This window comes from Topomyia yanbarensis, chromosome 1 (assembly GCF_030247195.1).
Source record: "Topomyia yanbarensis strain Yona2022 chromosome 1, ASM3024719v1, whole genome shotgun sequence".
NCBI classification, from domain to species: domain Eukaryota; kingdom Metazoa; phylum Arthropoda; class Insecta; order Diptera; family Culicidae; genus Topomyia; species Topomyia yanbarensis.
The window spans coordinates 153,733,495-153,805,583 of record NC_080670.1 but is presented as its reverse complement, the minus strand read 5'-3'; the positions used below and the strand labels follow the sequence as shown (position 1 = coordinate 153,805,583).

Genomic DNA, 72,089 nt, shown 5'->3' with positions numbered 1-72,089 from the left:
CTGAAAATTATGGAATAGAAATTAATTTTTAGTATTCTTTACAGACCCGCTGGTGCCCTAAGGCGATTTCGTTAGATTTTCAGAGCACTGTGCACCCAGTGCATTAACGCAAGTGACGGAAGGTTATCGAAAAGTTTCGTGTAAATGAAAATTCCAGTAATGATGATGATTTTCCCAAACGGTTCGTTTTCGTGAGGTTTTTATTTGTTTATTAGGATTAGCGATAATAATTCAAATCAAGGATACTACTGGGAAGTCACCTTTAGAAAAAGTCGATGTCGAAGTAAAATTTGGAACTATGCACGCATGCACTTCAGAGATAGCGTGATATCAGGAGCTGCGATTTCATTTCAACGCTTTTTTGTGAAAAGGGCGATACTAATAAATGTAAACATAAGGCTTTTTTCATACATGCGAATGAGGGCTTTGAAACGCAACAAATTAACCTAAAAATTTTGATTCTACGATATTGCTTTCTTAAACTACAGCAAAAAATACAACGGGCGAAACTGTATTTTTGTTTGTTTATTTAAAGTTTCGCCCTCCACGCTCCATGCAAACAAACAGGGCGATACTTTTTTTGCTAGCAGTTTAGAGGCGAAACTGTTATTTTCGTATTTTTTTAGGATTATCAAGCTGATGCCAGCTGTAACTAGTAACGATGATCACTATTGAAAAAACACGGAGTAAAATATAAACTTCAAATCGATTAAAAAAAATCGTTTTTTTGTTTCAGTACAATATATAACCCCTTTAGGAAAATTCAGTTTTCCCACCACAAAATAGATATTTTATTAACAGAGCATTAACAATAATTCGTTGGTATGTCTATTTTATGGGCCATTTTTTCGCTTTCCCATTGATTTGGTTTGAGATTTCTAGCACTGATGTTGTCCTATGCTGATTTGAGCGATTCTCTGAGTCCTGCCACTATCCCATGTAGTATGTGTTACCAAAAACATCGCGAAGCACAAAGTTCTAAATGCTCTCAAACGATATAATATCCGAAGAGTGCTAAGAGTTATAAGAAATGTCTCATCACACTGTTAGGTGGATTAAACACGTTTTTAGAATCATACTAACACTAGTTTATCGGGACCGGCCACGCAAAAAGTGAAGCCAAAACAGGTCAACCAATCGAGCACAGACGGAATCCACGCTGGGCATCTCTGCAGCAAAGCTGGATCTCGCCAAAAATACTTCCTTCGTGCAATTCTACAAGCCCACTCAAATTGTCACCGGTTGAACAGCTTCCTATAGTCATCACCCAATTGTCCGATATATTGAACGTAGTATTGGTGCAATGAACCTTTGCTTTGTGTCAATTTCATGTGGTATTACCATTACCACTACACCAATTTTCATTACACAACCTGAATATTATCACATTTTTGAGGGGCCAAAAAGATGGCTGTCCGTAAACTGGTATTGACACTAAACTGAACGCTGGAAAAAGCAATATCCACTCCAAGAGCCATCATAACTCCACTACATCGAGCAACACCATCATCGAGTCTAAACAAATTTTCACAATTATTCGCACAGGTCATGAACAATCACGGTAATTCTAAAATTACAAATAGCTCATTAAACTTCGCGACTATAACAATATAACAATGTTGCCAGTTCTCCTGCTACAGCATTAGAAGTTCAAATTCAATAAAAATTAATGACAAACAGTTACCTAAACAATAACTAAACCAACTAGTGACTTATTTCTGGCGATTTTACGATGTAATTTCATCTCACGGATAATTTTGGTGAAGTAATGCAATGCATAAAATCAGCCGTTTCTTTGATAAATCAAAATAACGTGATGTAGTTTCTAATAATACAAAAAACACATGAGTTATTCCCTTCAAAAAGCTGTCAAAAATTCATTTTAAGTCAAAATTACCTAAAACCCCCCAAAAATTTCTCAGATGGCTCAGCTGCTACGAGAAAAATACTAGCTAGAACATTGCGTAACCTTCATATACGGACTTAACTCCCGGCTCGTCCTACTGTGTTGAAAACCTTGACCCCAGTTGTTTGAGTAATAATAGTTTTGGAGCATTATATGCGCTAGAAAAAAGTTAGGCATGAAAGGGTTAATAAGACCCTTTCATGCCTAACTCTATTTTTTCACTATATAAATTGTCAATTCCGTGACATGGTGTTGAATGAGGGAATGAGTTGAATTGGGGCTCGTTTACCCTGCTTGATCCAGCATACACTCGACACAAAGTTCACCATCAAAGGCGACCAAGATATCAACAACGACAAAAGCAACCAAGGTCTAATTCCATCCAAATGCGTCGAATGCCATGTGATACTGAGCACTGCGGATTTCGGAAAATGCTGACACCCGTCTTTCTTGAAAAAGATGTAAAAAAACACGTCAAATTACTCCTTCAACTGTTTTAAATGAATGAATAATTTAAAAAGTTTAAAAACCGGAAACCCAATGAACGGCTTTTTACAATAGACCATTTAGAATAATTCACCCAATTTAACAGCAGTTAATCAACTTACCATATAGCATTTATCATAAAAGTTAGCTGAATTTACAGTCTTAGTTATAAATGCACCAATAAGTTTAAGCACTATGCAGCATAAACAGCAGTAACTAAAAACTTTTACCATTTTCAGATTTTTCACGCTGCTTAGTTCAAGTCATTCATGCGTTTACAGACCGAGTGCGCTTGCACTATGCAGACAAAACAATCAGACACCGCTTGGTTATAGTAATTAGTGACTATAAAGCCGATGAATGTGTGTTCCTATTGCATGAAGAATTTTGTTGAATGGATTAAGTGTAAATTTACTGCCGAACTGCTGCGTTTGTATGTAGCTAATTGTTTGAAATATGTGATCGAGCATGGGAATTTAATTTGTAACTTTCATATGCACATAGTGAACATGCTTAGAACTGCGAGTTTAGCTATTCAGTTGATAGATAATTATGACTGCTGCAATGGTAGACATATTTTTGATGCACTATTTAAAACTTACTGAAATCGTATCCTCAGCTGTCTGTCGGAAATTCTACATATTCGAGCAAGGCTCTCGAAACCAGTCTGGTTAGATATATGTATTATATTTTACTATAACTTTAGCAACGAAATGAATAATAGTGGTGGGTACCAGTTATAAATCAGATTAGTTTTTTGTGAGTAATAATAATAATAATAGAAAATTGATTGTTTCTAATCACGCCATGACCTTGAGGAAATTAATCTAGGGGGCATTTTAGTTAAGTAATTATTATATTAGAAATATTCCTTCAAACAAATGTCACCTTTTGTGTGGACTAATAACAAACAAACGGTAATATCATGGACTTCTAATGACTTCTTGAATCAAATAGCCAATATTGATCAACAAATCTAACTATATCCATGGTATGAATTAAACCAACCTAGATTCACGAGTGAAATGCCTAATTCATTTCGCAGTCGACACCCTTCAATTGCGTTTCACGTTAAACCATACACATACCTATTTGAAATGCAACGCCACATTTCAAGGAGCATTCACCACTGCGTAGGCATCGAAATATAGTTCTCCTTTCATAAGCAAATAAGCGCAAGGTGCGCAGGTCGAAAACTAAACCAAGTGGAAATAGCAAAAAAACAAACAAACTTGTTTCATTTATTCATTTTGCAAAACCGATACAAAATAAGTAACATATTTCTCTACACGTTAACCTACTAACAATCTCGCTAAAACTTTTCAACACTTCATGCTACCATTTTACTAGGCGGAACACAGCGTCGACCGTTGTACACCATCCCGTTGGGACTGCAGTCGGGCATTTTCAGATTGTGTGGGTTTTTCGACTCAACCTTGGCCAGTTCCTTTTCGAGCTTCTTCTGATCCCGACGCAGCTTCCGGTCTACCCGTTTCTTCTCGCTCTCCATTCGCAGCTCTCGGGATTTCGTTTTGACAATCTGGACGACATCCGTCACCCGCTCCTTGATGTTGTATCTGATCTTACCGATCGGTCCCAGGGTGGTACTGCTAGTTTCCATCTTCTCCGCACTGGTCGCAACCGCCAGCAGCACCAGCAGTAGGCTCGCCGCCAGCCCAAACAGGAACAGCTTGGAATTCATCGCTCAATCTTGCCAGCACTTAGGATCTGAACCACGTCGAATCTCCGGACGAACTGAAGAGGGTTCTAACCGAATGCGACAGTTTTGTTCGACCGATGGTCAACCTAGCAGTCAGTGCTGCTGTGAAAGCGAATGCTTGCGATATCAGAGCACGACATTAACATCGAGCTTTTATGATATCGTAATTCAGGCGATGCAGAACCAGTTCCGCAGGGTCTGCGACTATAGAGATTGTCTAGCCAGGGGTAGAGACCCGCAGAAGGAGGGGTGCATCGATCACCTTGCCCTAGAATGGCGAAATGGATGTTGATGAAATGGACTAGTGAACTTTATACGGTCAGTCGAGAGGAGAAATAAATCCACCCTATTGGGTAATTATGTCTTTCTAATTATCAATACTAGTATGTATTGATAAATAAAACGTTTCACAATGTACACAAATCGAGTAAGCCTCCTGCAGATTGGTGGCAAAGGTCATACTCATCAATACGTATCTCTGGAACTGGCATTCCAATCTAAGGGGGACTCAAAGTTCACGGAAAAAATATACATTTTGGGTAAACTTAAAATTGTGCAAATCTCCGAACAACCAAATTGTTTTACGCTTTTATAAACACGTTAATAAATTTTCCGAAGATAGCTAACAGAATCGACTGTTAGCCTATAGCAGCTACTTTCCGCATCTTTTATCAAAAATCAACTATTGGAGTAATTGTATTACCTTTCTGTAATGAAAAAAGTAAAAAAGAAAGACTATATTCAAAGCATAAATCGTAATCACGAACGACTTCATCGGTGTAAGCCGAAAAGGAACAGTAAGGTGGAATCCGAACATAATAAGTTTTTGGAAATCCGACTGCTGGTGATGGGTTTGACACTGTTACTGTTAGATTGAGTTAGCCCTTATAATGTTGGGTTGCATAGTACAGTTATTATATCGATATTTAAATTGTCGCTTTATTGGGGGATTACTGTAGTCTCTGAGCATGAAATGAATGCAAATGTCCGCTGTAGGTATTTTGTTTTGTTTAAACTAAAAAAGTGGGATGGAATGGTCGTCACACTGTCAATATGTTACTGCCAAGAAAATTAATGTATACCGAGGTTGAACCCAAATCGTAAAATGAGCTGTGAAAACGTGATCAGTTTGTTTTGTCCTTTATAACACTTTTTAACCATGTAAAAGACAATTAAATTTGGTAACAAACGTAATTTCGAATTTTTGCTAGTAGGAAGCAAAGAATAGTTCTACTAGGGTTGTGTTACTGGTAATACCGGTAACGAAAATGTAGGAATCCCGACGGTCTCGTTGTTGTCCATAGAATATTGCTAACGTACACTTAAAACTTGACGAGAATCAAAATGCCTCCAGAAATCTATCCGGTGATAACTGAAGCTAAATGACACACTCATCAGTAGAATGACGCAGTCTAAGTAAACAGTGGTTACTAGAGTGACAGGAAAAAAATTACCCCTATCGGCCCATGCCTGAGTCGATTCCTAGTCCCATCAGGAGTATTTGCTCCAAATTTAAAACAAATCGGACAAGTTTAGCTACCGGACCAACGTACCTGAAGTTTGTATGTGATTTTTCGACAATTTACATGGAGAAAACCCACGAACTCGCATTTTCACCGCTAGGTGTATGCATCGTATTGCCACGGTAAGTAAAAATAAGAAAGATAATTTAATTTACTACAACTTTGTTGAAGACTGCTAGTGAATCCGGCTTTGTTAAAAGAAGTTATTAAACTTTTAACGAAGTTATGTCTGAGTCAGTTTTGCATGGGGCGTACCAGTGCATGGGGCGTAGCAGTGCAAATCATTTTTTCTGGGCACTCTACTGAACATGTTCGGCTTTGCTATGATCGCTGCCTTGAGATCGCTGTTTGGAACTCCATCCTGCCCTGGAGCTTTGTTCGTTGCTAGGGTATTAGCCACTGCGAGTAGTTCTTCATTCGTCACCGGAGCCACCATTTCAGCCGCGTCCACAATGTCTTGCGGTGGAGTACGGGAAGAGTACTTCGATAATCCTCGCCAACCGGTGCGGAGACCGTTCGGGGTGTCGACAGCCCCCTTTGATCTTAGCCATCACGATTCTGTAGGCGTCACCCCACGGGTTTGCGTTGGCACTCTCGCACAGGTTGTCGAAACACGCTCTCTTGCTGCTTTTAATGGGCTTGTTAAGGGCCAATTTTGCATCTCGAAACACTTCACGGCGGTTCACTCTTTTGTGTGTGTATGTATGTGTGTATGTTGAAAAAAAATGTCACCTCTGTTTCTCAGAGATGGCTGGACCGATTTTTACAAACTTTTCTTCCTATCGGCTGTTATTGAAGTTTTTGTTGATAGGAACTCTGGTTCCGGAGTTACGGGTTGAAGAGTGCGTCCTCACAGCAAATTCCCATATAAACTGAAATGAAAAATTCTCAAAGGGGAGAGTAAGGGAAAATTTCAAAATCGAATTTGTATTTTGGATGCCAAATGACTTTAAAATGCATGAAACGTTGAGATTTGATGTAATATCGAAAAAAAGACTGACTGACTTTTTTGACTTTGGCACATTTTTGCCTTTCTCATATATCGCTCTAAAAATCGTCAACCTAATTCCGGCTTGTATTGGCTTAGGTAGGAGTATGCAGTAAGGGGTTGCTACTTTAAAACTATAACCAGTTTGAAATTTCTTAACGGATCTTTCTCCTTGATTCGCCGCTGGTTTCATGCGATGTTTCAGTGTCGACACATAGTATCTCAAAATCGTGGCTGTCGATCCATTGTATACGTATTATATGCAAATCGTACTGAATATGTAATAGACATTTCCACCATTGTATTGAACATAATGAGCCATGGAATCGTAGTTTGGACAAATGAGAAAGGCACAATTGCACCACTAGGTGGATTAAAACAGGTTTTCGTTTACGATTTTTGCTCATTCTTTGTCCAAACTTAACGACCTTTCAATGCAGGGGTCCGCTTTCAAAATTTCTAATGAGAAGTCGTGTGAGATTTGGAATGCTTGTATCTTTTGTTGTACTACATGAATTAAATCAATTTATTCTCCATTTTGTCCAAAATATGTTTAGCAATATTGTATTAAATTTTCAAGTAGATATGATATTATTAACAACGAAAAACTGTTTGGACAAATCTTGAAAATGGAAATGGAATCTGGAATGGAAATGAAATGTTGAAAATTTTCAGCTCATCTCGGTCAGAGCCGTCAATATTGGGCATCAACCACACACTTACACCCAAAATCCGACGGAAATTTTTCTGTTACTTTTGGGCAAGATTCTATTGTCTTTTCGGTAACATTCCACGCAATTGCACATTGCGATTGTTCACGCCGAAGTGAACATCGTATCAGACAATTATTCTGACCCCCAACTCGACACCCGCAGCTAGTGTGCCAAATCGATTATTTTCACCCCCGTGGCACAGATTAAATACTTCACCAGTTCGATCAGCTGGTGCAAACAATTTATTAAAGGAAACCCAGACCATCGCTGCCCAAATGCTTTTTGCAGTCCGGTGATTTCTACGCAAATTCGTCGCCGTAGAGACAACGATTGAAGATGATCGCACACACTCGGGGCGATCATGATAATTTACTATGCCTGTGGGAACGGTACAGGGCAGTGCAAAATTTATCGCCGAATAACACAGACCAGCGCATACATTGTACTACCGCTTCCCCACAGACCGGGACTTAGAAATAGCTAGGAGTAGTGAAAAACAATTTAGAAATCATGTACATAGTGTAAATAAATGTTGCTATGTTCTAGAAAATAGACTTTCAGTCATGGCCAGCGGAAAGCGTGGGTAGTATGGGTAGTAGAGTGGGACATGGTTATATGAAAAAAATAAAATTTCGCTCCGAGTAACTTTTAGGGTCCCATTTAGCTCCCAGAACAACTCTGCAAATTTTTAGTTCGATCGGTGAAACTATATTTTTGCGCCCACGGTTTAAAGTTTACATGGGATTTCGTATGGGGAAAACGTCTTTTGCGAATTAACTCTTCCAAGAGTCACCCGTTACCTCCTAAAAATAAATGGATGTCTGATTTGTCAAGGAAATAAAGTCTAGAAGACTGCAAAACGATCTGATGCTTGTGGAAAAAGTTATTAAGCAAAACCCGATTGATGCCCTGAAGAATGATGAAAATTTTACTTTTCATAGCATCACTGCTGCTGATGGTCGAATTATATACAAAATTTTTAATTTTCTCTTTTTATGTACAAAAGAAGACTCAATTTATCCCTCAAAACTCTTGCGAAGTGGCCAAACAGTATGGGAAAATGATTTAGACACATTAAGAGACACAATTGCATACAATTGGACAACCAACAACAGTGGTGCTAAAAAAATGAATATTTTATCAATCGTCAGAGCATCAATTGGTAATAACTTTTTTCTTAAGCGTCAGATCGTTTCATAGTTTTCGAAACTTTGTTTCTGTGTTAAATTTCCTACAAAAGCCACATAACGGCTTATTTTTAGGAAGCAATGGGCGACTCCTGGAGGAATTATTTTGTGAAAGTTAATTTTCCCATATAAAATCCCATGTAAACTTTGAACAGTGGGCGCAAAAATATAGTTTCAGGGATCAAGCTAAGAATTTGCACAGATGTTCTAGGACCCAAATGGTACCCAAAAAGTTGCTCGGAGCTGGAATCTATTTTTTTGTCCCACCCTAATGGGTAGTAGTACCCACTGGAAAATAACCGAGTGGGTAATTACCCACTCGAAATTTTAAACCATTTCAAAAAAATTTTATGAGCAACGCATGTATCTAGCACTACACACATTTGAAAACATCGATGTATCACAATTCCATTTGCATAAACAAACGTGAAAGCGTGTGCATTGCCGAAAGGGGAAAAAATGCTTACTAATGGAGCCCTCCCCTATGCTTTCTACCCACTCGGGCATAAAGTGTTTCGCCGCCCCTGCTTTCAGTGTTGTGTGAACTGAAAGTGTCCGTAGGAGGCGAAAAGAACGCCCTTTTGCTGGCCTGTGCGGGGCCATCCAAGCTTGTTTCGTTTTCCCGTTTGGGTGCTGCTCGTCCGCCTTGTGTGTCGTGTTTTACTATTTCCCGGGTTTGAGTATCGGCCAAATCCCGGCGTAAACAGAGATATTAAACTCACATTCCCGCAAAGATAGTAAACGGTGGAATGATGAATTTCGGTTACATCGCACAACCAAACACTTTTCCAGTATGTGTCCACCATAACTCTGTTCGTATATAGGATAATTCTGTCGATTTCTATGATAGTGTTAGTATCGGGTCAAACCAACCGGAATTCTGGCGGATTTCTGCCCCAATTCAGGCTGAAATCTGACCCAAAATATGGGCAGAAACCAGCCGGAATCACGATTTTTTTACCGGGTAGGTTGGATAGCGAAATAAAAATTATAGGCAGTATCCGGACTAGTTCCCACACCCGGACCTCCCGGATCTGGACCAGCACCCGAATCCGACCAGAACCCGGATCCGGACCAGTCCCTGGAACTGGCCCATTCCCTTTTCCCCTTATTAGGTCCGGATCCGAACCAGGCCCAGACTTGGTGCTTTTTTACAATGGAGAAGATGTTTACGTCCTAACCTAGTACACGTGCTATTGGTAGGTGTCCAAGCTACCACACGTGGTGTACTGGGGGCGTGTCGGGCCGAATGGTGACGCTGCCATTAATACCGACTAAACTCCATTAAGCTCCGCCATCGTTCTCCCCAGGAACTACCTCTCGGTATTACTTCTGGGGGGATGGCTGTACATAATGTACTCATTCACTCTCACTCACGCGTTCATACGTCCTGTATGAGGCTTACTTGGGTGCTCTCTCTCTCTGTCACACCTTGATTCACTCTCTAACACTCCACATGAGGCTGACTTTTGTGCTCACCTTTTTCGTTCCTTGCGAGGCTGACTTGTGTGCTCACCTTACTCATTCCTTGCTAAGCTTACTTTTGTGCTCGCCTCACCCATACCATATGAGGCTGACTTGGGTGCTCACCCTATCACCTGATTCACTCTCGATCGTGCCACTCTATTATACCCCTGTCACTCCCCCTGGCATCCCATGTGGGAAATTTTTCTTAGGCCCCACTTCTGACATACCATGCGAGGCTGACTTGTGTTCTCACCTTTTTCATTCCTTGCTAGGCTTACTTTTGTGCTAGCCTCTACCATACCATGTGAGGCTGACTTTTGTGCTCATCCTAAACATACCGTGTGAGACTGACTTGGATGCTCACCCTTTCACTCCTCTGCCACACCACGAGGCATCGATAGCTAAATCCCAACATACTACGCTACGACCCTCACATCTTGGCATGAGGCAGTCCACTTATACGCCTATACACTCGCTCTTCTGCCTTGCTTCGGGGTGGCTGGGTTTATCCCTTACGCGGTTGCCAGTCGCTGCGCCAAACCTGCCTCAGCATGAACAGACCATTCACTTCCTTTTTTGCGCTCGGCCTTTTTCGCTCCAACTAACCAATCACTAGTTAGCCGTGCCCGTCGTCTGTTGCTCGGTTCGCCAAATTATCTGTAGCCTACAGGCAATCTGGGTGGTAGCAGCCGAGACTGCGTTCCACTTCTCCACCGATTGACACATCCGCTGAATAAGGGTATCAGGGGTTGTGTCCCAGCCACAAACGTCAAGCATTGCTCTTCTTTCGACGTCGAACCGATGACATACGAACAGTATGTGTTCGACAGTTTCGTCTACACCTGGGCAGTCCGGGCAGGCTGGGACCTCCGCGTGCCCGAACCTGTGGATGTACTGTCGGAAACAGCCATGACCTGACAGGAATTGTGTCAGATGGGAGTGAACTTCCCCATGGGGTCTTCTCACCTAGCTCGATATATTAGATATCAGCCGGTGGGTCCACCTACCTTTCGAGGAGTTATCCCACTCACGCTGCCATCTGGCGACCGAGGTCACCCTGGTGCGCTCGCGGGCTCCTCTATTTCCACATAGCTCGAAACACTCCCCATCTTCCCGAATGACCAGCCCGACTGGCATCATGCTCGCTATCACGCAGGATGCATCGTGTGATACCGTGCGGTAGGTGCACATCACGCGGTAGGTGCTCTCCAGTTTCTGTAGGTAACTGGTTACCCTCAGTGCTCTTGACCATGACGGGCCGCCGTACCTGAGCATAGATACGGCAACGCCTGCCAGTAACCTACGTCTACTGGCGCTCACCTTTGAGCTGTTGGACATCATCCTCGATAGAGCCGCTACAGCAGTCGACGCTCTCTTGCATGTAAAGTCGGCTGCCGAAGGTCAGCTTGTCGTCTATAATGACTTCTAGAGACTTCAGACTCCGCTGTGAAGTGATCGTGACTTCTCCCACATGGATAACTGCATGTTGTGCCGACTTGCGGTTGTTGACGATAACTACCTCCGTCTTATGATGAGCGAGCTCCAGGCCTCTCGCGCTCATCCATTCCTCCACCGTGTTTATCGCGTATTCTGAGGTTAGTTCTACCTCAGGGATTGACTCCCCGTAGACCTCCAAGGTTACGACGATCTTGACCCCAGGAGGTAACTTCAATCTCAGAACCCCGTCATACATGAGGTTCCATAGCACCGGGCCTAGGATGGAGCCCTGCGGGACTCCGGCGGTAATCGGAACCCTTTTCTGACTGGCATCGGTCTCGTATAGCAGTACGCGGTTCTGGAAGTAACTTTCCAGGATCCGGTACAGACCCACCGGTAGGCTAAGCCGGTGTAACGAGAGCGCGTTGGCATCCCAGCTAGCGCTGTTGAATGCGTTCTTCACGTCAAGTGTCACTAACGCACAGTATCGAATACCTCGCCTTTTCCGTTGGATCGCTATCTCGGCAGTATTTATCACTGAGTTGAGAGCGTCCACTGTGGACTTACCCTTCCGAAAGCCAAACTGGTTGCTTGACAGACCGTCCGTACCTTCCGCGGACGGGGTGAGCCTGTTGAGGATGATCCTCTCAAGCAGTTTGCCAGTCGTGTCGATCAGACAGATTGGTCTGTACGCCGATGGGTCGCCAGGTGGCTTCCCGGGCTTCGGCAACAGCACCAATTTCTGTCTTTTCCATTTATCGGGGTAACGGCACTCGTCAAGGCATCTCTGCATAGCTAGTCTGAACATGTTCGGGATCGCTGCCTTGAAAGCGCTGTTTGGAACTCCATCCGGCCCTGGAGCTTTGTTCATTGCTAGGGATTTAGCCACTGCGAGTAGTTCTTCATTCGTCACCGGAGCCACCATTTCGGCCGTACCCGCACTGTCTCGTAATGCAGGTGGCCAGGGGCTTGTGGCTCGAGACGGGAAGAGTACTACGATAATCGTCGCCAACCGGTCCGGAGACTGTTCTGGGGGTGAAGAGTCCCCTTTGGTCTTGGCCATCACGATCCTGTAGGCGTCACCCCACGGATTCGCGTTGGCACTCTCACACAGGTTGTCGAAACACGCTCTCTTGCTGCTTTTAATGGCCTTGTTAAGGGCCAATTTCGCAGCTCGAAACACTTCACGGCGGTTCTCTCTTGCATCCTCGGTGCGAGCTCTTTGCATCCTACGTCTAGTTCTGAAGCAGGCTGATCGTAGAGCTGCAATCTCGGCACTCCACCAGTATACCGGGCATCTGCCGATTCTTGGAAGGGTTTTTCTCGGCATAGTGGCGTCGCACGCGCGTGATGGAACAGCTACCAGCGCATCCCCGCTTAGACTGTCGGTGTTGGCCTCCAGTCCCAGAGCCGCGCTGAAAGCTTCGCTGTCGAAGTGATTGAACTTCCACCCGCGTACCTGACAGGAATCTCCCGCCCTCGGATGCTGCACACTATAGTTGATCCTAAAGCGGATTGCTAAATGATCGCTATGGGTGTAGCCTTCGTCTACCCTCCATTCCATGCCTGGAACCAAACTCGGGCTGGCAAATGTTACGTCAATCCACGCCTCCACCCCGTTTCTACGGAATGTACTAGCGGAGCCATTATTAGCTAGCACAGTATCGAGTTTCGCAAGCGCCTCCATTAGCGCTTGGCCCCTGCTATTTGTACAGCGACTGCCCCACTCCACTGCCCAAGCGTTAAAGTCTCCCGCTATGACTACCGGTTTCCGGCCCACTAGGTCTGACGAGAGCCTGTTGATCATCTGGTTGAACTGTTCTATGGGCCGCCTTGGTAGAGCGTAGCAGCTGCAATAGAACACACCATTGATCTTGGCAATCGCAACACCCTCGGCGGAGGAGTGTATTACCTCTTGAACCGGGAACCGTCCCGTTCTACAGATTGCCACCATTCCAGACCCGTCCGACACCCAATTGCCGTTGCCGGCAGGGATGTTGTACGGGTCTGATAGGAGGGCGACATCTGTCCTCGACTCCGAGACCGACTGCCACAGCAGCTGTTGGGCTGCTGCACAATGGTTAAGATTTAGCTGTGTAACGTTCACGGCTTCTTCTTATTTGCCTCACCGAAGGGACACGAAGGTCCGCCCATAGCATGATTACGGGCTTGCTTCTTAGCGGTGCAGATAAGGCACTTGTGCGCCTTAGTGCAACTCCGCTCCGTATGCCCCTCCTCGCCGTAGCGACGACATAGTTTGCTCCTGTCTGTGCCCTTACACTCGTAAGATATATGGCCGGACTCAAGGCACCGATAGCACCTATCCACTGAAGGTGACTGGGGTATGCTAATTGGGCATACCGACCAGCCGATCTTCAGTTTACCTTTCACGGTAACCTTTTTGGCATCCGTCTTCAGTAGCCTGAGGTAGGCTACTTGGGTGCCGGAGGGTTCCCCTCTAAAACGCACAGAGGCCCGCTCGATTGTCACGTCGCAGTGCTCCTTGACGGCTGCGACATCGTCAGCGGTCGTGAACTCGTCCAGATGCTTGCACTGGAGAGTCATTTCCGCCCCTAACGACCTGACCTGGGCGCCTTCACCCAGGACCTCTTGGGCCAAGGCCTTATACACCGCACTAGATTGTCCGTCTCGCTTCAGCACCAGAAGCATTTCTCCTGTGTTGGTGCGTCTCACGCTGCGCACGTCTTGCCCGAGGGCCGAGAGGCTTCCGGCCGCCCTCATCGACTTTAGGACGTCGGCGTATTTGTCCTTGTCGGTTTTAACCACAAGGCCTCGCCTCTGTCCTTGGCCTTCTTCGCGGGCCGCGGTACATCCGGTGCCGGTGCCGGCTTCTTCTTGGTAACCAGCGTCTAGGGGTTTACGGTCCCCTGCCCCGGTTGCACCGAGTTGCTGGTACCTTCTCTCTGGCCAGCGGGGGCATTCTCGCTCCGGTTTACCTCGACCAAACGTCTTGCGACACGAACAGCCTTCCGGAGCATTAGCAGGCCCTGTTTCAGCACCTTGCTAATATTTTGTTTCGCGCTAGTGAACTCGATTATTGCATCGAGCTGCTCCACCACTTTGCACATCGCGGATAGTTGCCCGTCCAGCGCGTTGGTGGGGCTATTTTCTACCACTGCTGGGGGGTTTCTGGTGCTGTCGGATACAGCACTCGTCGCTCCACTACTCTCCCCACGGGGGGGGGGAGACCTCGCCAAACCACCTATAGCAAAGGGGTTCGGCACCTCCGTTTGTTTATTTTGTTTATTTTTATTCACTTCATTCATGTTGATTCCCACGAGTAGCGCGAGTAAGAAAAATCCGCCACGCCAGAGCTCCGCAGTAATGTGGTAAGGGACGCTTACTGTGGGGGTTGCCCAGGTACCCCACAGGCTCCGTCAACGATCGAGCATCTTTTTCACCCCCTCGATCACTCATCCCTCGGCACGGGTCACTTCACCCCTTGGAATTGGGGTTATGACCTATCTTGCTTTACGTGGTGACCGCGGCCCAGATCATCACAACCATCCTCCTTTACCAGGGCTTTGGGCCTGTAACTCTGGTTCTCAATAGTTCCAGGTACGTATGTTATTACAGACATGCTACTATTGAGATCCGTCATTCGCTAGCGGAGTTAGACTTGGTGCTTAGATCCAGACAAGTGTCGGTTTGGATGCGTGGATCCAAACCGTAGGTCTTGTGCATGTTCTGTGCATGTACCACCTTGCTGTTGACGTCCGTGATAGAAAAGAAATTTCAATTTAACACCGACCGAAATACCCCACCACTATTCCGAGTCGGTTTTTTCTGACTGTGCTTTAAAGCTAGCCGAGTGTGATCCGATCTTCAAATGCGGAATGCGTCGTGTAGAGAAAATCAAAACTCGTCTTCATCCACATTGTGTTTGCTTCGATTGATTCGCCATACAATGACAAACGAAGTGCTACACACTTCCAGACAATCCAACGCGTTAATATTTATTGCATAATATATTGATGGAACATGAGTGCGACGCTGAGAAGATTTGAATGTATTGGTATTGCCGTGTGGGGAATTTTTGGTTGGGACCGTTTTAGTATAAACGTCTTGCTATTAGAGCATTTTTTGTTATTACCGTAAAAGTATTACGACCGAATTTAAGGTGTATATGATGAAAAGTTTTAAATATAGGTCCGCTACAGATTTGTTTTATTATCATTCGTGTTGATCTGTTTAGAGCGAACGGAGCGTCTCTTCAAAAGGGCTATACAATAGCGAGCAGTTATCTACTGCTAGCAAAGGCAATTATTTTCTATTAGTCAACCTTGTTGGACGGCCGGAGACTACATTTGAACATCGGGAGAGAAGATGATTATTAGGATACAGCCGTCTCCGTGGACGAACTGTAATAATTAGTTAGTACAGCCGTGGGCTAGTAACGGCTTAGAGAGGATTTAAACATGTAAGGCATTGCCGTTCCGAGAACAATTGATATTGACGTTTTAGTAATAAACGTCTTATTATTTGCTGAAAAGATAATAATTTCCAATGCTGGGACGCACAAATAATAAAATACTATGTACGGTCACTTTCCGGAACAGTTACCCTCCGTTGTCTGGTGCCACATGGAAACACATAGTTGCTGTCTCTGAGAAGCTATTACCAAGCATTAAATACTAAGTGTTTCTTGATTGTAAATTCGACATAGCTAACGAACGGTAGTAACGATATGATGCGACTGTCACGCTAATGCAAAATATGAATATTCATAAAGCATTGTTTCGCCGTACGAATAGTAAGAATGAATCGTGTTTACCTAGCTGAGGTTCAATAGGAATCTATAGCACAGACTAACAGACATAACACTACGAGGGAATTCCCTCAAAAAACATCGATCCGACAATTTTTCCAGAACACTAGCTCCACCTTTTATTCACAGTCCCAAACACTCATTTACTGGTGGGTTACCCCTCAGGTTTGGGAACAATTTTTCACTAGTGGTCTATCCCCCATATGCTTGTTCATATGTCATTGGCGCCATAATTACAAATATATTTAAAATGACCGTTAATGCGGGCGAAGCTTTGTTTTTGAGTGTTATGTCTGTTAGTCTGTGTCTATAGTTTTACGACGAAAAAGAACGTGAGTTTCATGAAAGCCTGATGTTGGCAGAAAATGTAAATCTTTCAAAATATCAGAAGCGAATGATCGAATAAAACCAGCGAGCCTGCACGTTAATGTTTACCACTTAAATGGAGATTGTATAGAAGTACCGTACTCTCTCGGATACTCTGCAGATCGTGGACATTGATTTTCAGAAATGTAATAGTAGTTTTATGATTTAGGAGTATCGTAAAATCTTTATAAATAATTAATCTGAAGGACATCAGAATTGTCGCTCCTACCTCTGAAATAGTACTCTTCCGAAGTAGAACATGCAACCTGAGTAGTAAAAAATAATCTCTAGACACGATTCAACCTTCAGTGACATATGCACATTGTTGTCGCGTCAGCACTAAGTAACACCTAACTGCAGAATACAGTTATTGTTCGATTGTGTTCTGTGAAACGAATCTCTACCGATGTACTTTGAAACAAAAAAAAACAAATGCTGCACCAACCTCTCAAAGATGAAATGCGAAAACGACACCTCTGCTGGAAACCAAATTTGCCAACTCGTCGACTGCTAGAGATCAAGATCAACGAACTCAGACCCGGCCAGCAGCTAACGCGCAGTGGATCATTTCCCAACCGTACCCCTTAACCTTTAAAATTATCCACTTATCGTGCGGCATCAAATTGACTTCCACGGTTGCCGCTTGCATACACGATCATCACCTGTATACAAGAATTTCATAAACATGCGATTGATGCAAAGCAAGCAGAGGTTTTTTTTTCTGTGAAGGTACATATGCCTATACCCATCACAGCCACCATGCAGCAACCGGGCCGTGAAGAGTCAAAGAGAATTGGCCTAAATTCAAGCTGCTTCACCCTCTGGCAACAGAACCGGTGGACTTGTGAAGCACCTAAAAATATTGACATGTAGCTAAAGTCTATTGGCAACCGATTCTTCGCGGGCTACAGCGAAACCAAATCACTTCTTAGCAGATTATTTTTTGCAAACTTTGCATCAGCTAGCGTGATCAACATTTAACAGCAAGCGTCTTTGCTTCGCTTCAATCTGCTATTTTGATTAATCTGCCATACCTTCCACACTAATGACTATGAGTACCTAGGGTAATTTGGCTACTTCACTGATACTTGACAAAGTGTAAGAAATTTAGTCCATTTTTCGATGAAATCAAAAGCAACTGGTTGGTGTGGATCAAATAATGCAATTCGTCTGGGATCGAGTGGTCCTAATTGCACTCGTTCGCATACATACAGTAGCGTGAGAATAGGATACACGTCGCTTAATGTAGCTTGCAAATTGTTAAGCGTAATTAGAAAAAAAAAAAAGTACAATCGCTGCCCCAGGGTGCTGCACTCTAAAATGCCGTTATATAAAGGATGTTCAGAAAGTTGGTAAAGGCTCGTGAGAATGACAGCGTTGGTTCGTATGATTTGCGTACACGATTCTTACGGTTTGCGCGGAGGCCTGTTCGAAATGGAGGTGTTAGGTTATGTAGTGATGTGTTTACTACTGTTATTAGAAGTTTTGTATATTTCGTTATGTTACTGTTTTGTTGTGTTATTATGTGGTGATCAAAATGACTGGACTTCAAATTGACGTATTTATTTTAATTGCGCAGCTAAAAAAATTGAACACAATTTCTGTAACATATTTTGTTATAAATTTGGTCTCGTTAGTAGTTAAAATATAACAAAATTTATAACAAGTAACAATGCGAGATATACAGACCTAGAAAAAATCATGTAAATTTACGTCTCCTGACCCTGACATACACGAGCGTCAAAAATGACTTAGTTTTCAGTTTGATTCCAATTTCACGTGACGTTGAATTTCGTAAAGCACGTAATTTTACTTTACATATGGTGTTTGTTTAGAATGGTTGTAAGTGTAATTTTATGTCATTGAGCATGTAAAGTGTAATTTTGGATATTTGATGATTTAAAAAAAGGTTGTTCTCTTGTTGGTGGGTTTTCATAATCTGCTTTATTCCGTTTAAAAATCTTACGAGCTAACCTAGCTAACCTGACTTAAACTATTCTATGTACATCGAAATGGGAGGAGTCAGTTACAATTTCAAAGTACATAATTATGTACGGGCAGCGTAAAAAAGGGAAAACAAATCAATGAATAAGTATGGGTGCCTTGGTTGCTATCGGTGCTTTTGTTTGAATACACTGTTTATTTGTCGTCTCTGCATAATAATGACCTAGTGAGAATGTTGCTATAACAAGTGGTGCGACCCAGAATGGTTTAACTGGAATGCGCCCATCTGGTTATGCAAGTTGGATTTGAAAACGATCGTTCAAGTAATTTACGATCTGTGGGAATAATGTGTGATGCTAGAAAGTAAGTCCGTTACATCATCCCCCTTTTGGTTGAATAATGTAGCGAAGTGAAATTATTCATGTGAAAGAACTGACTCCCTTACAATTCTAATGGATATTACAAATATTAGTTAGTATTGTGCTTTGTTGCTAGAGTAGTCTAAATAAAATTGCTTTGCTTTTTTTTTATTCTCCTTTAATAAGTCTGTTTTTGTATACAATGTTTCTTTGTTTAGTTATTTTGTTTTCTATTTCACAATTTGTATCTAGTATTTTTATAATGGTGTAGGGACCTATATAGAATGGGTCTAATTTTTTTCTATTTTCGTTTTTTAAATATACTATATCTCCTATGTTGATTATTAATGGGTCTGTTGGTATGTGTATAAATTCTTGTCTTGAATGTTTATCCTTTTCTAATCTTTGTTTCGCTATTGCGTTTAATTTTTCTAACTTGTATTTTAGTTCTGTGCTATATAAGTCTAAATTGTACATTGGTGTTATTGTTGTTGGGTAATTTTCTTGTGGTAATTTTGCTTTGTTGCCAAAAATTAGTTCATATGGAGTGAATTTATGTTCTGAGTGTGGGGTAGTGTTATAAATAAATGCGTAATATGGTATCCATTCGTCCCAATCGGAATGGTGTTCATTTACGAATGATCGTAGATATTCGTTTAAACATCTATGATTTCTCTCCAATGATCCGATTGTTTGGGGGTGGTATGCTGTAGCGAATGTTTGTTTTATTTGTAGGTATTTACAAATCTGTTCAAGTACTTCGTTTTTATATTCGGTTCCTTGATCTGATTTGAGTTCCAGAAATTTTCCGTATATTAATATGAAGTTCTCTACTAGATTGTTTGCTATTATGTTTGCTTCTTTAGTTGGTGTGGGTATTACTACGATGTATTTAGTTAATTCACATTGTAGCGTTATTGCGTAACGATTATTGTTGATTGTTTTTGGTAATGGACCTATCGTATCTATGGATACTATTTCGAATGGTTTTGATGGTGTATTGGTTATTATTTGTTTTTCTTTGGTATGTTTTATTATTTTGTTCTTTTTGCACGATTCACAGGCCTTTATGAATCGAGAAATAGATCCTTTCATGTCCTTCCAATTGTAATATTCTCTTATTTTCAGGTACAGTCGATGCTGTCCTATGTGTCCTCCTGTAGGGGTTTTATGGTGGTTTTTTAATATGTACTGTATCTCGCCAGGATCACTAATGAACTTGGGTGGTTGATACGTTATTATCTGTATATTTTTAATTGTTTGTTTCGCTAGCGCTTTAAATGTTTCTATGGGTACCTCTTTAAATATTGTTTCGTTGTTTGCTATAGCGATTTTCTTTATTTGCATCTTATTCATTTCTTTTTCCAATGCTGAAAGTGTGAACTCTAGAGTTCTTCTTCCACTTATATATGTTGTGATTCTGTTTATCATTTTTTTCATTTGCGCGTCTTTGTATATATTGAATATTAAATAGTTATTTTCTACCGTTATTCTTAGTTTATGTAAGTTTCTTGTTTCGGTCGGGTTTTCAGTCGTATAGATAGTGAGGTGATCAGTCTCTCTACCTTTCGTCTTTTGTCCATTGTCGTTAAGTAATTTATTGTTGTTGTTCATATTATTATTGTTGTTAATATTATTCTTTACATTATCGTTAATATTATTATTATTATAGGTATTACTATTATTGTTGATGTTAATATTATCATTAATATTATTATTAATATTGGAATAATTATTATTGCTATTGCTATTATTTATTTTTTTGTCATGGACCTAGTGTTGACAGTAAGTACGTTTAAGGCTTTCAATTCGTCTGAGGTTGCAACAATTCTGGATAAGGCATCCGCTGTAGCGTTGCTTTTACCAGGAATGACAAACCTCGCGATGCAATGGTGAACTTGGACGATGGCTACATTCCATTATCCCAAAGGGATCAACGAAACCTTGGTTCAGGGGGATGGATGTGGGTCGGGATTTCTTTCTTGTAATGTCTCGGCTTATGTCCAACCACTATACCTTGGATGCGCATTTGCGGTGTATTGGGCTTGCGGAGGGTTGTCTGTGCGCTTGTGACGAGAGCTATCACGACATCGAGCACGTTATCTGGGTATGCGCCGGGTATTGTGACGCTAGGTCTCAGTTAAAAGATCCCCTTCGGGCCCAAGGTAGACCACCCAATGTCCAAGTTCAGAATATGCTGGCAAATCGCGACTTCCCTAATTTAAATTTTCATAAATACGATGTTTGTTTCGTGAGCCAATTAGCTCCTCTTTTCCTCACGATTCTATCGGGTAGTCCACGGTGGTGAATCTACCCAACTGTGAATTCCCCGACTGTAGATTGCTCCCGATACCGATGTACCTTTCTGTGAGCCATTTAGCTCCCCGCTCCGTTTACTCGGTCTAGTCCCCGGCGGTAAACCTAGCCTACTCAACGGACCAGCCAGTAGGTTCTGAGATCCATCCAGCGATTCCGAGTGGAGCGTAGCTGCTGGTTCACTGCTAGCTATTCGACACGGTCTAATCTGTTTAATCCCTGGAGGTGGATCTAGCCTACTCACGAGCTACCCCGGTAGTATGTCGAGGTCGGTCCGGCGATTCTGGTGAAACCTGACGTCCGGTTCAATGACGCTCCGACGACCCAAGCCTGGTGCTATGTCGCATACTACTCAAATGGCCCACGGCGATGGACCTAGTCTACACCGTCTCCCGAAACCCGATTTGTGTTTTCCGGCGGCGTTCTAGCCAATGGTGCTACTTTGTTGGTTCCTTAACCACTTCTTCTGCAGCTCGGAGAGGTATACTTGTAGCCACTCTGTTGACAGCGTCCCAGATATGCTTATCGTGGCACATCTCTTCGACGATATTGTCCACTGTCACACCAGGCATACCCCTACGAACTTCTTCGAACCTAGTAGCATTAAAAAACCACGTGTTCTGGTGTCTCTTGCACGTCCACACACTCCGAGCAAAGGGGTGACGAAGCATGTCCCAACCGGTGTAGGTACGAAAGCGTCCGTGCCCGGACGAAATCTGCGTCAAATGGAAGTTCACCTCTCCATGTTTCATATGTACTCAAACAGATACATTTGAGATGAGTCGATGGATCCACCTTCCTTTCTGAGCGTTGTCCCACTCTCGCTGTCACTTAGCAAACGATTATGCTCGGACCAGCCTTCTTGCATTACGTGCATTTCTCCGCTGATAGCATTCCACGTCCTCAACCAAAGTGATGCGGATGGGCATGATCCCGGCAATCACGCATACCGCCTCCGACGATATCGTTCTGTACGCACTCGCGACACGAACAGCCATTAGGCGAAACGTGCTTATTAACGTCGTTCGGTTCCGCTTTGTGCTTCAGTGCAGCAGACCAGGACGGTACGCCATACCTCAGTATTGAGGATGAGACACCCGCCAGGATACGTTTCGGGCTGCCCCTTGCTCATCCGTGATTCGGCATGACCCTTGCCAATGCGTTGGTTGTCCTCGCAGCCTTCTCACATACATAGTCGACATGGCTGTTGTAATTTAACCGATCGTCGACCATCACACCCAGGTGCTTCAGCACACGCATCGATGGGATGGATTGTCCCCCGACTCTGATCTCGACACGCTGGATTTTTTTTACAGTTGCTGACCAGCATTACCTCGGTATTGTGGTGAGCCAGCTTCAACTTGACGTCAGCCATCCAGGTTTCCACGATACCTATTGCCTCTGCCGTCAACATCTCCACCTCCTCAAAGGGTCTCGCCGGTTATCGTCAGGACAACATCGTCTGCAAAGCCGACGATCTAAACTACCCTGCGCTGTTCCAGTGTTAACACTCCGTTGTATATTATATTCCAAAGCGTTGGGCCGAGTATGGAGCCCTGAAGTACTCCCACCGTGTCCATAATCGACCTCTGCTCCATGTTCGTTTCGTAGACCATTATTCGGTTCTTGAAGTAACTTTTCAGAACATTACACAGATAGTCCGGGACTTGCATTCTGTGCAGCGTTACGGCAATAGCCCCTCAGCTAGCACTGGTGAACGCGTTCTTCACGTCTATCGTTGCCACTGCGCAGTAGCGATTACCCCTTCTCTTTTGCTTCAATGCTTTCTTCGCTCTCGTGATGACTGTGCGGATGGCGTCCACCGTCGATGTCCCTTTCCGGAACCAGAACTACCTCTGCGATAGTCCGTTCTCACTTTCAGCGTAGGTCGTCAGCCTGTTGAAGTTGACCCTTTCCAGGAGCTTACCAAGAGTATCCAGCAGGCATATAGGCCGATACGATGATGCTCTCCTGGTGGTTTCCCTGATTTTTGCAGCAACACCAGCATCTAGATCTTCCATCGTCCAGGCATTTCTGTAGGACGTTTCTGTCCGGAAACGCTAGGATCGCTGTCTTCAGAGCCACGTTGGGGATACCGCCCGGTCTGGGAGCTTTCTTCGCTTTCAGCCCTTTTGCCACAATAAGGAGCTCGTCGTTGGATATTCGATTGTCGCCAGCATTTCCACCGTCGGTTTCAACGTACGGTGTAGGCGGCCATGCGGTTGGGTCGTGCGTCGGGAAAAGACCCTCCACGATAATTTTCAGTTTGTCGGCGTACATCTCGACTGGCGGCATTGGAACCTTGATCCTTGCCATAACGACACGGCAAGCATTGCCCCAGGGGTTGGTGTCTACTTCTCTGCACAGCTCGTCGTAGCAGATTGACTTGCTTGTTTTTTTTTACTGTGTTGACGGTGTAATCAATTAGTTTTTATGTCTGATCACAAATCGACATATTTTTATGTGTAATATCTGGTTGTGCAAAAATATTTTTAATTTATGTAGAGTGAGAAAGTGGGTCCACAACAATAAATAACAAGTGCTGTTAATCTGTGGTTCGGAAACGGAGATATTTGTAAAATTTCAGACTCCATAATCGCTGCTAAGTGTCTGTTTTGTTATCATTTTTTGCCCGGGCCAAATGCCCGTGGATACGAACGCAGAAGAAAAAGAGCCCGGCAGCTCTAGCCAGCCGTGTGCTCAGTGCGCTACGCCTATTATAGATGGTCATGCAAGTGTTGAATGCTTCGGTCGATGTAAATTATCGATCCATGTACGTTGTCTACCCGGGGCGACGGAAGAAGAAATAGTGCTATTGCAGAAGATCCACAATGCCGTGTTCGTGTGCGATGCGTGCCTAGCGTTGAATGAGTTCGAGGATAGGCACAGTGAAAAACGACTAGATGAAATTGCCAAAAAATTAGATGATCTCGCGGGTGTTATGGAAATGGCAAAAAACTTCAAACAAACAGTGAAAAAGATAGTATGTGAAGAAATAGTGCGAAGTAATAAACGGTCTACTGACGCTGGTGGAGATAAGGATGAGCTGCCTCGACGTATACTTACGCGATCATCTGCCAAGCGGAGGAAAGTGGATGAGTGTGAAAACCACAACGACGAAACGCCAAAAACAAGCTTTGCGGATGCGGTGAAAGGTCGAACCGACAACAAAACTCTAGAACAAATCAAGAGAAAGGATTCCATTCAAAAGCCCGACCCAGTAGTCATCATAAGACCAAAAGAAGGCATACAGGTTGACGATGCGCGTGCTGAGCTGCGAAGGAAAGTGGATGCTCGAAGTGTGAATGTAAAACGAGTGACTAACGGCAAGAATGGTGAGGTTGTAATTGCGCTGAAAGATGATGAAAGTGTTGAGCTGTTGAAGAAACACGTAGAGCAAAACATGGACGGCAAATACGATGTCAGTGTCAGGGAGAATTTACGACCTACTATCAAACTAGTCGGCATGAGTGATGTACTGGATGAAAATGAGCTGAGAGACACATTAGTGAGCCAAAACGACGTCTTTGAAAACCTGACGCACTTCAAGCTTCGAAAAGCATACCGCAATGAGAAATTTCAGTTCAACAACTGCAGCGCTATCATTGAACTCGATGCTAAAACGTTCACAGCGGTCATGCAGAAAGAAAAACTTAACTGCGGGTGGGACCGATGCAGAGTGCTTGATGGACTGCAGGTGACAAGATGCTTTAAATGTTGCGGATACAACCACAAGAGCAATGAATGCAAAGCAGAAACTTCAAAGTGCCCAATCTGCAGTGAAAACCACCCCGTGAAAGAATGCAAATCCAAGACGCAGAAATGTGCAAACTGTGAAAATCTCAACATTAAGAGAAAGCTTACCATTGACACAAATCACGCTGCTTGGAGTGTCCTTTGCCCGGTTTACACTAAACACTTAGAAAAGCGGAAAAACATGATTGATTATTCAAAGTAGCAATCATTGTACAGTTCAAAAGATCGTACCATCAACAACGTTCATCTGCCTCCCACGGAACTTGCCCGTCATGGCAGCGGCCTTCTCCGGTCAGATCCACAATTGCAGCATGCCGATGGGTGCAATCAGCCCGATTCCATAAACGACGTACTTTTGGTTTCTACGGAACTTGAATGTTATGACAGCGACCTTTGCCGGTCAGGTAAAGCTAAGGAGGGTATATGTCCTCCCGAAGCTACTCAAGATACTGCGCACCTTAAACTAGATCCACAATTGCAGCATTCCGACGGGTACAATCAGCCAGATTCCATCAACGACGTTCTTTTGGTTTCTACGGAACTTTTATGTTATGGCAGCGACCTTTCCCGGTCAGGTAAAGCTAAGGAGGGTATATGTCCTCCCGAAGCTACTCAAGATACTGCGCACCTTGAACTAGATCCACAATTGCAGCATTCCGACGGGTACAATCAGCCAGATTCCATCAACGACGTTCTTTTGGTTTCTACGGAACTTGTATGTTATGGCAGCGACCTTTCCCGGTCAGGTAAAGCTAAGGAGGGTATATGTCCTCCCGAAGCTACTCAAGATACTGCGCACCTTAAACTAGATCCACAATTGCAGCATGCCGATGGGTGCAATCAGCCAGATTCCATCAACGACGTTCTTTTGGTTTCTACGGAACTTTTATGTTATGGCAGCGACCTTTCCCGGTCAGGTAAAGCTAAGGAGGGTATATGTCCTCCCGAAGCTACTCAAGATACTGCGCACCTTAAACTAGATCCACAATTGCAGCATTCCGACGGGTACAATCAGCCAGATTCCATCAACGACGTTCTTTTGGTTTCTACGGAACTTTTATGTTATGGCAGCGACCATTCCCGGTCAGGTAAAGCTAAGGAGGGTATATGTCCTCCCGAAGCTACTCAAGATACTGCGCACCTTAAACTAGATCCACAATTGCAGCATTCCGACGGGTGCAATCAGCCAGATTCCATCAACGACGTTCTGCTCTCCACGGAACTTTTATGTTATGGTAGCCAACTTTCCCTGTCAGGTAAATACAATGAATGTATATGTTCTTCCGAAGTAGGACATACAGATGCTGCTCCCGCTGAAAACCCACCCCCATTACAGGTGGACGTCATCGCCGCTCATCTTTCTACCGCTCAACCGTCAGGACATTACTTGCAGGAACACCTTAGTATCTACTATCAGAACGTGAGAGGACTACGCACCAAAATTGACGAGTTGTTCATAGCTGTTTCAGACGCCGAATATGATGTTATTGTTTTAACCGAAACGTGGCTGAATGATCAAATCAATTCACTCCAGTTATTCGGCTCAAAGTACACGGCTTACCGTAACGATCGCGATCCAGACAGTACAGGGAAAAAACGCGGTGGCGGTGTGCTTATCGCAGTGTCCAACCGGCTCTCGTCTAAACAAAAAAATACTAGAACCGATCTCGAACAACTATGGGTAGATATCCGCGGTCGCGATACTAATATTTGTGTTGGCGTAGTGTATATTCCCCCCGATTCCGCATGTGATAGTGATATTATTCAGAAGCACATAGACTCAGCACTTGACATCGCAACTTCCATTCAACCCAACACGGCTCATCTACTGTTTGGTGATTATAATCAATCTGGACTTCTATGGAAAAGTACCTCTTCCGGCTATGCCTTCCCAGACCCTTCTGAATCAACCTTCTCTAGAGCGAGTATTGCCTTACTGGACGGAATGTCTGTATTGAACATGCTGCAAATGTGTACAGTAAATAACAGACGAAATCGAACCCTGGACCTCCTTTTCGTAAATGAAGAAGCTTCTATTAACTGCACCGTTTCAGAAGCCCTTGAGCCGTTAGTTGCTTGTGACGCACACCATCCTCCTCTTCTAGTAACGCAGATCTGTCCCCAGTTAGTTGTTTATGACGAAATGCTAGATGTCAGGGAGTTCAATTTTTCAAAAACTGATTTCAATAGGCTCCACAACTCACTGCAGGCAATCGATTGGGAGACTTTGCTAAATTCTGCGATCGATGTGGATGTTGCCGTAGAAAAATTTTCACTGGTCCTAAAACAACTTTTCAAATTACATGTTCCCGCACCACGTCCCCGACCAAAACCAGCGTGGTCCAATCGTCAATTACGTAAACTGAAAAGACTGCGAGCAGCTGCACTTCGGCATTACACCAGCCGACGAAACCCCCTCACAAAACGAGAGTTTATTGAAGCCAGCAACAGTTACAAGGCATATAATCGCTTTCTCTATTCAAGACACGTCGCACAAACCCAATCGAACCTGAAACAAAATCCAAAGCAGTTTTGGTCTTTCGTTAACGGGAAACGTAAAGAAAATGGGCTTCCTTCCAGTATGTTCCTTGCAAATGAAACATCAAGTACCCCAAGCGGCATCTGTGACCTATTTGCGCAGCATTTCTCAAGTGTGTTTAAAAAAGTCTCGGCCAACTCCACTCAGATGGAATATAGTCTTCAGGATGTCCCTCATGATGTAATTAATTTAGGCATTATTCAATTTACTGACGAAGATATTCTAACTGCTATGAGAAAGCTAAAGTCTTCAACATCGGCAGGACCCGATGGTATTCCTTCCATTATAATCAAAAGATGCGCAAGCGCATTATGTACGCCTTTAAGACTAATTTTTAACCAATCGCTGTCGCAATCAACGTTCCCCGTCTGTTGGAAAAAATCAGTTATGTTTCCGGTTTTTAAAAAAGGTGATAAGCAAAATGTTGCGAACTACCGTGGCATAACTTCACTCTGCGCTGGCTCAAAGTTATTTGAAATATTAGTAGGAAATGTGCTGTTTCGCGAGACCAGAGCATATATATCGAAGGACCAACATGGCTTTTTTCCTGGTAGATCGACAACTACTAATCTAGCCCAATTCACTTCGCTCTGTATTAAAAATATTGAACTTGGATCTCAGGTCGATACTGTATACACGGATCTCAAGGCTGCATTCGATCGTGTAGATCACACTCTTCTACTGGCAAAGATGAAGCGGCTGGGCGCTTCGGATTATTTTATAGGGTGGCTTAAATCATATCTCGTAAATCGTTCTCTGTGTGTAAAATTAGGAAATAACGAGTCATACAGTTTCATCAACTTGTCGGGAGTGCCTCAAGGGAGCAATCTAGGACCGTTGCTTTTCTCGTTGTTTTTCAATGACGTTTGTTTTGTTATACCTCCTGGGTGTAGACTTATATATGCCGATGATCTCAAACTATTTCTTATTGTGCGGTCAATAGAAGATTGCAAGGAACTACAGAAACACTTAGATGCTTTTTGTTGTTGGTGTAATCGCAACTTGCTGGCTCTCAGTGTGTCCAAATGCTCCATAATATCTTTTACACGTAGAAAAAATCCAATACTGTGGAACTACACCATTTCCGGGGAATCGCTAGAGAGAATGACAGTTGTCAGAGACCTCGGTGTACTTCTGGACTCACAACTGACATTCAGAAATCATTACTGTCATGTTACAGCACAGGCAAATAGAAATCTCGGTTTCATTATAAGAATCGCCAAAGAGTTCACTGATCCATATTGTTTGCGGGCACTCTATTTTTCACTTGTGCGATCTGTCTTGGAAGCTTCAGCATCCATTTGGTGTCCTTACACAAGCATTTGGATCAACCGAATAGAAGCAGTGCAGGCAAGATTCCTCCGTTTTGCTCTTAGAACTCTGCCGTGGCGTAACCCAACAGAGCTACCACCGTACATCGATCGCTGTCGTCTGCTCGATATGGAAACCCTAGCCAAAAGGCGGAACACATTTAGAGCAGTATTTGTTGGGAAGATATTAACTGGCCAAATAGATGCTCCAGATATTCTCTCACAAATAAATGTCAATGTGCCCCCGAGAAGTCTCAGATCGCATAACTTTTTAAGACTCGAGTTTCGACGCACCGAGTACGGTCAAAACGAACCCATTAGGGCGATGTGTAATGTTTTTAATAGTGTTTATGGCCATTTTGACTTTTCTGTATCTTGTGATGTTTTCAAAAATAGACTAAGAAGGTTGACGTAGATTTTAAGATTCATTTTTTGTAATATTTGTATTTTTTATTTATGTAATGCTGTGTACTATGTTATTATATTTTATTGTAGTGTGAATCCATTGTAATCAGGTGTGAATATATGAAAAGATAATGGGTTTTTACGCCCATTTGAGGATTGCTTCTGAAGTATATCCTGAAATGGGCTTTTCCCATTCAACTACATTTCATGTAGACCAACATAGGTCAGATGAAAAATAAGAATAAATAAATAAATAAATAAATAAACACTATCTCGCGTTTAAAGGGCCCTGGCCGCCCGGAATGTTATCTGACACTCTTCTCTGACTGCCTCAGATCTTGCTCTCTGAACGCGTCTTCTGGCTTTTAGGCAGGCAGCCCGGAGGATGCTGTACCTATCGCTCCACCAGTACGCCGGACGCCCGTTGTTTCTTCGGCTCCATTTTCCTCGGCATTGTTACATCACATGCCCTAGCAACTGTTTCCGACAGCTCATCGGCACCCGGAATTCGAATGACGCTGTCAGCGCGAAGTGCTCCCACAAAAAGGTCCTAGTCGAAGTCCTTTATTTTCGACTTCCGCTCGCCAGCTCAATCTCGGTGTTATCGTACAATGTCGCCGACTAATGGTGTAGTGGATCGCTTGGTGGTCTTTATGTGTGTACTGCTCATTAACTCGACAATTCATATTATTTATCAGCGAAGGGCTGCAGTTTGTTATGTCGTTGATGGATTCTTGACCATTTTTACGAAATATGCTAGCGAAACCTTCGATGCACAGTCTCACATCCAGCTTCGCCAAGGCTTCCAACAAGTTGTAACCTCTTACGTTGGTCAGCCTGCTACCCCACTCCACGGCCCAAGCATTAAAGACTCATTCTATAACAACCGGCGTTCGTCCGACTAACGAGTCGGCTAGTGCGTCCAGCATCCGATTGTATTGCTATTATGTTCATCTCTTTTTTTTCAATGGAGAATACATTTACGTACTAGCCCAGTACACGTGCTCGATAGCACGGCATCGATAGCTAAGTCCCAACATACTACGCTACGACCCTCCCATCTTGGCATGAGCCAGTCCACATATACGCCTATACACTCGCTCTTCTGCCTTGCTTCAGGGTGGCTGGGTTTACCCCTTACGCGGTTGCCAGTCGCTGCGCCAAACCTGCCTCAGCATGAACAGACCATTCACTCACTTTTCTGCGCTTGGCCTTTTTCGCTCCAACTAGTTAGTCGTGCCCGTTGTCTGTTGCTCGGTGCGCCAGATTCCCTGTAGCCTACATGCAATCTGGGTGGTTGCAGTCGAGACTGCGTTCCACTTCTCCACTGATTGACACATCCGCTGAATAAGGGTATCAGGGGTTGTGTTCCAGCTACAGACGTCAAGCATTGCTCTTCTTTCGACGTCGAACCGATGACATACGAACAGTATGTGTTCGGCAGTTTCGTCTACACCTGGGGAGTCAGACCTCCGCGTGCCCGAACCTGTGAAAGTACTGTCGGAAGCAGCCATGGCCTGACAGGAATTGTGTCAGATGGAAGTGAACTTCCCCATGGGGTCTGCCCACCCAGCTCGATATGTTAGGTATCAGCCGGTGGTTCCACCTACCTTTCGAGGAGTTATCCCACTCACGCTGCCATCTGGCGACCAAGGTCACCCTGGCGCGCTCGCGGGCTCCTCCATTTACACGTTGCTCGAAGCACTCCTCATCTTCCCGGATGACCAGCCCGACTGGCATCATGCTCGCTATCACGCAGGATGCATCGTGTGATACCGTGCGGTAAGCATATATCACTCTGAGGTACATCACACGGTAAGTATTCTCCAGTTTCTGTAGGTAACTGGTTACCCTCAGTGCTCTTGACCATGACGGGCCGCCGTACCTGAGGATAGATACGGCAACGCCTGCCAGTAGCCTACATCCTCGATAGTGCCGCAACAACAGTCGACGCTCTCTTGCCTGTATAGTCAATGTGGCTGCCGAAGGTTAGCTTGTCGTCTATAATGACTCCGAGAGACTTCAGACTCCACTGTGAGGTGATCACGACTTCTCCCACAGGACTTTTCAGGATCCGGTACAGACCCACCGGTAGGCTAAGCCGGTGTAACGAGAGCGCGATGGCATCCCAGCTAGCGCTGTTGAATGCGTTCTTCACGTCAAGTGTCACTAACGCACAGTATCGAATACCTCGCCTTTTCCGTTGGATTGCTATGTCGGCAGTATTTATCACTGAGTTAAGAGCGTCCACTGTGGACTTACCCTTCCGAAAGCCAAACTGGTTGCTTGACAGGACTTGATGTTCATCTCAGGAGACGTGTGTGTGTTGGTAAAGGAAAGTATTTACAAAATTAATTCTTGTTTGATAAGGGCTAATTAGTTTCCCAAAGAAAACGGAGATTTTTGTTCCATTCCTCGTTACTTGCACAGAGCTATACAAGCTAATTAGCGGGAACCAATCCGAAATGAGCTTCGGTTAGATAGTTAAAAATCGGTTTTTTCTTCCACCTATCGGAAATGAAAATGATGGCCTCTGCCTGTAGCTGGTTGCGACATAAACTGTTCATCCACCAAGTGCAGTTCACAAATTTTTCCTTCTCAGTGTCTACAGCTCTCCGTTCGCCCAAAGCAGCCAAATGCGAATGATAATAGAAACAAATTTGTAGCGGACTTATATTTAAAACTTTTCGTCCTTTAAGTGTTCTGTTGGTGCACCATATTGACGGCTCTGACCGAGATGAGCTGAGAATTTTCACCATTTCCAAGTAGATTTCGAAAGATTTTTAAAACACTTTTTTTTCCATTGTACAGTACAACAAAGCTTACATGTTTTTGCCTTTCTCATATAGAAAGATTACGCAATCGCTCTAAAAATCGTCAACCTAATTTTTTGGCTTGTATTGGCTTAGGTAGGAGTATGCAGTAAGGGGTTGCTACTTTAAAATTATAACTAGTTTAAAATTTCTTAACGGATCTTCCTCCTTGATCCATTGCTGGTTTCAAGCGTTGTTTCAGTGTCGACACATAGTATCTCAAAATCGTGGCTGTCGATCCATAGTACTATGCGCAAATCGTACTGAATATGTAATATACATTTCAACCATTGTACTGAACATAACCAGCTATAGAATCGTATGATTTCGTCGTTTTTTCGTGGGAACTTCCTCCTGTAATGTTTGCCACAAATTATTATAGAAAAAAAATATCCACTGCACATTCAATGTTCTCTTGATTCTTTGAAAGAAGACTGTCAACTTGCGCTGTTTAACTTATATTTAATATTTTCTTATTTAGCTTTTCTATAATTAAAAATATTCTCGAAATCACAGTCAACGGAATTATTATTATTATTGACAATAAACACAGAAATTCCCATTGGTGTCTGTTAGTAACAGAAGTTCTGAATTAGTGTTACTCTCGTTTTTATTTGTTCTCTAAACTTTACGTATTCTCAAAAAGTAGCATTTTCAACAAAATACATGCGTTTTTACGCTGACCAGTTTTTTTGTAGACAACCAATCTATTTAAGCTTCGTTTTTTATTCGGTCACTATTCCAAATTAGGATACGATTGAAATATGAGGGTTATGATTGATTTCATGTTCCAGGATCAACAATTTATTTCATTTGATAACTATGGTATTCCGATTAAAAGCTCTGTTTCGTATTTAAAATAGTCCTCATAATGCTGGAAGTAGTAGGAGGTCAATGTATTGATATGGTCACATAATTGAAAAATTATGATAGTTATATTTAATTTGCTTAATTTATATAAGCTTTTTCCCCACGCAAATAAAAAAATTCATTCTAGTAAACTTAAACCGCCCCTTTGGCTACACCACTGATATCCGAAAGGAAAGGGTAGTACAAGGTTTCACCATGCGTTTTTACACCAACAGATATCTCTATATTTCAAAAGTTTTGTTCGTTTCAATCATTGGCGCAATTCATTTGGTAGCTGTTCAAACGTATTCAAATATAGAGGCACTTACTTCAATAGTGCTTAGAGCCCCGAAAGATCTAACGACGGCTCTGCCCAGATCTTTGTTATTCAAACCTCGCACTAAAATGATTTCGATGGAAACCAAATTAGAAAATCCAGAATAGCTGACTAAAAGATAAATGAACTTTTATTAGCCACGAGCAAAAATACACGAAGCGACCTTCGATAATCGAAGTGAATGTAAACAACTCTCCTCTCCTCAAAATGCAAAACGAAAGGAAAGAAAGAAACCAAAGAAACCAAACAAACCGGTTGAGGAACCTCAATGAAATTTGCTGAATGGTCTTGAGCTGGAAGGGAAACACGTGGGGCAATTTACGGGGAAATGTTGTAATCCTTTTTTTCGGCCGAGCGAGAAAGAGAGAGAGCACAATAAAGTCAAGGTCGCTACTACGATCGCGATCAGCACCGTCCGTTGGTCGTGATCGAGCGAGATGGTGGTGGTTTATTTTGATACCATCTTCTCCAAGCGCTACTGCTGTGTGAGCGGACATTGACTGGCTGGTAGGCATATGAAGACAACATTTCGAAGGCTTTCGTTTTCCGAAGGAGCACAATGATGACGAAATGTTTCGGCCTTGCAGAATGCTTGCTAATTGAGCCACGGATGAGAAGCGCCAAGGTCTTTTGAAGGTGATTTACGATTCCGCTGAAAAACTCGATCGATCTAGTGTTGCGTGACGCAACTAGAACCTAACCGAAGGCACCTGAACAGCTTTACCACGCTAAGGTATGATCTACAGTCCTTATGTAATCCACTGCGTGTCATGCGACCGGATCGCCCCGCAGTTCCAACAAACAAGTCATTTGCCATGACTCTGACTTTGTTCTGTCGATTAAATCGAGTCATTCGGCTTGGACTTGACTTCCCAGGCCCTAACAGCGACTGTATACGCGAGCAATGAACGGGGTAATTATCCGCATGCTCTGCCTACTATCGACACCCGGCAATCGACGTTGCCAACAACGCCGATGACGACTAGATCTGAGTAAGCGCTAGGTGATGCCGGTGCGTATGCGGTGATTCGTCAAACATTCCGAGATGCCGGCATCGTCTGCTGGATCCCGTTAACGCCCGTTGTTGTGTTCAACTGATACTGATCGTATGAACGTTGCTGTACGCTGGGAACCGAATAACACAGCTAGACAAGCAAGAGAGTGAAAGACGCACCTCTAACGTATCATCAACAAACACGGTGTAGCTGTGTTAATTGATGTTTGCTGGGTTCACGCAAACTGCTCATTACATTTCTATAACTATTTTTGACACGCTTTGTCAGCGATCGGGTTCGTCACTTGTTGTCGGCAAGCGAGCAAGTCTCCTGAGAGAGAGACGCCTGGCTTGGTACTAGCTCACCTTGGGCATTTTGCATCACAATCACTTCAAGATCGCGCTGCTAGTTGGTCGTCGGTCACCCTAGCGTTGGTTATAAATAAATCTTGTTTTCCGTCGTACCAGCAAATTTATCGCTTTGAATGGAATTTTGAGTGCGATATATTCTCCAGTTGAGGTAACCTTCCCGGGATTCGCTTGTTACTGGGTCAGTCAGATTTAAAGTTTGCGCAGAACGATACGCAGATTGCACCTGTTGCTTTTCAACTAATTTCACTGTCATGTACATGTATTAAATCCTGAAAAGCTTTCACTTGTGCCACTGTTACTGTTAAATAAAGTGTCGTGTTTATCCCAGTTGACGATGTTTGTCAGAGTTATACTGATACCCACAGATTTTGTCGAATTATTATATTTTCTGACGAAAGTTGTCGTTTCGAAAGCCTCAGAGTGGCAGCCGTCGTCCTTCGAATGTAGAAAAATAAACAAATCATCAGATGAGGAGGGTTTTTTTATGCTAGCAAAATCTCATGAGCGATCTGTGGTCATATGCAGCTGCCAGCTACTTTAAATGTTTGTTCGTGTCTACTCGCGCCCCATGCTAGTAAATATTGCCGACACTCTCGTATAAATTTCATCGTTCTTCTTCAACTTCTCCCGACTGACTAACCTGTCGGTGTCCACCCCTATCGTGCAACGGTACCGCGCGGTCCAGCAGCGGTCGCAGTATATTTCAAAACATCACTTTGGAACCACATTCTACTACCTTCCTCATACCTGTAGGCTAAAGCGTATGCCTAGGGCTTGTAGAGTTAGTTCTCAAATAGCAACCATTATTGGCTTTTACGCTCCGCGTCTTTCACGCGGAGGTGAATGAAAAGCATCGCGCTTGCCGCTGTGATTGCCTTGCTCCGTGAACATTTGGCACGGGCGATTATATTGACATGAGAATGCAGCACGAGGGGTGATGCGATGGGGTTTTGCAAATAGAAAAAAAATTGCTAGAGTGAGTGGTTATCAGAGGATTAACAGATTGCAATAATTGATTCCTTTATCACAGAGAACAAACGTCTATTTCGAGTTATTGAAGTTGTTTGAAAATTACGGGCTGTGCGAATGGTACGTCGGCACTACTGTTTCAACGGATATTCGTTCAAATGACAACAAAAATTAAAATAAAATGCAAGCATGAATTTATGTAATTGTTGCATAAAATTGCAATATTTTTAAATCTTCGCATCTTCGACTGTTTCAACCTTCCTAGCTTTCGAATTGTGTGGAGAATTTTTTGAGGGACTTTTTGTGATGTTCAAATGATATAAGTCTGCTAGTTCTTTAATTATATTTTTTATTTTCCGAGGCGCTCCGAAATAGACGCAGGAAAAAGAAATTTGCACTTAATTATAGCTTGAAATAATTGCATCAAACCCGTACAGTGTCGGACCAAACAATAAGTCCACCTTATACAAAATTTGTCATTTTCAATCGTTTTTGTTGAATATCGCGTTATTTTTACTGAAATCTATTAAATTATGATTGTTTTTCATGAATAATATGATAATAGAACATAAAATATATTTGAACTTCGAAAAATTTGCGACTAAACAATTGTAACGAGTACGTATAGGGGAACATGGGGAGACTTGACCAAGCGCAAAATCCTATTTTTGGCTATGGCGTCTTCTATTCGATTCTTTAAATTTTTTCAAAAATCTTTTGATACTTATTTCGATCCCTTAAAGTTTGGAATGAAAAAATCTTTCCTTACAGAAAATATTACGTGATTAATAAATTTGCATTAAATGATCTAACTTTTTATCAAACTTTGTATGGACATATCCACTCGACTACTAATTACCAATAATGTACTAATATACCATCTTAATCCTTGTGAAGCAGTGAAACGATTTTACATAAATTGGAACATTGGAATAGTTATTACTAGAATATGCATGACATTGAACGCAATAACTAATGTTGGGGAGACTTGACCAAGATTTTATGGGGAGACTTGACCAAGTGGCAATTAGCTGAAGAAAGATACAAAAGTTCCTGATACTGTTAATGTTAATCATGCCATAAAAAATCCCATCTCAAACATAACTCTTTATGTTTCCGTATTAGTAAACAAAGTTAGCAATAGTAGGACTGATTTCGTGACGTGTGAATATGCAATGCAAGCAGTATAGTTAATCCTTAAAAAGAAATTGCATTAAAAAAAAATCGAATTTTTCAAATGCAACCTTTTTATATTTTTTACTGCTAGCTAAGGATCTCGACAATATGGAAAAAAAATAATTACAGTATGTTTTATCCTTTTTTATTAACGACTTATAGTGAGTCAATCTTTGTTTTATGTCATTATTTTTTTTGTTATGATTTTTCAAAATTCTCTTGATCAAGTCCCCTCACGCCTTGGTCAAGTCTCCCCGCAGTGCCAAAAAAAAACGATCACAGAAAAACTTTTATAACTTTTCAAAAAATAAATTAAAAATTCTGCAAAAAATCATGAAGACGCACAATAACTTTGTACATTATATCTCAATGACTTTTGAGGGAATTAAGGCTGTTTTAGAGATTTATGCAATTTTAGCTAAAAACCTGGCCAAGTCTCCCCATGTTCCCCTATGCCGGTAGATTGTCTGCAATGTTGTATACAAATAGTATACCAGTATAGTTTAGTTTATTATTGTTTAGGTTATAAAATGCATGTTAAATGAATAATGAATATGGAATAAATAATTTCAAAATAACTTCATAGATTTGGTCGAGTATTAATTCGACACAAATCTTCAATTGGGATTACCGCACACTAGGCTCCCAGATAGGATAGAACTTGGCATAATAGATAAGCAAATGAGTTCCTGGCATTCGTCTACCAATGAGACTGCTACCGACGCACCTGCTGATAAGATGAAGATTTGCTACCGATTGAGGCCACTGACCCTTACGCAATGTGCCGGGGGAAAGATTCTTTTTCGCTCTGTCATGTGGGAGGGAAGCGGCTTGATATGATTAAAACTGTCCGTTAGAAAAAGATGACCCTTGCTGCAATTTGGGATATCGTGCATCTGAACACGATTTTCAAGAACTTCGCTAAGCAAGTTCCGGTACGAAGATTACCAAATGCCCGGTTAATCTGAGGATTCCCAATGCTAGATTTCTCACTTTGGTCTGACTAGTGGAGTTGTCCGTTTGTAAAAATTCGCGTCGTGGTGTGTTTTAAAAAGGTAGAAAAATGACATGAAGATTCCTTAACAGTTTGCTAAAACGTCACGTTTCCTTTCCCAAACAGCTAGGTAGAATCCCATTCAGTGTAGGCAGTGTCGTGTGCGTATTTGTTTGATTAAAGGTAAGCCTCGTGTTCTCGTCCTACATGCAAAGTGCTTATTCTCTGGTTTGTGTGCGACGCTATTTTTCTCGCAGATTCGCAACGGTCAAACGCCCAACAGACCACACAATTTCGCTAGTGACTGCTTCTAACCCCACCGTCAGCTCTCAAGGTTTCCCGGCGGTACACGTGGCCGGAAGAGGGTCGCTGACGTCATCAACGCGCCCTTGGCAGGGCAGACCAGCCGACACGCTACGATCGGCAACCAACATTTCTCGAGTAATTTTTCAAATGGACGTAAGTAACAATGAGAGATTCTCTTTGAGGTCTTTCTCTTCTGTTCATTACTCGGCCATTTCAACATTTACTACTCTACTCTTTGCATAATATTGTAGTAAAAACCGTCGGCTTTCTATATGTACTGGAAAATTAGTACAAAGTGTTGTAATGACGTCGTAATGAACGAAAGAGAAAGTAAACAAAGAGAGGCTCTCAATGTTACTTACGTCCATTTGAAAAAGTACTCGAGATTTTCTTCGGTTTTGACCGGAATTTGCGGCGTCCGTACCACGTCGAGCGAATCTGGCGTGACGACTTCGGCACAGGTTCAAGGCGTAGGCAGACAGTAGAGAAACAGCTCCGTCGTCATCCGCAGAATGCAGTGACCAGCAACGTTAAAAGGTCGTGAGTAAATCAATGCACGTTTCCGTTTTTGTGATTGTCCATGCGCATGTTACTTAAAACAGGGCCGCTACCCTTTAGTTCAAAGCGAGCCTTTTGTGGTTGACCGGCCGCAACAAAGCACACAAAGAGAACACACGAGGCACGAAAAAAGACGCCACACTGTTATCACGAAAGTTGTTTAGAAGCAATACAAATGTCCAGAAATGAAGCTTTCTCCGTTTTAGATGCACCCAGAATGCATTAGATTTGCATTACGTGAAATAGTTTATTGTGCTGATTTTTTCATGTCGTCGGTTTTCGTTTAATTATTTTTTTGGAGTTTGCTGTTTGACTCCGAGAACAACCGGGACAAATCCCAATTTCTTTCATTTAGTTAGTCTGTTGTGGGATTTGTACTTTGCCAGTGATGAGAAAACCCGTGGCAACGGACGTTGTATTCAAGTGTACAGACATCCTGAATGCAGTTCAGGTCTTTAGGTCGAGTACATCGGACACGTTTTGAGTCAGCTAGCTCGCTTCCCTTCTCGTATTAGGGATAAATAGAACTTTCCCTTGAAAGGTCTCAGGCCGGGCAAACCTTCATCTGGTTGGTGGTCTCTCAATTAAAGAGTGGCGCTTAAATCACCCACTTAACAGCGGGGAGCGGTTCGGCTGGCCAGTTACACAATGAGACCAGTTTACAACACTGCTGTAGAAATGAATTAAATGACAGAACTAAGCTAGCGTCATGTCACTAAGTTAGTGTTGGACTCTGATGATACCAAGTTTTAACGCAAATTCCATAACTAATTTAGTGATTGCTTAAATTTATTGCAATGAAACTTAATCTAAATGAAAATTTGCCTTATCTGTAGGGTTCGTCGCGGTTGCGGTATTTACCGCAACCGCGCGGTATTTACCGCACCCGCACCGCAAAAACTGCGGTGCGGTAAGACACTTTTTCTTGCGGATGCGGTGCGGGAAATGAGCATTTACCGCGCGGTATTACCGCAACCGCACTTAAAAAAATAATTGATAAGTCTGCAGTCTGCATTAAAAAGTGAATTAAAACTTTGACTTTTACCATTTAAGAACGACGAAACTTATTACCTTACAATAGGGAAACATAATAAACATTTGATTGCTCTAATTTCCATGGACTTGACAATGATTGGAAAATAAATCCGAATATAATCTGTATTCGACCTATCGCTACTTGATTTTTTACATTTTGTTTATTCTAATATGATAAAACAATCTGTTACTAAGAGATAAAATCTATAAGCTGTGTCCAATATAATTTGGCATCAGTATTTTTACGTCATATTTTGAACACTTTTAAAAATTTACAAGCGAACCTTTTCAAACATATAAAATGCACAATACAATCATTGAAAAACAATTGAATTGCACTATCAAATCCAATTTAAAAATGCATCATTTCTCCCGATTCCTCTTGACAATCGTGGAATTATGAATCGTTTACGATGACATTTTCTCAACTGTGAATTTTGATTAAATTGGAGAACTTTTGATTAATTTGGAGAACTTAAAAGTTTTCCTATTGATTGCTGCGGAAGAACGTTTTTGTATGTATAATGATGAGGTACATGTAGGGTTCGCAGTACCGACCCTTTTGTCGAGAACCGGTACTACGGTACTGAAGCCCTTTTTTTAAGTTCGAAAAGAGCTTCAAAATGAAATTGAATGCTGAAACTGATGACCTTATTCTCAGATGATTGATTTGTGCCGATCAAAAAACATGTTTATTGTTTTTAATTGATTCGGAATGGCATGACTCATTTCAGCAGAAAATATTTTTCGTATGCGGCACCTTCTTTTATTTCGAAATCTAGGCCACTATGAAATCAATAACTGCTAAGCGGTGCGACTTTTATCGACTTTAACAGATGGTAAAAGTAAGAAACACTATTAATAACAGTAAATCAAAGCGAGAAGGGCAGTAAATCCGAGTAGGTTGCTCGCTTTTCCTCTCTTGATTTGCTGTAAATTGGTTTCGACCTGCATACCAAGGCTCTTTGCTTTCCTGTAAACTATGGGTTTTTGCTGAATTTTCCTATCACTAATAATCACAAATCGCCCCATTTGGAGTAGCTCACCAAGTCTAAAATTATTAGCTGCTAAATCGCTGTTCTTTATTTTATAAATAAAGGTTTAAGAGCAAACCAAAGACATGATTTAGACCATAGTCTTATTACGTGCCACCCAGTAAAAAATGGAAACCAATCAGAATGTCGCTAATAAAAAAAATTTAGCGTAAGAGAGATGTGAATATTATGAAATTTAGTACAAGATCGTTAAAATTTAATAATAACAATATAAAGAATTTAAACATTCCGTTCAGTACAACGGGAGCTAGTAATGTTTAACTTATAGAAGGTAATTAATATAATTAAAGGTCATCTTGCAGACCGATATTTTGAAACATGTCCCCCTAGAGAATCCACATATTTTTCATAAAAAATTGTATGGTACCGAAAATACCGGTACTGGCTTTTCTTCAGTACCGGTATTACGGTACCAAAAATGGGTCGGTATTCCCGGGATTTTCGGTACTGGTATTACCGGTACCACAACCCTAAGTACAGCTACATTTCATATGACTTCAGTGCTATGCTAAGATTTACCTTGTTTCGAAAGTATTTATCTCAAAATGTACGGAATTTTATTAATAAAACTTGCAAAGTGTAAACTTTTTTAATTTTTTAATAAATGTTACATTCTGAGGAGTCCGTCAAAGTTAGAGTACGTGTAAATAAGAGTAATATTTTATTATATTTGGTTATACAAAAAAAATAATAATTTTTCAACACATTTTTCAAAAATACAGAATTTTACCGCATTTACCGCATTACCGCGCGGTGCGGTGCGGTAAATGCAGTGCGGTTGCGGTAAGCGGTGCGGTTTTATTATTTTTTTGCGGTTGCGGTGCGGACTATCCATTTACCGCCCACATCCGCACCGCGACGAACCCTACTTATCTGTACATGCAGTTGAATTTCTCTAAAATTACTTAAAATTACTAAACTTAAAGCTAGATATAAAAATTTAAACTTTTATATATTTAGATGCACCCTAGAGTTTAGCTGAGTTTGTTACAATAGGCCAGTAACTAATTAGGTACTTGCATTGTACAAGTAAAAATAAATAAGACAAAAAGTAATCTGCAGCGCATTCGAAACTCAGCTACTTTACACCAGGTCACCGATCTGCACGTGTGTCGCTATCGGTCGAATTAATACATTTAACGGTTCAAGTCACAGTCTTTCACAATTAAAAGAAATCCGCTTGATTTCCTTACAGTCTGCAGTGTTGTCGTGTCAGCGGAGTCGAGAGAATCCGCGAGTGTCCTCGTCGGTCTTCAAGTCTCGGTAATACACATGGTCCTTCGAGTCAGATCAATGAACCAGTGCTAGTGCCAAGGTGACCTCTTAGTGAGCCATTTTGCGACTGGCATTGTGTGGAACAATAGTCGCTCCGACAATAGCTGACTAAAAGGAACCCAAGCGAACGTGTGATAAGAACAAAACGTGCTCAACACGCGCTTGTGATACTTGGCGAACGAGTTTTAGACGAAACCGTTAAAGTAAAACCAAAAACGGCTGAAGAAATAAAGTCGCCAAAAGGCGTGAAAAATTTGTCAGTGAGTACTACAATAATACAGTTAGGGTTCGTCGCGGTGCGGATGTGGGCGGTAAATGGATTGTCCGCACCGCAACCGCAAAAAATAGTAAAACCGCACCGCTTACCGCAACCGCACTTTATTTACCGCACCGCACCGCGCAGTAATGCGGTGAATGCGGTAAAATTTTTATATTTTTAAAAAATAGTGTTGGAAAATTGTTCATTTGTGTAACAGTATATAATAAAATGTTATTTTTATTCACACGAAATTTAACTTTAAGAGACTCCTCAGAATGTAATGTTTATGAAAAAATCAACTTTTGCATTTTCTATTAATAAAATTCCGTTCATTTTAAGGCAAACATTATACATTCAAAAACGTTCTACTGCAGTAATAGGAAAACTTTTATTTTAGCAACCCTTCAGTTAATTGAAAAAGGGGTGACAGTTCTCAACACTGTCGGCAATGGAGAGTAGACCGAATGCTGTCAGTGCTGTCAGTTCACTTGCCATAAAATTAGCATGTAAGAAAGTATTTGAATTAAAAAGTAACGTAGTTTAAATAGGCGATAGCAGTGAAATAAATTGCCTCTTTCCCAGTCAAACCGTTGAGTAGACAAGATCGAAATTATATCGTATAATAAAGTATCTCGAAGTGTTACTAGTGCGTAGAGCCTACTGTTTCTTTATTTCCCGCTCATGATTGTCGGTTCGGCTCGGTGGTGCTTCCGTCTGTTGCCTGTCTGTGAACCCGATAAAACGAATTTCGCCGGAAACCACGATCCTGCCTCAACAAGGGGAATAAAAATGTAATAAGAAATGAAGTTGCATATTTTTTACTTTAAATTTTCATATTTTCAATGCTTTTGACATATGAAAATAAAATGTATGATTTTCGCATTTACGTAGTACCTTTCATTCTTAAAGGAATGTCACCAACAATTTTTAAAGTTGAAATACCAGTACTTCTATATAGTAGCGCATATATTCCAATACAGTGAAATAAAAACATATTGTATTTTATTAATAAGAACGACGCCATATTTGACGAAAAAATTGCTCTATACATTACATCTAATCAGGTGTCCGGTCTCAACCGGTACAGAATTATTGAACATTAGAAAAACTGCAAAAAATGTATGATTTGTAGCATACAGCAGAAATGATTTTTTTAAAAATAGGAGGTTTTACGGACAATATATCTCAAAACTCTAACTTCCGCATTCTTCAAGAAACAGATGTATTCTCATTCAAAAACTAAGATTGCTCCCTTTAAAAATATATGAAGTGTAATTTTTCTAAGGCTAGTTCGAAAGTTCTAGCATTTAATGTATTTTCCTCTAATATTTTGCCAATAAGCCAATGGCAAAAACTTCAATTGCAGTGAACGGGAGTCAAACTATGTGGTATTTGGCAAAAAAAGCTTCAAAAAAGCTTCAAAATAGTCTTAACTGAAAATATTAGGACTTAATTTGGTAGAAAATTATAGTAAATTTGAATGGAAGTACGCGACAAAAAGATATGTAGCATACTTTTTGAGAAAGAGTTCATTAAAATTGACTGTAGAAAAGTTCACATTGAATTTACACAGCAATCAACGAAGATAGAAATACGATGTTGATGAACGAATGATAGAATAATCATCCTAATTTAGACCCCTCCTTATTTTGGACGCTTTCATACATTTGTATCCTTTACTGCCAATTATTGCAAATTCGTTTGGTTTGATGAAGATAATTATATTCTTTGGGTTGTGTTTAAGTCCCAGCATAATTAGTTCATCTCTAATTCCTTTAAATTAGTCAAAATTCTCTATTGAAAAATTGATATCGAAAACGATTCATAATTCCTCGATTACCAACAGAAATCGGGAGAAGTGATGCACCTTTAAATTGGATTTAAGAGTACAAATTTATTGTTTTTAAATGATCTAATAATTTTGTGTCTATTTGGATCTTGCATTTTATGTATTTGAAATGATTAGCTTGTGAATTTTTACTTAGAAGTATCAAATAACTAGTCCAAAATATGTCGTAAAAATAATAGCGTCAAAATATTTCGGACACAGCTAGATTTTCTTTCATTATAGCAGTCTGTTTATCAATTTAGAATAATCAAAATTATCACTTTATCAATTATTTTTTTGCGGTGCGGTTGCGGTAAAACCGCGCGGTAAAAGCTCTTTCCCGCACCGCATCTGCGGGAAAAAGTGTTTCATCGCTGGAACCTATTAATTAGACCAACAGCTCTGAAACATACACTTTCACAGGTCAAACTGATTCCGCTCAAAATTCCATAACGCAACCCAGCACCAGCTCGTCAAATTCGTACACAACATTGGTAGCAACCAATCAGTCTGTATTGGAACCAGTTATATCCTCGCTTCCTTCGCTTCAGCCACACACGAACTCACCCTCAGGTTTCGCGGCTCACTCGACGAAGCTTCCCAGCACTGGTCTACATCGAGAACTGTAACGGAATGATCGTTGTTCGAGTTCTATGGATAGTTGTTGGCAGTTCAATCTCGTGACGGAGTCCTAGAAGCTTAAAATGCCTTTTTTATCAGAACACGTTAAGCTTGGCGGCGTGGGTCAAATTGTGACATCAATTTTGAATGCAGTTAAAACCACAATTACCTCACGGGTATCGGATTTCTCCAAAAATATGAAGTTCCTAATACTTTCGACGACCGACCAACCGGTACAAGCAATATCTACAGTTGGATATCCCTAGTTGGATTACTTTGACTGATCCGAAATTTTGCACTCCAGGTCCCATCGATGCTCTTCTTGGTGTCGGAACATTTTTTGAATTATTAAGCTACGGAAAGGTGACTATTGGGTCTCACTTACCGCTCCTTCAAAATACGATACCAGGCTGGATTGTTTCTGGAGAGCATCATAATTTTCACCTGACTCACAACCAACGTCTTGAGAAATTGGTGACACGATTTTGTGGAATTGGACCAATGTTCTGCGAATTCTTGCTGGTCTTCCACAGAGAAGCAGTGCGAACGCCATTATATTATTTATATTATTTATATTTATATTATATTATTTACAGTTGTTCGTCTTCCAACGAAGCATGAGCTCTTACCTCGTCTACGAGACAATCGCTTCAACGCACAGCGTCGCTTTATAACCCTTGAACGGAAGCTTGACACGAATCCTGCTTTATTATTTATTCATGAGTATCTGAGCTCAGCCCACATGCGGGAAATTACGTCGGAAGAAATGGCTGCCGACAATCACGATCTTCCACGATACTACCAGTCTTCGACGCTTCCTGTAAAAGTCGCTCTGGACTTTCACTGAACGACGTTTTACTCGCTGGCCCCGCCATCCAAGATTCGCTGTTGGCCATCGTTCTACGCTTCCATGTACATGCCTTCCTAATCACTGGAAACATCGCCAAAATGTACCGCCAGATTCTTGTTCATCCAGCCGCTTCAACGAATTTTTTGGCGAGAAAATCTGTCGGAATCGCTGAAGACGTATCAACTTCTCACCGTGACGTACGGTACGAATTCAGCCCCATTCATCGCTACTCGAGTATTGCAGCAGCTCACAGAGGATGAAAACGAACGTTATCCTCTGGCATCATCGATCATCCGGAAGGATCTGTAGATAGACGATTTGCTTACGGGTCGCGACGATTTGGAAGAGCTAAAGTCGCTTTGCTATCAGTTACATCAGATCTTTGGGAATGCTGGGATGCAACTTCGCAAGATGTCCTCAATCATCAAGAAATACTCAAATTTATCCCCAAGGAGTGTAGAGAAACAAAAACTTTCGTCGAATTCGAATCCGAAGCTCCAATTAAAGCCCTAGGTTTGCTCTGAGAATCTTCGTCCCATTCAATCCTCTACAAGCTCCTAAAGTTTCGCAAGTGCAAAAGTTATACGAACATCGCTCTTTGTAGACGATTTGCTACCAACTGCCGAAGCCTTGCATTCCGTCACAAGGATCACAATCAGCCACCAATACCACCGTGTCGTAACGGTTTAATCACGGTGGATGAGCTCAACGAAACACCGTTTTCCGTCGTTCGTTTAATCCAGCACGAATATTTTGCACCAGAAATTTCGGCATTATAGATTTGGCAACCTGTTCCTCCATCCCGTCCTCCATGATAACTCATTTTATTCCATAACGATCAAAAATAAAACGAAATCATAAAATCGAAACAATAATGCAAACTTATTGACTTATGGACTCAACTAGTTACAACATTTTAATCGCTCTCCATGATTGTTTACTGAAGTCTGTTCGCCGATTCTTGAAAAATTATCCCAAAAACTCAACGTAGGGGTTAGGTATTTTTTATGTATAATGTACATGCAAAATATTAAATAAATTAGTTAAGTAGTTTTTGAATGGCAGTTAACACCGAAAATCGTGTTTTTTTAGAATGTTCTACAAAATGCTTCGTCACCGAATCGCTTGTCGATATTTTTGCATAAAAAATTACAGAATGTTATTGAAATGATACACTATAAGGCGCAAAAGTTTTGATCAATGCGCTTCACCCAAAATTGTAAAAAAAGTTATGTTTTTTTCACTTTGAAACCCTTATACACCCCCCTCCCTTAATGAGAAACGGAAAAAAACTACTTAACCGATTTATTTCGTACTTTGTATACAACGGCAACAATTTTGACTTTTTTTTCGGAACACCGCTAATTCAAATGGTAATTGGATGCACTAATCATATGCAAAATATGAACTGTTTCCGATTACTTCAGTTCACCCACAAGAGGTTTCAAGTACCTATAGTAATGCATATGGAAACTCGGAAATAAAAACTAAAAATCAAATAAAAATTGCATAGTATCTCTGCATACCTCAAAACTTATGGACACATAGCTTCTTTTAAAACGAACAGCTTTGTTGAAGGTTGTATACTGATTGGACGTTCCCTAACTTGAAAACAAACCGATTTTTTTTTTTAAAATTTCATTTTGCAAGCATGTGCACATAACTTTACATGAGAATATAATTTTACTTAAAATCGGATAAATTTGCAGTCTTCAGAAATGTTGATCCTTACTCCGCAATATATCTGCGGATGACAGGATTTTTTACTGGATTTATTGATTCTTTTGCCTATTTTTCATATATTTTCATATACAAACTTGAAAAATCGTTTGAGTGAACTAGGTTTTCGGAAAAAGCTTATATGGTATGTAAAGCTAATTACCGTTTGATTTAATAAAAGTTAAAATTGTTTCCGGTCTAATACACATTCTATGAATAAAAAATCTAACCCATACGTCGAGTCTTCGAGATAATTTCGCATTTGGCCAATGTCAATGGCCATTTTCATCAAGACAGTAAAGTTTTTACAGTGTTGTGCACTAAAATAAACGCATGAACATTGAGCAGTAGATATTATTTATTTTTCATGTAGAAAGTTTTCAAAATATTCAACAATAATTACAGTAAATCACATTAACCAATGGACGCTATCACTAAAATACACCAAAAAACCTATATGGGACACAAACACATCTAACAGAAAAACGAATCGTTTTTGTACGTACAAAAATATCACAAATAGACAACAATGACGGAAATTCACTAAACTGTTTGATACCTTGATATAGATGAAATAATGTTATCGAAATTGTCGAATAAATAGACAACATCATAAACTGATAGTCCAAATCACAAATTCATCATAGTAGTCCCTGTGATTCGGGCGCAAATAAATCCGCTTCTGTCAGTTCTTTGAAAGTTTAGTGCCTTTTATTAAAGTCCGGATTATATGTCCTATCATGTGGTTCGCAATCAGGAAGACGTCATTAGTTCCGCAGCTCCATGTGTGCAGCTTAGGGCGAATGATAATCGACTTACATATATTTATTTATTTACCACCTTCGAGCAATCTCATGCAGACAAATACTTAAATACAAATTATTCATTCGTAAAATGTATATATCGAATTAATAATTACTATTTTCAATCATTTATATTGGATCGGAAAAAATAGTCCCATGCCATTAATGAAAACAGAACGCGCCACCGCCACAGCTTATCTTAACCGGAAAAGATGTGTATCGGATTATTCTTAACTTAATTGAGTGAGCGCAAAATACGATGCCATCTTCTGTTGCACATAAATATACATTGAAAAATATATGTGTATGGTAATACAGCGAATCAAATCCACAAGCCCCCTGGTCGATGCCCGGTGCCACCTATTTTCGCGCATACAATATGCGCTCTAAGCGTCGTCAATTGTTGTATATTGATCACTATTGAGTGGCTTCCACTACCAGCACAAGCACCCGCTGCAGCAACCGCAACACACCGAGGGCATTGTTGTAGTGGAATAAGGAACGAAAAACCGTTCAAGCTTCTAAACTCACGCAGCACGTGCTAGCTTTGAACGCGCGCACCGCCGCGGTTAGCTTGAAGCAAGATTCATCCCGCGCGGTGAGTTCAGTTACGATCCGGACCGTTGACCGATCTGCAACGCGCGCAGCGTCCGCCCGAAACAATCAACAAGCAGTGTGGTGTGGCCATTGACAGGTAGAATGGAAAGGGTTTTCTCGATCGGAATAAATTTGCATTCCGAGGATTTCGGTGTTCGGTTTTCAGCCCACTGAGGCAAGCCTGTGTCGGTTGCGGTAGTTGGTGACCCAAAAGAAGTTCACGGGTACGTCACGCTTGCCGTCGTCGCAGGGTCGCGACGTTGAGTGAACTATAAAGCGAGGAATTTCGAGGTTACCGGTGATACGATCGTATTTTAGCTGGTGGAGTTGGGCGCTAAAGGCAGTGTTTTAATTTTGCTTTAATGCTCTGCGAATAGTACGACGATGAAAACGAGCAAGAAAAAAAGGAACTCATTCCGGAAATTGCCACCGGCACTGATCAGCGACAAAAATCGTAAACCAAGGATAACCAGCTGTAAACATTGGACTTTTAGTTTTGTTGTGAACTGTACGGTGATTGGTTCATATTTACCGGCTAGAAACAAATGGAAAAGAACTTAGAAGTTCAACAAAAAGTGTTTAGCAGTTGGTGAAAATATCCTATCTCAATCAGTGAACACAGTGAATCTTTGTACCGATTTAGTGGGAACGAAAAAAACTGAAGCATATGTCCGTGAAGTTTTTCAAAATATTGGGCATTTTCCGTATCAAGTCTTTATGTACTCAAATGTATTATGTCTTAAAAGCCGAGGTATTACTGGATGACAATTAATTAATCTGACATAATAATGTCCTAAATAGAGCAGTATCAATGGTTGCCCGGGCCAGCAACCATTGGATTCCAGCATAAATATTTTAGAGTAACACAAAGTCACCTTTCTGATCTTCAATCAACTAGAAGACTTCTTGGTCTTCTAAAAAATACGCATCAAAAACTTTATTATCTAATTTCAGGATTTGAGTGTAAATTTAGGGTTTGTAAATTTAAGTATATCTTCCCAATTATTTATTTTTAAAATTACTCTTCTCTACGACCTGAATGCTGCTTTCGAGAATCATAACCCCACGACTTAACAAATTTATACCCAACTGTTTTAGAGGGAAAATAGGCTTTTAAAATTGTTTCTTGAAATTGTTGGGGTTGACAAACACAATGGTCATGTTTTGATCAAAATAAGAGTTTTCAATTCAGTGTTTGGTGCTGCTAACTGTTTAGCTTATGATGCTCATTGTAATTCTTCCAGGAGCTCATTCATAAATTATGTCACGTTTTTTGGGAACAGAGTTTGACAAATTATATTATTTGGTGACTTTTGGAGGAAGTTTCAGCTAGAGCGTGACGTTAGATGTTTTACATTGCTTATATTTAACGAGCAAAAAAAGATTTAATAAGATTTGTGACGTACTAAGTAAGGAAAGGCATCTGGTGCATTGGGCAAAAAATCTACATTTTTATTCGCTTAATCTTCCGGCACTCGCGCCGTTGTATTTTGTACAACACTCTCCCAAATTCTAGCGAAATCATCTTCCAGCACCAGCGGCTGCTCATTAGGGGAGCGAGTGCCGGAGGGTTAATTGTTGAACCTCTAGAATAGTCGCTATCTTGGTGGCCACGCCTAACTTCTTTTGTTTTAAACAACCATACATTCCTTGCGCGTATTTGCTGTAACACACGCAGCAGGCCCGTGCGCAGAAAATGCTCATGGGGAGGGTTTTGAGTTTTCTACGTTTCTTATAAAAGAAATGTTCAACTTTGAAGATTTTTTATGAGACCTGGAAGGCCGAGTATTGTATACCAATCGGCTCAGATCAACAAATTGGGTAAAAGTCTATTATCAAGAAGGAATGGAATTGGCTAGTGGTAGTGTCTGATTGGTTTGAAGTAGTTAATCCTACCGACTAAACTTAAACCTCTTGTATCTTGCCATCCTCATCCATCCGGGGCCACCAGTACACCGTGAAAACATTGTTCTTAAAATCATGCATAAAGTACCATGAATTCTGGAGCTTTCACGTTTTTACGTTACGAAAACAGGGCTATGAACAAAAATCATGTGTTTTATGATTATTTTCAATTTCGCTTCAGTAACGCCCTCATAACGCTTTTATTAGTGAAAATATTTGTTTTTGTTTTGTGATCTTCCATGTCATTACCAAATCGATTTTCTATACGTGAACAAGTTAATCTCAGTTGACTATTTTTTCTCGTGATCTATTTCGCGAAACTCGGCATTTTATTTATGAATCCACTCAATCCTTGTGAACTAATTCATGATGCTTAATTAGGCACGATTTACTATTCGTGCTCCTGATATAATTTACAAAATCAAGGAATATTATTCATGTATTCGTGAACTCGTTCCTAGTATAATAGTTACGACTGTCCATGCGTACCCGTGAAATAAATCACAAAATTACAAAATGTTATTCTTGTCGTGAGCTGGTTCATTTAATCTAGTATATTAGTCACAAGTTAACATTTGTGCTTGTGAAATAGTTCACAAATCTTTCAAATATTATTGAAGTAATCTGAATTCTGAAATCATGAACATAAATAAACATGAATCCCTACTCGTAACTAAAATATCACGACAACATGAACAGAAATTATGAAAACCATGACAAAATTCCTACAATCATGGACATAAATCACATTACGCGTGATTAAAATAATCAAATTATGAACATGAATCTCTTTACTTATGACTGAAACATCACGATAACGAGAATATAAATTACGAAAATCGCGACTAAGATCCTGAAATCATGAACATAAATACCGCTACTCTGACATAAAAATCGGATAGTAAACTAATGAACAAAATAGCACGGTAGCGTGATAAGAAATCACAAAAAATGGAGATTAACTCCCGAAACCATCAAAATCGCTTAACTGTCAGCTATGTATTCCCAAATTACGAACAAACAAAACTAAATATGTCTAGCGAACAACAGTCATTCAACCAAACATTCGAAGATAACGTCATGTACATAGTCGGGGCAAACAAGTTTTGTGGGAACATAAATAGTTTCATGGATACGAGGTTTCATATTCACAATTTCAGGAACTTGGTCACGGTTTTCGTTAAACGTTCAGTTCTCGACAAACATATGATTATCCACTTCGAATGAAAATTCCAGACAAACCATTACTAGTCGAACACAGTTCACAACAATTTATGAAAGAGAAAACTTTTCTCTTTCATTTACTACCAACATCTGTGATTGGCGTGTAACGGTTTGTCCGGAATTTCCATTCAAAGTGGATTTTGACAGTTGGCTTTTAGGACGTAATCATATGTTTGTCGAGAGTTCACGAAATAGCGATCATTTTTTCATGAATTTATGAACGAATCTTTTCCGTGTATTCATTCTCTTTTTATTTTATGTCAATCGTTCATGTTTTTTTTCCATTGCTGCTTTATCTTGCTTGCTGTCCAACCTTCTCGGTATATCTGTCCTGCTCAGGTCTGCTGCAAATTTCGTCACCTGTTGAGACACAAACAGATCAGGAGGTGTGGACCATAATGATTTACATCACATTCGCATGGTTTCTTATCCTTCTTGGCGCTACTCGCTCCTATTTATTTGCTAGCTGCTGCTCAGAATTTTTCAGTGACAGTATTTCTCTGACATCATGCTATTCCCTTTGATCCGGTTGACCGACCTTTGCTGTGTAGCTGATCTACTCACAACTAGCGCTAATATCGAAACATGTCGAAACGTGAACCGGCCGAAAGATGCCGTTCAATATAACTTACATCTCTTTCTTGCCATCTTCGCGAGGTTTCTTCCTTGGTTTTTTCAACGACTTGTTCCTAGAGTGACCGAACTCGAATGACATGGTTCGCTGTTAATTTTATCCCTGAACAGGAAGTTAATAAATTTTTAAAAGTAATTCAAAACCCTCATGGGAGGGGTTTGAACCCTTAAAACCCTCCCCTTGCGCACGGGCCTGACACGCAGATTCGGACACTTTAATAGCGTTTTTTTCGAAAGCGCGTTTTTCAAATTGACGAACACGATAACTCAAAAACTAATCGACGAATTGACTGGATTTTTTTATGAGAATGCAGAATATGCGTAGCCTGTCGATGAACCACAGAAAATGAAAAAAATAAATAAATAAAATGAATAAAAAAATTCTCCATATTACTTTGTAGAAACGCGAGCGAATTTAACATTAAAATATGAGATTTTTCGGTTTTCATGAAGCCATTTTCCGAAACTCGAACTTTTTTCTATTTTTTTGGTCCATTGAGTAAGTACAAGTATAAGCTTTACAAATCTTATTGAATTTCTAGTGTCGGACATCTACTCTTGGAACACTCGTATGTGTGGCTCTACGTGACGAAAAATATTTTTTTTCGTGCTCAAATAAATAAATCTTAACATTACACTAAAGATCCACTGTTGCATTACCTTCAAAATCGTAAAACAAAATAACTTTCGGTTTGAGCATTTTACACCATACGCCCCCATGAATTCAATCTGCGGCATGAGTTCAGGGGATGGGGAGGTCATTTCCCAGTATTTTTGCATGAAAAAGGTAGCAATTTATTTGCTTTATCCGTTTTCATTAATACTTCAAGGTAACGAAATTAATAAGTTATTAACTGTGGTCACCAGGTGGTTGATATCGGTCTATTATCTTTCTCTGATCAAATTCAGTCTAGACACCGTGTGGCATACGATAACTAGGTACATATCAAGAAGACTGGCAACTCTGTTCAAAATCTTGAGATTGTATCAGCAATACCTCTTCCGGAAAAATGTGATACTATCCATAGTGATATACAAACACATAACCACTATTACATTAAACTTTCTATCTTCCCTACCCAAGTAACAATTTTAGTTTTTTTTAAATCTATAAGCGGTTTTTGAGATTTTTTTTGTAAAACCAGCATTAAAACTTACAAATTCTATGAAAACCTCGCAATCACCGCAATAAGATAACATTCCAACTAGTTGGCCCAATCTATGTTAAGTTTTAAAGCATGTTTAAGAATGCACATAAAACTGTTATAAAAGTCTTCTGAAGCAGCACACATAATCTCGGAAAGATTTCTAAAACCACTTTAAGAACAATATTGTATTTGTTTAGAATCATTGATCACGTTTTAAATAAGCTATAAATCTTTCCTTATTTATCGTTGCTTTTGAAGGCAGCAATGTAAACAAATAATCGTCTTTGTTTCTTGAAAGAAAGAAAAAAGTGTGTGTGTGTGTGTGTGTGTAATTTTAATGATTAGGTTAGTGAAATCTAGCATTGAATTTGCGAATGTTAAATCTTTCCCAGTCATGAAGTGAATGTAGCAATAAAATTTAGAATCGCATCGTTTTTACAAATGGCGACTATGTGGAAATCATAATAATGGCACCTACCGAATTACTTTTCACCAGTATAGCCAAAAATCAAATTGTTCACAACAAATGCGTTATAGAACTGCCAGTATTGATAACTGTAACGGCGGAAGCTTTATTTTCTTATAAGAGTTTCGAAGACGCTGTTCGCCGACTATCTCATTTTATAGAGAATTTTTATAAAACAACATTAAGCCTGGTTACAGGATTTTATAGTAGCGTTAGCTATATAATTTATTGTGCATTTTAAAGCTGCCAAAAAGCAATTGATAAGGCAAAAAGAAATTTTTATTATACTAAATTACACAGTTTATTGGGGGTTTGAAGATAGCTTTGAGATTTTAATAAAACCTGAATTTTCTGGAAATGTTTAATACTTTTATAAAACCTATTGAAATGGCGACTGCAATAAAACCTTTATAAATTTAGTTAAAACCGAAAAGCATTAGATTTGCTCGACATCGCTGCAATTAGATTGCATATGGAAGGTAATTCCTGATCCCGACGACAGGGACAATCTGCCAATCGTTATTACTATTGCCAACGGGTCAGAACCACCGAAAAAATCAATTGCGATATACGGCAAAATTTGGTTCACACATAGGAACTTTCAAAACTCAAAACTCAGTGGTTAACGAAACACTATTTGCTTCCTGCCGACACTATATTAGCACCTGTCAGTATGGTTTCTATCCTGGTCGTTCGGTGGAAACCAATCTAGTGAGCTTTACGTCTTATTGTATGGATTATATGTGCAAAAAAAACTTCAAGTGGATGCGATATATACAGATTTGAAATCCTCCTTTGACAAAGTGAATCGCGATATCCTGATTGCCAAACTGAAAAAAAAACTTGGCTGCACGACTAGGTTTTGTGAGTAGCTTTGATCGTATCGCGTTCATCGTCAAGTTGTTGTTTGCATTGGCACTGCTCAGTTTGATTACTTTTTGAACAGCTCTGGAGTTCCTCAAGGTAGTACACTCGGACCGCTACTATTTTCGCTGTTTATTAACGACGTTGCTGGTATTTTAAATCCTGGTGGCAAACTATTTTTCGCTGAAGACGTTAAACTATATTACGTAATTCGTGATCAGTCCGACTGCCTGGTATTGCAAGCCGTTCTAGATACTCTTAATGACTGGTGTGTGCGGAATATGATGGTTTTGTGCATTCCAAAATGCAGTGTCATCAGCTTTCATCGTACTAGGAACACCATCCCTTTTGATTATAATATTTCTGGAAATCAGCTACAACGTGTTGACTACATCAAAGACCTTGGAGTAATACTGGATTATAAGCTAATTTACCATCGTCACTTCTCTGCTACAACCGACAAGGCCAATCGACAACTGGGATTCATGTTTAAAATATCCAACGAATTTCGTGATCCTTTTTGTTTTAAAGCTCTTTACTGTTCATTAGTGCGTTTGATGCTAGAATTTGGAAATGTCGTTTGGAATCCTTACCATGCTGTTTGGATCAATAGGATCGAAGGCGTTCATAGACGGTTTGTCAGGTACGCTCTGCGTTTCTTGCCATGGAGTGGTCCGCAAAACCTGCTGCCGTATAAAGACCGCTGTCGTTTGTTAGGCTTGCACACCCTTGCTGATAGGAGAATGACATCGCATGCAGTCTTTGTGGCTAAAATACTGCTGGGTGAATAAGATGTCCCTGACCTACTAGCATAAATGCACTTCTATGCGCCATCTCGTACTCTTCGCCAAAGAGTTATGCTTGCTCCTGAAATGAAACCAACTGACTACGCTGCCAATAGTCCTGGCATCGCAATGCTTCAGAAGTTCAATGATTTCTCCGAACTATTTGATTTTAACCTCACTGCATCTGGATTTAGAAGACGAATTGAATCACGCTAGCGTAAGGAAATTTCATTAAGATTTAATGTCTAATGTAAGATGAATAAAAATTTTACAAATGCAAATACAAATACAAATACAAATACAAGTAAGAGTACGTGTACCAGACGCGAACTTTCGTGGACCGCCTCCCAACCCTCAGTGGGACAAAGAGTGCTCAGACGTGTACGCGGAGAAGGTCGCCGCGTACAAGACCTTCCGGGACGACGGGTTACCCGCTAGTTATCGACAGTACGCGTTGAGTACAGTTTTGATATAATCCAAGAAACGTAGTTACTGGCGTCAAATCGTTGACGGGTTAACACGAGAAACGTTGATGAGCACTTTTTGGGGCACAGCCCGGCGCTTACGCAACGGAAAGTGTGAAATATTCCAACCGTTGAATATTCGATTTCGCCAAGAAGATTTGCCCGGCTTCCGCCCGACACAGAAGATCTACCGCGCCGCGTAAGAAATACTCAACTGTACTACTACACACAAAAGTAGCCCCAATTGACCCCCCTGATCCTAATAAAATTCCATCACTCCCTCTAGTTATTTCTGGTTTTAAGATGGTTGTAAAATTGCTCCCCTTAGTTTGCAATTCATTGGTCAAATAATCTTCCTGCTAAAAATCCTAAACTGTATTACTATGAAAAACAACACTAAATGACCCCCTCCCCTTATTTTACGAATATTATATTATTCGCTGTTGTATATGTATAAGACAGCTGCAAGTCTAGTTTTAAGAAATTAAAATGAAATTAAAATATACATACAAGAAATTGGCGCTTCTAAGCTAAAGCAAACGTGCCACATTTTCTTGTGATACTATTTGATTCCGTACACTCTTTATTATTTAGTTTCGAACCTTCTAAGGAATCAATATCGGAACTGTAGGGTAATTTGGGGAGAGATGCCACATATTTCTTAAAATCGATCCAATTGCGACAAGTTTTGAAAATACTGTGAAATGGTTTTTGTTATGAAAAAAAAATCATCAAATTTCCATGAGAGGCTGCACCATGGTCACAAAATGAAAAATGGTGAACAAAAGTATTTTTAGCTATAGTTAATGTTTTTGTGATTGGGGGTCTTCAGCTGAGTTTCATGAAGTTTGATTATACCTATAAATCGGCCAGCACCTTCATTTTACTTAAGGGGGTAATACTGAAGGGCCGAGTGTCATATACCATTCGATTCAGTTCGTCGAGATCGACAAACGTCTGTGTGTGTATGTATGTGTGTATATGTGTGTGTCATTTAAACTCACACAATTTTCTCAGAGATGGCCGAACCGATTTTCACAAACTTAATTTCAAATGAAAGGTATAACGCTCCGATAAGCTGCTATTGAATTTTTAGTTGATCCGACTTCCGATTCCGGAGTTACGGATTGAAGAGTGCGGTCACACAGCAAATTCCTATATAAACTTGTATCACTTAGATGTACAAATGGTGTAATACGTATTAAAATGGGTCCAACATTACTTGAATTTGCTGGTCTAGATCACTAATGATCATTCAAAGCAGCTTCGACCACATTAACCACCTATGACGGATCTTGAGGCCCCGGGGAACTCGCCAAGATCCCAGCGAATTCTTGATCGATTTTTACAAACTTGATTTCAAATTTAAAATACAGTAATCCCATTAACTGCTATTAAATTTCATTTGGCTCTGACTTTTGGTTCGGAAGTTTCAGGTTGGTTGGTAAGGTTTTCCTATATAAACCGTTCCAATCGTAATACCTCAGAGGCCAAAAACTATTGAAATCGTCACCAAATTACATCCATTCGCAGGTCTAGATCACTGAATGGAAATCAAACATTCTTTGACTATATTGTCCACTATCGACAATTCCGGAAATCCCGGTATCCGGGCGTATTCCACAATTTAAGTCACATCTATTCTTAGGTGATGACTGAACTGATTTTCTCAAACTATGTCTCAAATGGATGGTATAATATGCAGCTGGGTGTTGCATCGTTCGCCCCTCTCCTCCTTACAATTGCACCTCACCCCTTCATTACCCCCTTCGGACCACCTTCACACTCGCATTCTCGTCATTGACCCCGCATACCGGAAGTGTATGTGTGTCATTTAAACTTACACATTTTTTTCAGAAATGGCTGAACCAATTTACACAAACTTAGTTTGAAATGAAAGGTATAGCGCTCCCATAAGCTGCTATTGAATTCTTAGTTTATCCGACTTTCAGTTCCAGAATTACGGATTGGAGAGTGCGGTTACACAGCAAGTTCTCATATAAACTGGTAACACCATGATGTCTAAATTATTAAAATGGGTTCAACATTGTTTGGATGTGCAGGTCTAGATCACTTATGACCAATCAAAGTTGATTTGACCACATTGGCCACCTATGACGGTTCTTAATGCCTCCGGGGAACTCGCCTAGTCTCTAAATTATTAGCACACCTAGATCCCTGGTGGCTAATCAAGAATTTTTTAAATAGGGTAGACGAGCCCTTATTCATCTCATTAGTCAGTATGTCACACTATTTCGTTGATAACTCGACTTAGAGTGACTGGATTGCGGTTAAATAGGTGTCATCATCTTTGCTACGTTCCTAAGAAGCAGAACAGTTAAAATTTTTGCCTGGAAAATGTGAAATGCTCGTGTTTGAGCGAAGTGAAAAGTCGAGTACAACGTACCCTTATCCATTTGAGCTAATGCGTTGAATAGAGATAGCAGATACTGTTCTAACTAATGTGTTCAAATGGGTGAGATGAATAGAGGAGCTAAGATGAATTAGGGAGCAGTTACCCTATATTGTCCACTATCGACGTTTCCGGGTATGTACCAGAATCAGTTCTTCGGTGATGACTGAACCAATTTTCACTACCTTAGTCACAAATGCAAGATATAATATGGGGTTGGATGTTTCTCCTACCCTTGATCCTCTTCCCCATACCCTTCCACTCCCCCGGCCCTCTCGACAAAAAGATTCGAGCCATTATATTCCGATTCCCATGGGATTTATTTTTTTTAGGAATGTAAATACTGTTTATCCAATAATGTAATAAAGCATATAAACATTTATCGTCGGTGTGGTTTCAAAAAATGCAACAACGTCATGCGTGGTATTGATGCGATGAAATAACTTCGTGCAAGGTGTTCATTAATAATGCTGCATGTTCAATGTGACTGCGGTCGCGTCTTGTACACTACCCTTTAATTTTTCACTTTTTATTTTGTTCAAACCAATTTATGTATCATTGATTCAATAAATTCCTTACTTACACTTACACAGCTTTTTTCGAAATTTAAAAACGAAGAAAATTTTACATTTACATTTCTTTTGTTTGCATTTTTACCGAAATGCGATCAAACGCGTGGGGTACATTTATACCCCAGTGCAACATTCTAGGGTGGAAAACGCAAATGCAACGTTCTAGGGTCAGAATATAATAGACATTTCCACAATTATATTGAACTTAATCGGTCATGGTCATAGTTTGAAGAAATGGTAATGGTAATGGTCATAGTTTGAAGAAATGAGAAAGGCACAACTGCACCGTTAGGTGGATTAATACAGGTTTTTTATTCGGCATTTTAAAAATATTTTTTTTGCAACATTGTGTAAGGGTTAACTTGGAATAACTTAATTAAGGGTTCTATTTATTTATATCTATATACAAGCGATATATTGGTAGGGGTTCATTAAAAGCAGTTTTTGGTTGTTTCTTCCAACAATGTATTTATATAACTTTGGTTTGTTCTTGAAAGATTCATTTTAAAAAGCATCAATTCGTCAATTTTCATTTTTATCCCAAGATTGACATCACTACAAATCAATGCGTTTACTAAAATTAGTGCCTGAAAATTTAAAGAATTAACCGAAATAACTAAAACTTAGATACATATCACCCGTTTAAATAAATAAATAATATTAAATAGACTCATATTCCTATATCTCAGTGTGTCAGGTCCGGTAGTTTGTGGATATACCTTATTAATAATCTATAGCTCACGCAAATGATCATATAATGATATTCCGAGGTGAAAAAATACATTTTAGCTACGTATCCTGCGCCATCGAGTGCGACATTTCACCCGCAATTTTGATGCGGCATCTTTCCCAATTGTATGGGAGAGATGCCGCACGACGGCATTTTCCTCAGAAATTATGGATGACCGTGCTCATGATCAGAATGCCTTCTTAAAGGTCCCAGCTATTCAACCTATACATGATTCACCAAAAAAAATCGAACGATTTTAAAAAAACGAAATTTTAATGTGGTAGGCTGAAAAACTTTCGGCACTCCGTGATGTAACTGGATGCACATAATAATTAATATAATTTTTGTGAGTTAATAATAAGGATTATTTTACATCTCCAGTGTTGTAATTCTTCGAAAGCCTAACACAACAACATATTACCGTATAAAAGTAACCTTATATACGAGATATAGAAAGTGCGGCATCTGACCCGATGCGGCATCTCTCCCGAAATTACCCTAAATAAAATGAAGCGGAGATCTAAGCATTGCTTCTGAAACTTCAATTTGAAAACAGTTCTGATTATTTTTGTGAAATATTAGAATAACAACCTGATCAAAATCAAATAACCAGATTACAGCAGAATGTAATTTTCGTAACAAATTGTGTTGTAAATCCGATTACGTTAATGATTAATAACAGGGGCGGATCCAAAAAAAAATTCGGGAGGGTGTCTGAAATTTCGATTTTGAAATAAGCATTGTACAATACTTAATACGTAATAACCACATTTAATTGAAATCATAACTCTCCGAGCTCTCGATCGAAGCAGTTCGTTTTCTGGTGCTGTGCATAAAGTGAACAAGAATAAATTGTCAGTGAAGGTCAACCATTGTTCGAGGCAGTCTTTGTTCGCCGGTGCCCAGGCTGGTGAAGTGAATACCAGAATAGCCGGAATCGCCGCTATATAAGCTAAGTATTTTTTTTTCTTTCATTTCCCTTTCCCCGATCGGTCTCTACTTCTGCCCTTTCCCCTGAATATAAGTTTCATCTCTCGTTTACACCACGTGTTATCCTCGTGCCTAAATGGCCGAGGGCGAAGTAACATTGGATGGGAATGATATTCCCATGGATATACCGGATAAACCCGAAATTACTCCCTCCCCTGATTCCCCCAGTCCTCCCCGTATTAAAACATACCCAGCCAGTTCGACTGGACCCTGGGTGGTGTATTTCCGGCCCAACACGAAATCGCCCAATATTCTAGAAATCTCACGGGAGCTGACTGCCAACTACCCGTCCGTGGCTCAGATAACACGTGTTCGAGCTAATAAGATACGCGTTATAGTAAATGACCTCGACCAGGCAAACCAGATTGCTCGCAGCGAGCGTTTTACGAAGCAATTCAAGGTGTATGTGCCTTGTAGAGTTGTGGAGATCGATGGGGTCGTCGCCGAACCGGGTCTAAAGTGCGAAGACCTGTTGAAGTACGGGGTTGGCTGCTTTAAGGACCCTTCACTTCAAAAGGTGAAAATTCTGGAATGCAAGCAATTGTATTCCGCAAAAACTGAAGATGATAAGACAACTTATTCTCCGTCAGACTCGATTCGGGTGACTTTCTCCGGATCTGCTCTTCCCAACTATGTCCTCCTGGATAAGGTTCGCCTACCTGTTCGCCTATTTGTACCGCGGGTAATGAACTGCAGCAATTGCAAGCAACTGGGCCACACAGCCACTTATTGTGGCAATAAAAAACGGTGCGGCAAATGCGAGGGAGAGCATGAGGATGACGCTTGCGGTGGAGAAACTGAGAAGTGTATTTACTGCGGGGGCCCTCCGCATGCTCTTAAGTCATGCCCGGCGTACAAGCAGCGCGGGGATAAAATTAAGCGCTCCCTTAAGGATCGCTCGAGGCACTCTTATGCAGAAATGCTAAAGAATGCTTCGCCATCTGTCCCTTCCGAAAATTCCTTTGCTCTTTTGGCTGGCGTTGAGCAAGAATCTGACGACCCACAAGAGGGAACATCATTGGTTAACCCAGGGGAATCTAGGAAGAGGAGAAATCTAGCCTCCCCTACATTGCCTCGTAAGGGTGCCAAGGTGTCGTCCACTCAGAGTGCGCCAACCGCAATCAATAAATCCAACGGAAGTGATGCACAAAAGCCGAAGCAATTTGCTCCAGGACTCGGAAATATTAATTCTAACAAGGAGTACCCACCACTTCCAGGGACACCAAAAACCCCAAGTGTCCCCTTTTTTCAAACAGATACTCAGTCCAGTAGCGGACTAATGAAATTTTCTGACATAGTGGACTTAATTTTCACAGCTTTCAATGTTACTGATCCTCTTAAAAGCCTTCTGATACGTTTTCTCCCTATAGTGCAAACATTTTTGAAGCAGTTGACTACTAAATGGCCCCTCCTTGCAGCGATCGTATCCTTCGATGGCTAAGTCATCGAACGAGGTCACCGATTCGATCACTGTTCTACAGTGGAACAGCAGAAGTATCCTCCCGAAAATCGATTCCTTTAAATTTTTACTAAATAGTTTAAAATGTGATGCTTTCGCATTATGTGAAACTTGGTTAACTTCCGATATAAATCTCAACTTCCACGACTTTAATATAATTCGTCTGGATCGAGAAAACCCCTATGGAGGAGTACTTTTGGGGATCAAAAAGTGCTATTCTTTCAACCGAATTAACCTCCCTTCGACACCAGGCATTGAAATTGTCGCTTGTCAAGTTTTAATCAAAGGTAAAGACCTTTGCATTGCTTCCATCTACATTCCTCCTAGAGCCTCGGTAGGGCACCGAACGCTTTGTAATATCACGGAATCCTTACCGGCACCGCGGCTAGTTCTGGGAGACTTTAACTCGCACGGTACGGTATGGGGCTGTCTTCATGATGATAATAGATCAACATTAATCCAAGATCTTTGCGATAATTTCAACATGACCATCTTAAACACGGGAGAAATGACGCGGATTCCTACACCACCAGCACGCGCAAGCGCGTTGGATTTATCTCTATGCTCGACTTCGCTACAGTTAGATTGCATGTGGAAGGTGATCCCTGATCCCCACGGTAGCGACCATTTGCCTATCGTGATTTCAATTGCTAACGGTTCAAGACCATCGGAAACAATCAATGTATCGTATGACCTCACACGGAACATTGATTGGAAGAGTTACGCGACCGCGATATCCGTTAAAATCGAATCCACTCAAGAACTTCCTCCGGAGGAAGAGTACAGGTTTCTGGCTGGCTTGATTCTCGACAGTGCGAATCAAGCTCAGACTAAACCAGTACCCAGCGCGAATACCCATGGACGGTCTCCCACCCTGTGGTGGGATAAAGAGTGCTCAGAGCTGTACGCGGAAAAGTCCACTGCATATAAGGCCTTCCGGGAAGACGGGTTACCCGCTAGCTATCTACAGTACGCGTCGTTAGAAAGGCGAATGAAGAGTCTAATGAAAGCCAAAAAACGTAGTTATTGGCGCCGGTTCGTCGACGGGTTAACGAGAGAAACAGCGATGAGCACTCTTTGGGGTACGGCTCGACGTATGCGTAACCGTAATAGTACCAACGAGAACGTGGAATATTCAAACCGTTGGATATTTGCTTTCGCCAAGAAGATCTGTCCGGACTCTGTCCCGGTACAGAAAACGTACCGCGCCGCGTCTCCTCACGATACCGCGAACGAAACACCGTTTTCGATGGTGGAGTTCTCACTTGCTCTCTTATCATGCAACAATAACGCCCCAGGGTTAGACAGAATCAAATTCAACTTGCTGAAGAATCTACCTGACACTGCAAAAAGGCGCTTGTTGAATTTATTTAACAAGTTTCTTGAGGGTAACATTGTCCCTCATGACTGGAGGCAAGTGAAGGTCATCGCCATCCAAAAACCAGGAAAACCAGCCTCCGACCACAACTCATATCGGCCGATTGCAATGCTGTCCTGTATTCGGAAGTTGTTCGAGAAAATGATCTTGTTTCGCCTCGACAATTGGGTTGAAGCAAATGGCTTACTGTCAGATACACAATTTGGCTTCCGCAAAGGCAAAGGGACGAACGATTGCCTTGCGTTGCTTTCTACAGAAATCCAAATGGCCTATGCTAACAAAGAGCAGATGGCATCAGTCTTCTTGGATATTAAGGGGGCTTTTGACTCAGTTTCTATCAACATTCTGTCAGAGAAGCTGCACCAGCATGGTCTTTCGCCAATTTTAAATAACTTTTTGCTAAACCTGTTGTCTGAAAAGCACATGCACTTTTCGCATGGCGATTTAACAACATCGCGATTTAGCTACATGGGTCTTCCCCAGGGCTCATGTCTAAGTCCCCTGCTCTACAATTTCTACGTGAATGACATTGACGATTGTCTTGCCAATTCATGCACGCTAAGGCAACTTGCAGACGACGGGGTGGTCTCTGTTACAGGGCCCAAAGCTGCCGACTTGCAAGGACCATTACAAAATACCTTGGACAATTTGTCTGCTTGGGCTCTTCAGCTGGGTATTGAGTTCTCCACGGAGAAAACTGAGTTGGTTGTTTTTTCTAGGAAGCGTGAGCCGGCGCAACTCCAGCTTCTATTAATGGGTGCAACGATCAACCAGGTTTTCACATTTAAATATCTCGGGGTCTGGTTCGACTCTAAAGGTACCTGGGGATGTCACATTAGGTATCTGAAACAGAAATGCCAACAAAGGATCAATTTTCTCCGAACAATAACTGGAACATGGTGGGGTGCTCACCCAGGAGACCTGATCAGGTTATACCAAACAACGATATTGTCGGTGATGGAGTACGGGTGTTTCTGTTTCCGCTCCGCTGCGAACATACACTTCATCAAACTGGAGAGAATCCAGTATCGTTGCTTGCGCATTGCCTTGGGTTGCATGCACTCGACCCATACGATGAGTCTCGAAGTGCTGGCGGGCGTTCTTCCGCTAAAAAATCGATTTTGGGAACTCTCATATCGATTGCTCATCCGATGCGACATTCTGAACCCGTTGGTGATTGAAAACTTCGAGAGGCTCGTCGAGCTTAATTCTCAAACCCGATTTATGGCCTTGTACTTCGACTACATGGCACAGAGCATTAATCCTTCTTCATATACTCCCAGCCGTGTTCGTTTCCTAGATACTTCTGATTCTACTGTATTCTTCGACACATCCATGAAGGAAGAGATTCGTGGAATCCCGGACCATATACGCCCGCAGGTGATCCCCAATATATTTTATAATAAATTCCGAGAAGTCGACTGCGACAAAATGTTTTACACTGACGGATCAAATCTCGATGGGTCCACTGGCTTCGGTATCTTCAACAATACTATCACCGCTTCATTCAAGCTCAATGATCCCGCTTCAGTTTACGTCGCAGAGTTAGCTGCAATTCAGTACACCCTTGGGATCATCGACACTCTGCCCACAGATCACTACTTCATCATTTCGGACAGCCTCAGCTCCATCGAGGCTCTTCGTGCGATGAAGCCCAAAAAGCAATTCCCATATTTCCTGGGGAAGATACGGGAGTCCTTGTGTACGTTATCTGAAAAATCTTATCAAATTACCTTTGTTTGGGTCCCCTCTCATTGCTCTATCCCGGGCAATGAAAAGGCCGACTCATTAGCAAAGGTGGGCGCATTAAATGGTGACATATACGAAAGACCAATCTGCTTCAACGAATTTTTTAGTATTTGTCGTCAGAGGACACTCAACAGTTGGCAAACCTCGTGGAGCAATGGTGAACTTGGACGATGGCTACATTCCATTATCCCAAAGGTATCAACGAAGCCTTGGTTCAGGGGGATGGATGTGGGTCGGGATTTTATTCGTGTAATGTCCCGACTTATGTCCAACCACTACACCTTGGATGCGCATCTGCGGCGTATTGGGCTTGCGGACAGTAGTCTGTGCGCTTGTGACGAGGGCTATCACGACATCGAGCACGTTGTCTGGGTATGCGCCGGGTACTTGGACGCCAGGTCTCAGTTAAAGGATTCCCTTCGGGCCCGAGGTAGACCACCCAATGTCCCAGTCCGAGATATACTGGCAAATCGTGATTTCCCCTATATGTCCCTTATTTATACTTTCATAAAAACGACAAATATCCCAATTTAGCCCCTCTCTTTTTATTTCTCGTTTTAGAAGCTTTCTCTTGCCTTGTGGGACCGATCAGCTCCAGACTGCAACTATGTAACCGCCGTCGCACTTACCACTACGGAAACTGAAGCGAGAGCGACTCAAGGTCCGATGACTTTTGAAGGATTCCCCGCGGGTCCGAAGAATACCATCCGCCAATCCGACCTACTAGACTGAGGCGGTAATCTTTCGCTGATCTCCCGTTTGAGCGAAAGTTGCAAGTTTTGCTCTTCTCTCCCGGTCACCATCTACGCTTTCTCTCCCCTGTCCTTGATACAACTGCTTCTACAGCCCCCCTCTGAATATCTTGACCAACCATAAGTCTCCGCTAAAAAAGTTCAAATTTGTATTCTGTATTCCTAGTTTTAAGATAGTTGTAATTTTACCTCTTTGTTAAAACTATTGTCCCCCATCTTGTAAATAGAATTGTATCCCTAGTCTTAAAACACCTGCGAATTTTCTCATAAATATTTGTTCCCCCTTTTGTGTACCAAACTATATTGTTAGTTTTAAGATAACTGTAAATATTTCCTAAAAATTATTACTATTGAATTCCTTGTTTTAAAATTTTTTCATAAAAAAAATCTTTCGCCCCCTCTCTTGTATATAGAATCTTATTTCTAGTCTTAAGATAGCTGTAAAATTTTTCTTTTTTAAAAAAATATTTCAACATTGTAACCTCCTAGTTTTAAAATATACAAAATGTAAAAACAAAAGAATTTGGCACCGCCAAGCTAACGCATTTGTGCCTATCAATTAAACGAAATGAATAAAAAAAAAAAAATTTAATTGAAATCAGTTTTGTTGGTTAAATTTGGTTTGAAATGATTTTGAGTTTGAAAATGATTTAAAATTGAAACTGTCTTTTCAGCAATAAAAGTAACCCCCCATTCACCAACATGTCCGTCCTCACACCCTGTCTGTGGAAATTCGCCCTGATGGTGTTCCTGTTGGCTGCCAGTTGCACCCAAGCCAACGATCAGGACCAAGATCTAGTGGCATCAGCCTCAGCACATAAAGATTCTTATTACAAAAAGGTAAGCAGAATGATTTTTTTTTTTCTGATTTCCAATGATTTGGTTTGCTGTGTGATCGATTTGCCATACTCATCTTGTTTGATTAGAATTTAGACCAAATCCGAGCAGGGCCAAAACAAAAACAATGCGCCAATCCTGGTTTGTAATGTGTTCATACTAACATGCGTGTGATGTGTTGTGTTTTTTTGGTTTTTCTTTTGTACGATAACTCTGAATAGCTCACCCGACACACACGTGCGCTTGGCTTTTTCCAGAAGGTTGGCAAAATAGCCTATCAGCAGTACAACGATACCGCCTGGACGTTCAAGAACATCTATGATATTTTAACTAACGAGTTCACCGATACCTTCACGACAACGACACCAAATGTAAGTGTTTGAATACTGGGATTGCCTTAAAAATGTAGACTTTTACCAATCATGTTGTAGCCCAAACTATCCACCACGACTCCGGATCCATCTACGAGTACAACCGCCAAGTATCGAATATCCCGTGCCGAGCTGGGTCGTATCCTGAACCGGAACTACCGGGGTCTACAAAAGCTTTTCCGAATAGAATGGAACGATGCCTGGAATGTGAGATACTCTTACTCACCATGCTGCTGTAAAATAGTACAATATTTGTTTTTGTATATTTTTAGCAAACCTATTACAATGTTGAAATCTATAAAAATGAACTGAAAAACTCGGTATATGGACCAGGCAACTTTACCAAGGAGGGTAGCACAACCACTACAACAAGGAGACCTACTACTACTAGCAGCACCCGTAATCGACTATGATGGGGCTTTGAGCAATAATCACGTTCAACTTTTGGAAGAAGACTATTAGAACTGATAAGGGGATTTTTCTGTGATAGCAACGTAAAAACAAATATTTGTTAGTGTTTTGTAATTTTTCAGCGGGGAATATTTATCCTAATAGGCTAAAGCTGTCTAGACATTTGCTTACAGATGTTAAGGTGGAATACAGGTGAGCTTTCTGCAAAATCGACAGAACTAACGGGTGTATGAGCTGTTAGTTCTCTCGATAGGTTCATCGTTTTGAGTAATTGATAAGGATTTTATTTTAAGTACAAGCGTGAAAAGTGTGTTTGTAGTGCCAATAAAATCAATTGATTCGTAAAACATGTAATTTAATCGAATAATGCTGGTAGTATCGATCAATCGCCAGCATTTCCGCGCTCCATGTTTTTATGTTTTATAATTTAAATCGACGCAGCGTTCACTCATTTGGGCTAATAAATCGTCTAATATTTATTGCTCTCCAATGAACCAACAACCGTTATCCTAAACTTGCCCTATCCGTACAGAAAACAAAAACTTTTGTTTTGGGTGCATTACACGTTTCAACCGAGAGAATCACTTGGTGAGTTTCAATGTCACTGCGGCTATCCACCTGTAGCACGACCGCAACGGTATTTCAACACACATCAAACAACAAACAGTGAGATGATGGAAATTATCACACACCTCTTCATTGTATGTATATCTTTTCTTCTTCACCGATCCATCGACGCGGTACGGCAAGCAGTTGATGATTAACGGTGCATGTGTATCCGCGAACGATGAGACTTGTTAGTTTGATGCTGCGTGGGGTTCGTTTGTGACGTCGTGATCGTGACATTGAATCTATTGGTTTGCTGGGAAAACGATGTGATCAACTAGTTGTGAATTTTCTTTTTGTGATGGTTAGATACAGTTATAATACAATTGCAATTATAATTTATTTATCTTGGTTTAGAAATAAATTGACAAATAATCTATTTGTCATATGAACCAATGATCCAGTGACATAATTGAATTATCCCGAAAACAATATATACAGAAGGCTGAACTCTGTCAAAATTCTGTACATAACAACAGCACAACCTTTTCTGAGAAAACGAAGTACTAGCTCGATACTTGACTACGAGACTACTCGAAGGTAAACGCCGTGATATATGCAGACATGAACCTTAACGTTGAGCTTTCTACCTCCATCAAATTGAGGTGCCGTAATCTATGATGCTTCATAGCTATACGGAGAATGGAACCAGTGGGCAGTCTTCTAGTAAGCTCCACGGAGCTGTTCGTACAAAATCTATTCTAATTAGATTTGACCGCGTAAAATGGGTCATTTCTTACAGAGGAATCGTAGAAAATGCTAAAGGCTTTAATTAAACTGCAAGGGCAAAATACAAACTGCTCAGTTCCTCAATCCTTCATTAAATACTTTCAAACATTCCATGCACAGCATTGCTGTCAACCTTATGGAGAAACTTTATTCAAAGCTATTCCAAATCAGTTGTTGTATTGAGTTTTGCCCCATTTACTCAATAGACGGTTGCTAATTAAATTAGTTATGGAATTTGCGTTACGACGTCTCATCAGAACCCGACACTAACTTAGTGAAGGGCTAAGCTAGCACCGGATTGACACTAGCTCCAAAAACGAAAACACTATTTGTATTTCTGAGCAAACGCACTATAACTGCGTAATGCACCGCTAAAAAATGAGTTCTGATTAAACTGATGAGAATTAATGAAGTCGGAGCTTTGTTTGGCATAGTAATCCAATGCAATATGTACTCTGCTATATTTCTTCTTAGTGGAGAAAAAAATAGGAAAACACTATTTTTTTCTCCACTAAGGTGAAAATTGCTTTAAACCACATTAGCGCGACAAAAGCAAATTCGGCGCTTGCTTAGTTCTGCCATTAAGTGAGTGTCAGATACTGATGAGACGAACTCGAAACGCAAATTCCATTACTAATTTGATTGTTGGTTTTCTACCAATATTCCGACTTTGTCTTACTTGTTCAGTTATTTTTCTCCCGATATCTTTTCTCAGGCACCCTGATATGGGTTTTTATTTTAAATTTTTTATTTCTAATCTAATCTAATCAGACACCTTTTAATACTATATATTTTCTATTGATAACTTATATCTATCCTTGGAAATATTAAAATCGCACAAAGAAGCTTCGTTGAATCTGTGGTAATATCTTTCTAGTTGATTCTCAAATAACAATTCTGGTTTTATAGCACACTACAAGTTCATTTCAAATTTTAAGGAGGACTTCAAAAGTGCCATAAAACCTCAATTGTTGCTAGGGTTGTTTTGTTCATATGCAGAACGGTGTCTAGGAATCCACAACAGAGTGTAGTTACGAAGAACACTAGGAGGCACATGCAAATAAACGCCCTAGAGAAAATCTGGACTGTTGATATTACCTGAGAGCAAGTAGAAAACAAATATTGTTAGCAGAAAGCTACCGCGACTCGCCAAAATCTGCAAACCGAGCAGCACACACCTATTTGCGTAAGGTGGCAATATCACTGGATTGTTCCGTGAAAGTTCCCTTACCGCAAATCGCACGAATCATTTTTGTATACGTTCAAGTCGTTCACTTTGAACGACATGGTATGGTGCCCACTTTTGCATAGCGTACTCCAAAACACTTCTGATCAGGGTAGAGTAAGGTGATTTTAGTACGTAGAAAGTTATAGGTTTTACACTTTAAGAAGACCAACATTCCGAAAACTTTAGCAGTTGTCGCGGTGATATGGTCGGAACAACTCAACTTCCTATCGAAGAGCAATTCCAAGTCACAGATCGAGTCGATACTTTCAGTTTCAATTTCCTGGACTTGATATGACCACAGATATCGTTAATAAATAAAATAAAAATGATGCTGCCCAATTGACTACGGGACGCCTTTGGCCGTTCTGAATGCTCTGTACCTTACCGACTTTGAACTATTGATCCATCCCCTATGGCAGTCGAGCAATTGCAGCTATCGATCATCAGTCGTCCCGGTCCTGTGTGTGGGATGAGTCTCCCAACCCGCTACAAATGGCAAGTATACATCTGACCGAACACTTCAAGCGCTGATGTATTCTTCGCTTCCAATAATTTGCCTTTTGCTCCGACATTTTGCGACCAGATATTAACCATTTCTCTCGCCGACAACGATCGTCGTGTTCTGGGGCGCGACGTAGTTGATTTGGGATGCCTCGAATCCCTCACCACAGCCGACCGAGTGACCGTGAGCCGTTTCGATACTGTTCGTGGGATTGACGAAACGATCTTCCAACACGCTCAAAATGGCAACATGGCTTCGCTCACTGCTGAACCTGATCCGTCCTCCAAGAACATCGAAGTTTACTACCAGAATGTCGGCGACTTAAGTTCATCAACGAACAGCTATTTGCTCGCAACCACGGGGTCTGTCTCACCAGGTATTTCAACATTTGATGTCTACTGCTGTGGCCGCAACACACTCAACTGTCATAAGACATCAGGTGGTGGTGTGCTTATCACCGTTCGCCATGATATAAAAGCCCGAGTGATCGACGATGACCGGTGGGCTAGCTCCGAGCAAGTGTGAATATCAGTGAAACTTGCCAATTGCAATCTGTTTCTGTGTGTCGTGTATTTTCCACCTGACGGAATTCGTGATTTTAGCCTGATCGATGTACATCTTTCGTCTGTTTCTTTCATCACCTCGATAGCCGCCACGTCTGACGAAATTGTTATACTGGATGACTTCAACTTACCTGGCCTGACGTGGTGCCGGGGAATCTCGTGTATAAGTGCCTATCAAAACCATTCGAGCTGATTGTTTTTGACCCTATTTTCTTTCACTGCAAACACTACATTGAGGATGACCAACACTGCACACCAAAAAAATCTGAATTTTATCGTTGACGTAATTGTAAACATGACACAATTCAACAAACCGTAATTTACGAAATGACGGAACAATACCGCGTTCCGTTTAATTTTACATGAAACATACTTTACATGCGCAATGACATAAAATTACACTTCCTACCATTCAGAACAAACGCTGTATGAGAAGTAAAATTACACGATTTACGAAATTAAACGTCATGTAAAATTAAAATCAAACGTAAAACTAAGTCATTTTTGATGCTCGTATATGTCATGGTCCGGAGACGTAAATTTACACTATTTTTCTAGGTGTGCGCGCTCCGTTTAATTTTACATGAAACATATACTTTACATGCGCAATGACATAAAATTACGCGTACTGCCATTCAGACCAATCGCCATATGTGGCGTAAAATGACATGATTATCAAAATCCAACGA

General features: G+C 41.1%; 1 protein-coding gene across 1 annotated transcript; it reads left to right on the top strand.

Annotated features, from left to right (window-relative positions):
* The first annotated feature begins 48,646 nt into the window (after positions 1-48,646).
* On the top strand, positions 48,647-68,119 carry LOC131677935 (uncharacterized). Its single transcript, XM_058958032.1, has 5 exons — positions 48,647-48,718; positions 66,828-66,993; positions 67,212-67,361; positions 67,422-67,568; positions 67,634-68,119. Exons 2-5 carry the CDS (start codon positions 66,856-66,858, stop codon positions 67,772-67,774), a joined length of 576 nt encoding a protein of 191 aa, XP_058814015.1. The 5' UTR covers positions 48,647-48,718; positions 66,828-66,855; the 3' UTR covers positions 67,775-68,119.
* The last annotated feature ends 3,970 nt before the right edge of the window (positions 68,120-72,089 follow it).

Bases quoted from the DNA above. Each gene is read 5' to 3' on its own strand.
- LOC131677935 (XM_058958032.1), top strand. From the start codon at position 66,856: ATGTCCGTCCTCACACCCTGTCTGTGGAAATTCGCCCTGATGGTGTTC. The intron at 67,362-67,421 runs GTAAGTGTTTGA...ATCATGTTGTAG, and splicing joins TCACGACAACGACACCAAAT to CCCAAACTATCCACCACGAC. The intron at 67,569-67,633 runs GTGAGATACTCT...GTATATTTTTAG, and splicing joins AATGGAACGATGCCTGGAAT to CAAACCTATTACAATGTTGA.